This window comes from Spinacia oleracea, chromosome 3 (assembly GCF_020520425.1).
Source record: "Spinacia oleracea cultivar Varoflay chromosome 3, BTI_SOV_V1, whole genome shotgun sequence".
Taxonomy (NCBI): Eukaryota; Viridiplantae; Streptophyta; class Magnoliopsida; order Caryophyllales; family Amaranthaceae; genus Spinacia; species Spinacia oleracea.
The window spans coordinates 54,305,582-54,375,491 of record NC_079489.1 but is presented as its reverse complement, the minus strand read 5'-3'; the positions used below and the strand labels follow the sequence as shown (position 1 = coordinate 54,375,491).

General features: G+C 40.8%; 2 non-coding genes and 1 pseudogene across 2 annotated transcripts; 2 read left to right on the top strand and 1 right to left on the bottom strand.

Moving 5' to 3' along the window:
- Positions 1 to 9,164: 9,164 nt before the first annotated feature.
- Positions 9,165 to 44,409, top strand: LOC110802392 (protein ENDOPLASMIC RETICULUM-ARRESTED PEN3-like; annotated as a pseudogene).
- LOC130471064 (small nucleolar RNA R71) lies at positions 9,722 to 9,828 on the top strand. The gene has a single exon (XR_008931750.1). It is a non-coding gene; the product is annotated as a small nucleolar RNA R71 (small nucleolar RNA).
- Positions 44,410 to 48,358: 3,949 nt separating the features above from the next.
- LOC130471023 (small nucleolar RNA R71) lies at positions 48,359 to 48,461 on the bottom strand. The gene has a single exon (XR_008931721.1). It is a non-coding gene; the product is annotated as a small nucleolar RNA R71 (small nucleolar RNA).
- Positions 48,462 to 69,910: the final 21,449 nt, after the last annotated feature.

The following is a 69,910-nucleotide window of genomic DNA, read 5'->3' as shown; positions in this document are numbered from 1 at the left end:
AAAATTAGAACAAACTTATCTGATTCGATGAACTGAACAAGAACAATGTTGCGTCGTGGACACCCACTGTCCTAAAAGACGATCCGCGCTACTCCCGGTGCAGTAGAAAGAATGCGGTCGCCCTCCAGGATTAGCGCAACTCCGACGTTGTGTGCACTCACAAAGCCGGATGGAGTTAGAACGTATGCCAAAAACCGAGAGCAATTTTGTGGAGAGTAAGAATGTGTTTTCGTATTTTGTGTGTATGATTTTCTGTGAGAAGGGAACTGAAACTCTGATTTAAATAATTAGAAGGAAAGCATTGCAACAGACAAAAACGGCTGAGGGAATGAATGTTGCAACAGCCAGAAAAACGGTAAAAAACATTGATCATAGTAACGGACGTAATTAATGGCATTTAATCCAACGGTTACGTAATCAATACAGATTCCCGTAACAGTGACTTGCGCAAACCGGTCCAGTTACCAAAAAGAACAGGGTTGACCACAAAACCCACACCCCCGCGAACCGCATTCCCAAGAGCCCAAGTACCAAGGCCCACGGCCCGCGGCCCGCGCCCGGCCCGGCGCGCGCGCGCGTGTGTGTGATGTGTCCACCCATACCATCTCACACTTTCTTAAACAAGAGTTACACTCATTCCCCAATAATAAACAAGAGGAATATGAAGAGTTTTTCCAATGTGGGACTCTTGAATTTTCACTCACCCTTTTTTCCTTTGTGTTTCCCAATGAGAATTTCCAACAATCCCCACAGGTTCGAATATGCGGAAAAGAAAGAAAAGAAAGGAGAAGGATATTGGTTTTGGGCAAACAAAACAATTGAATAGGTGTCAATGTCTTTCGACTTGAATTAACACTTAGTGACATTTAAGCTATGATCTCTTTCTACCAAGTGACTTTCGTATTGAACTTGATAGGGAGATAGAAACCCGTCACTTAAAGCACGCAACTGAATATGTATGACATTCTGACTCCGCGAATAAAGTGACGCCTTATACTGGCCATACGTCCGACCTGGATATGCTCATAGGTGCTCTAGAGAATAGCCACATCGCAATTCTCATAGGAAGCGGCCACACTTCCACACCTACGTAGGTGAATCCCATCAAGTGTGAGCTACATTCACACCACCAAACATATGGTATGGGTTCATTAAGAGCCGTATGCTCAACCTCTTTCCTATTGTAGCAAGCACATTATAACATCTAGGGGATGGACAAAAAATAAAATTTTGTGCTTCCGAATTATAACAATAATGTCGTCCTTTGAACTCTGTGAGTAGGAGTTCATTATTTTACAATTCATTCAACGGGCTTCAGGCCCATCCCTTCCGATGTTTCCAAAACTAGTTTTCTACATAGGCCTTTCGTTAACGGATTCGCAATGTTCATTTCAGACTTTACATAGTCTAGTGATATCACCCCACTTGACAACAAATTCTTGATGGCCTTGTGCCTCAAACGAATGTGCCTTTCTTCCCATTGTAGGCATGGTTGTTTGCCACAGCAATAGCCGCTTGCGAATCACAATGAAGTGCAACTGAAGGAGCTGGCTTCCCCCACAGCGGAATATCTGCAAGCACATTTCTCAACCATTCTGCCTCATGACCTGCCAATTCAAGAGCAATAAACTCAGATTCCATAGTAGACATAGCAGTACAAGATTGTTTACAAGATTTCCAAGACACAGCTCCACCCCCTAGGGTGAAAACATAACCACTGGTAGAGTTAATTTCATCATTGCCAGAAACCCAGTTAGCATCACAATAGCCTTCCAAAACTCCTGGAAACTTGGAGTAGTGCAAACTCCAATCCATGGTACCCTTAAGGTACCTGAGCAATCTCTTCAAAGCATCCCAATGTTCATGACTTGGGTTATGAGTATACCTGCTAATCTACTCACAGAATAAGCAATGTCAGGTCTAGTGTAGTTCATCAGAAACATAACACTACCAATAATCTTAGCATATTCAGATTGGCTAACAGGATCACCATTATTTTTCCTTAAGTGGATGCTTGGATCATAGGGAGTCCTAACTGGATCGACGTCAAAAGAGTTAATTTTTTAAGTAACTTTTCAACATAGTGAGCTTGGCTAAGACAAATGCCATTTGGAGTTCTCTGATTTTCACTCCTAAAATCACATCTGCCTCACCCATATCTTTCATTTCAAACTTAGAACTTAGAAAACTTTTTGTCTCATTTACTCGATCCAAATTAGTCCCAAAAATTAACATATCATCCACATAAAGACAAATAATCACACAACCATCAGAATCATGCTTAGAGTAAACACAAGAATCACCTTCATTTACATGGAACCCATTACCTGTCATAGTCTTGTCAAATTTGTCATGCCATTGCTTTGGAGGTTGCTTAAGCCCATACAAGGACTTGACTAATTTACAAACTTATTCTCTTGACCAGGAACAACAAACCCTTCCGGTTGAACCATGTAAATTTCCTCATCCAAATCACCATTTAAAAATGCAGTTTTAACATCCATTTGATGCACAACAAGATCATGAATGCAAGCAAGAGCAATCAAAGTTCTAATAGTAGCAATTTTAGTGACAGGAGAATAAGTATCAAAATAATCAATACCATGCCTTTGGGTGAATCCCCTTACCACAATTCTAGCCTTATACTTGTCAATGGATCCAGTGGATTTCAATTTTTTCCTAAAGATCCATTTACAAGTAATGGGCTTGCAACCCCTAGGCAGATCAACCAACTCCCAAGTATTGTTACTTAGGATTGACTGAAGTTCACTATCTATTGCCTCTTTCCAAAACACTGCATCAACAGATTTCATAGCTCTTCATAGGTCCTAGGATCATCTTCCAAATAAAGACATAAACAAAGTCATCATCAATCAAGTAAGGTTCAGTTAAGAAAGCAGTAATAAAATCATCACCATAACTGGTTTCCTTTCTTGCCCTCTTGCTCCTCCTTGGCTCCAATTCAGAATTCACATCAGAGGTGGGAGGAGCAACAACAGGCATACTAGAAGAAGTGCTAGAAGAAGGCACATCATTGATACAAGATATTTTCAAAGGAAATACTGTTTCAAAAAAACTCGGCATCTCTTGCCTCAATGATGTTACCACCTGCATAAGAATTGTTAGCACCTTTAACAAGAAAACGATATGCAGCACTTGGTAAGCATAACCAATAAAAATACAATCAACCGTTTTAGGACCAATCTTGTCCCTTTTGAAGCTGGGTATAGCCACCTTTGCTAGACACCCCCACACTTTCAAATAACTTAGGTTAGGTGCACGACCCTTCCATATTTCGTATGGAGTCTTGTCTAGCTTCTTGTGAGGTACCCTGTTTAAAACATGACAAGCAGATAATATAGCTTCCCCCCACATGTTATCAGAAAACCCAGAACTAATAAGCATATAATTCATCATGTTCTTCAATGTTCTGTTCTTCCTTTCAGCAATCCGTTCTGCTCGGGTGTGTAGGGAGCCGTTGTCTCATGAATGATCCCATTCTGCTCACAAAATGCTTAAGAGTGTTAGGGTCATATTCACACCCCTATCACTCCTAAGTCTCTTGATCTTCCTATCAAGTTGGTTCTCCACTTCGGCCTTGTATTTGAGGAACATTTCCTCAGCCTCATCTTTTGACCTGAGAAGATACCATGGTGAATCTTGAGCAGTCATCAACAAAAGTAATATAATACCTTTTACCACCCCTGCTCTCATAATTTTTAAAATCCCCCAAGTCACTATGAACAAGCTCTAGTACTTTAGTTTGTCTATCTATTGATTTAAATGGCTTCTTTGCAAACTTGGCCTCAACACATACTTCACATTTTGCAAAATCAGTTTTAGAAAAACTGGGAATCAAGTTAAGTTGTTTAAGCCTTTTAATTGAAGCAATGTTAAGATGACCCAACCTTGCATGCCATAATCAATAGACTCAGCAATATAAACAGAAGAAGTACTAGCATTCTTATTCATAATTTCAAGTTTGACATCAAGAGTAATAAACCCCCATTACAGAAACCCTTTCCCACAAACTCCCCATTATGAGTAATAACAAGCCTATCAGAATCAATGAAAGCTTCAATCCAGCCTTAATTAGCAAGCTACCAGAAATCAGGTTCCTACGCATTTCTGGAACATGCAACACATTGGTAAGAGTAATAAGTTTTCCAGAGGTAAGAGTGAGAACGATCTTCCCTTTGCCTTGAACAGTTGCAGAAGCTGAATTACCCATGAAGACATTTCACCATCAGTTTTTTCGTAGGTAGTGAACATGTCTTTGTTGGTGCAGATATGTCTCGTTGCTCCAGTATCAACGATCCATTCAGCAACATTACCTGTCAAGTTAGCTTCTGAAACAACAGCAACAAATGGTTAGAATTAGAAACTTCATTAGCTTCAGCAAGGTTGGCTTGGTTCTGATCCGACTTCTTCTTGGATCTGCAATCTACAGACTTGTGACCAGTTTTCCCACATTCAAACACTTGCCCTTGAACTTATACTTCATTGGTTTCCTTGAGGCTTGAAAGGACTTCCCTTTCCCTTAAACTTTTCAGAATATGCATGAGGCTTAGGTTCTACAAGGTTAGCCTTAGCAGACCGGAAAACACAGATTGACCCTTATCCTTAATACGATTTTCCTCCTCAATTTTCAGGTGACCTACAAGCTCCTCTAAGGTAAGGTCCTTTTCTTATGCATTAACTGATTACGAAAATCTTTCCAAGAGGGGGGAGTTTCTCAATTAAACTATAGCAAGGGTAATATCACAAATACTCAAACCCTCGGCAGCCATAGCAATGCAAATATTTTCATAAGCATGAATCTGATCAATAATTGGTTTATCATCTTGGACTTGAAAAGCTAACCACTTACTGACACAATAACGCTTAGTACCAGCATCATCAGTTCCATATTTCTTTTCTAATGCATCCCAAATATCCCTAGCATGATTAAACCCCATATAGATATCAAGCAAAGTATTCGACATATGATGCAGCAACATGCCCTTACATGTCCTATCATCTTTAGCAAATTTCAACTCAAAGCATGCAATTCAGTTTCATCATCAGGTTCGACAACATCATCAAGCACATAAGCAATCTCAATTGTTCTAAATAGAATCGCATCCTAACAGCCCAACGTTTATAATTCTTGCCATCAAGAGGTTCTAACTTAGACATATCAGGAATCATGAATTTGGAAGTCAAAGCCATAATAATCGTCTTTTAGATTGTTGCGATTAAAGCGAAAATTAGAACAAACTTATCTGATTCGATGAACTGAACAAAGAACAATTGTTGCGTCGTGGACACCACTGTCCTAAAAGACGATTCCGCGCTACCCCGCGGTGCAGTAGAACAGAATGCGGTCGCCTCCAGGATTAGCGCAACTCCGACGTTGTGTGCACTCACAAAGCCGGATGGAGTTAGAACGTATGCCAAAACCGAGAGCATTTTGTGTGAGAGTAAGAATGTGTTTTCGTATTTTGTGTGTATGATTTTCTGTGAGAAGGGAACTGAAACTCTGATTTAAATAATTAGAAGGAAAGCATTGCAACAGACAAAAACGGCTGAGGGAATGAATGTTGCAACAGCCAGAAAACGGTCAAAAACATTGATCATAGTAACGGACGTAATTAATGGCATTTAATCCAACGGTTACGTAATCAATACAGATTCCCGTAACAGTGACTTGCGCAAACCGGTCCAGTTACCAAAAGAACAGGGTTGACCCACAAAACCCACCCCACGCCCGCGAACCGCATTCCCAAGAGCCCAAGTACCAAGGCCCAGGCCCAAGGCCCACGGCCCGCGGCCCGCGCCCGGCCCGGCGCGCGCGCGCGCGCCGCGTGTGTTGATGTGTCCACCCATACCATTCTCACACTTTCTTAAACAAGAGTTACACTCATTCCCCATTAATAAACAAGAGGAATATGAAGAGTTTTTCCAATGTGGGACTCTTGAATTTTCACTCACCCTTTTTTCCTTTGTGTTTCCCAATGAGAATTTCCAACAGTTGCTACCCAAAACCGGGGTTTGGTTAGCCTCAACAAAGTGGCCATGGCAATGTGGGTGATCAACCCACCAACGGTAATGTGAGTAGTGTGCGTACTAGTGGCTATAGAAAAGAGTTGGGAAGCCATATGATGTGCTAGGTTCATTTTATACCTCTCTTCCCCTTCTAAAACATAGCCACCCAAAATTTCTAGCTCAGTACTCCTAACGTTTTGGTTTCTCTCTACCAAAAATTGTGAACCCCAGAAACTGTAGAAAACAATAGGGACGGGGTGTTGTATTTTGGAAGCGTGCAAGTGTTGCATACTACCGGGATTATCATTACCCGTCAGCTTTCCCCACATGGTACAGTTGTTAAGAGCACTACCGGGTTTCCTACTATAGGCGGTGGACAAACCAAAAATCCCACCAAAATCAGCTATACTCATGCTAACATTACGGTTCATCAAGCCAAAATGAACCGCCGACACAGTTCTATAACCATCTGTACGCAAAACCAACGAACTCAGAAATTCCAAAGTTATACGCCTAAAGGTGAGACGCAACATACTATACATATCCTTCATATCGACACCAAAAAAAAGTAGTTTTACATCACTCTCAATACCATTGCATGCAAAGACCTTTGACAAATAAATCGGGTAGGAGTTACCTCCCTCTTTTTGAGGTGGATGAAACGGTCTCGTTGCTCCTCCGTAGTAAAAATCACCTTCGGAAAATCCTCATCGGCTTCGAATTGGGGCGGCGGAGGTGGTGGTGTCGGCTCCCGAGCTCGGCTTGTAGAAGCCTCATGTTGGTTTCTTGGTTGTGTGGTGCAACTCTCCTTCGTCGGCTAGTCATGGTTAAAATATTATTTTTTTGTGATTTTGGGGTTTTTTGTGAAATTTGGGATTTGGTAGAGAGTGGAGGAAATTGAAATTGGTTGGGTGTAGGTTGTAGAGGAAGATGAGAGGATGATTTTGATGTAAAGAGTGTGAATTGGTGGAGATTTGAGGGAGATATGAAGGAATGAAGTTTGTGAGAGTTAGGGTTTAATGGAGGAAGAGAGAGAAATAAGGTTGAAGATGAAGAAAAGAAGGAGGAAAGGAAGATCCCGTGCTCCTTTAACGCTGAAATCGCATTTCGCCCGATCGGCAGCAGCTCGCCCGATCGGGCGGTTTTTGAACCTTTTCATTTGATCCGTGCGCTCCCGATTGGGCTCGCCCGATCCGGATCGGGCGATTGGCGAATCCCTTCAAAACCTCTTCCTAGACCAGATTTTCGTTTCTTGACTTTCCCATGACGTCATCATCAACCGTCCGACCGGGCGGGAAGGTCGCCCGATCGGGCGATTTACTCGCCATGGAGTCGATCGGGCAACCGTTGCCCGTTCGGGCGATTTCGCAACCTTTTTCTTGAATCGACACGCGCGATCCGAATCGGGCGATTCATAGGCATCTCCGTTTCAGCTTTTGTTCCACTTTTTCGAACTTTGAGCTTAGACCTGCACATCATTAAACACCTAAACCGTAAAATACCCTATTCTCGCCTCTCCAATACCAAAGACTACACTGAATCACACACTTGATAAAAATTTATACTAAAACACACAAAACGAAATCATAAAGTACACTACGGAAAGAAATAAATGGATAGTTAAGTACTCATCCCCTATTAGATTGATGTAATGTCCCCATTACACAATCTCAGTTTATGCACAGACAACGAAAGGAAGGGGATGAGAGCCACGACAACTCATCGAATGGGGGCACCAAAGGTGGTGCCATCTGTGTGTGAAATCAATTGCCTTGGATGAGCTATGTGACGCAGGAAGTGACAGACCACGACCCCGATCATGAATACGGTGCCCACCGTTCAACGAGCTTTCGGCCTTTTGGGTCTCAGCATCATCAAATCGTGCCTCCTTTCGAACCCATGCCAAAGAGTTCATACTCCGATCACCTCCACCTGCAAAACAATTTGAAACATGCGCTTTTTTTGAAGGATTGTTGGAGTTAGTATGAGTCAATTTAGTATTAAATAATCATTAGAAACATTGACTCCAAAACATGACTCCTCTACGATAGAGCTCTTAGCAACATGGGTTAAATTGAAAGTAACCTTGTCATCCCCCACATTTAAGGTCAGCTTACCATTCTTGACATCTATGATTGCCCCCGCAGTGTGTAGGAAAGGTCGACCTAAAATAATAGGAATCTGCCTGTCCTCTTCCATGTCTAACACAACAAAATCAACAGGAATAAAAAATTTACCTACTCTAACAGGCACATCTTCTAGAACACCTAAGGGGTACTTCACAGATCGATCAGCCAGTTGCAGAGTTATGTTGGTAACTTTTAAATCACCCATGTTCAACTTAGTACAAACATACAGGGGCATAACACTAACGCTGGCACCTAAATCACATAAAGCTTTGTCAATAAAAGGTTGCCAATATTACATAGGATAGAGAAAACTCCCGGGGTCCTTAAACTTGGGTGGGGACTTATTTTGTAGTAAGGCATTGCACTCTTCAGTAAATGCAACAGTCTCCACCTCACTAAATGCTCTCTTCCTAGTCAAGATGTCTTTCATGTATTTAACATATGCAGGTACTTGAGTAATTAATTCAATGAAAGGGACCGTTACTTACAGATTCTTTACCACTTCTAAGAACTTACCAAACTGCTTGTCTATTGTTCTTTAGCTGACGATGAGGGAAGGGAAGTTTGATAGGTGGAACTTGTATCTCAAGTTTTTTCTCAACCCTTGTGTCAGCTTCCTTCTCCTTGACCACCTTTTCACTTTCTCTTGGCACAACACCACTGACAGATACTTCAACCTCTTCTTCAATAGTCATAGGCGGCCCATCATACTCATATCCACTCCGCAAAGTGACAGCATTTACAGACTCCCTAGTCACAGGCTATGAAGGGAGTTGACCTTTGGGTCTCTCTGCAAGAGTAGTAGCCATTTGTGCCAACTGTTTATCCATGATCTTGTTATGAGCAGTGAGGGCATCGATTTTGGCATCCTTTTCGCTCAGAGACCTATGCAATTCCAACATCATATTCTCATCTCTACAAGCAGGGGATCAGGATGTGTGGGTTGAGGTGGTGGAGGAAAACCAGGTGGTCCACTAGGCTGCGGGTTGTAGTTACTCCGCGGTTGGTATGACTGTTGTGGTGGCGGTTGGTACTGTTGTTGTGGTGGTGGAGGGTGTTGAATCTGATGGGGGTTCTGGACATTAGTACTCTATATGATAGTAGGGGGTGTTTTTATACCCCTCATTGTAAGAGTTGGAGTACGGATTGTTCTTCTTGTAGGACTGGAATGCATTGCATTGTTCGATAGAGCTCCGGCATTCCTGTGCATAATGGCCTTGCATCCCACAACTATTACAGACATTGACAAATTGGGCACTCATTGCAGCGACACTAGCATGTTGGGTGGATTGGGAAGATGCGGTCTGTATATTATCTAGCTTGTGATGCAGGGCAGTTAGCTGAGCAGTAAGCTATTCAATAGAATTCATCTCATGCTTAACACCCCGGTCGGCAAAACCTCTAGGATTCCCATATTGGGCACTATGGATGGCCATCTCCTCAATCACCTCTAAAGCTCTAGGCACCTCCAGTTGCATAAATCTCCACTGGCAGCTGAATCCAAAAGACACCTAGACTTATTACCCAAACCATTATAGAACTGCTGAACCAGGAACCAGTCATCCCAACCATGGTGCAGCCACTCTCTTTGCAAGTCCTTGAATCTCTCCCAAACCTCGAACAAACTCTCATCTGCTTGTTCAGAGATACCTAATATCTGACCCCTCAGACGAGCTGTCTTCTCAGGTGGGAAATATTTAACATAGAACGCAAGGGCCAAGGAATTCCAACCGGTGATTTTCATAGCTGCGCGGTTGAGACAGTTAATCCATAGCTTTGCCTTCCCACTCAATGAAAATGGAAAGAGTATCTCCATAGTCTGCTCCGGTGTTAAATTTTCTGCTTAATGGTGGCACAATTCTGAATGAAAGACTGAATATGGAGATTAGGATCTTCACCCTTTTCCCCACCGAATTGGTGTCTCTCGATCATGTTTATCAGCTGGGGTTCGATCTTGAAATTCTCGACCGCAATGGAAGGCATGATTTCCTGGGAAGCATAGACAGACTTGGTTTAGAATAGTCTGTAAGCCTTGGCACAAGTAGGGGTGGCGGTGGTGGTGCTTGGTCATTCATCTCTGAATCTGTATGGAATAGATTGCTAATCAGATAGTCGGATTTAGAGTCAGAATAGTCTTTCAACTGTTCAACGAATCTACGCCGTCTACGAAAGGTCCGTTCAGGTTCAGGATTGAACGAAGTCAGATCGCTGGTATGGACAGGTCCCTGGGCATATAAACAAGAAAAACTAGAAAACAGTCGTGCGATCCGATCTCAAGGAACGGGAGTCCCTTGAGAAGTAACAAAAAATAATCTAGAAAAAACAATTAATAACAGAAAGTAAAACCGTTTCCCTGGCAACAGCGCCAAAATTTGACAGGCTAAATCGCACTCCTATCAAAGATAGACGTAACGTTCACCAACTAAAAATATCAAGGGAAGCAGGGATCGTATCCACAGGGAACATGCGTTCTTTCTACTATTAAACATTACTAATCTAGACTACTGGTAACAAGAGTTGATTGGTTGTATATTAAACTAAAACAAGTAATCAAATCGGAAAATACAATATTAAAGGAATCTAGGGTAGCGGTTCACCATAAATGCAGACCGGGATTGGACAACGGACAATAACAATCAATTAACAATCATAACTAGGAAACATGCATCTCTCGAATCTTATGAATTCCTTAGGACTAGAACAACTAGCGGGCTCTCGCTACGTACTAGAAATAATTCCTATCTAATAGCCACAGACCAAAACATCATATTTATACCTCTCGGCGCATAATCTAAGGTTAATCAAACTCAAATCAAAATAGTCGGCCGAACAGAATTGACGAGCAATAATAATAAGCTAGAAATTATAATCAATCAATCAAATATCATGTCCACATATAATCCCAATCATGCATTCATGGATCCCCTAAACCCTAGAAATTAACTACTCACTCATGATAATAAATAACAACGCAATTAACATAATGGAAAACATGATTCAAAGCAATGAATTAAATTCGAGCAAGAAATAATACCGAATTAAAGGACAATTGAATAATAAAGCTTGAATCTTTGATTCAAATTAAAACTAAGTGTTTGGAGAAAAATAGAGAGAACTCAAATAAAACTAAGTAATTAGAAACTAGAATAAAAGATTGTCCTACAAATAATAAAGGCTAGCTTATATAGTTTGCCCAAAAAATAACATAAAAACGGAAATAAACCACGCGAAATACTGCTCGAGGTTGACGTCGCCCGATCGGGCGAGGTGCTCGATAGTCGGCCCGATCGGGCCAAATTCCGCCCGATCGGGCGGTTTGCAATAAGCTCAGAACAGCTCCAGAAGGCCGCCCGATCCAGACCGGGCGAAGTGCGCCCGATCGGGCGCGCGTTGAAGACTTCTATTCTTTCTTCCTTTCGTCCGATTGTCGCATTTCGCCCTCAGCTCACAGGGCGATTTGCAATCTTCAATATCCTTTGCCCATATCACCGAGTCTAACTCTCGGGGCTCAACCATAAGCATCTAAGGCTCCCGAAAGTCGACGATAAAGGTCCCGAACTTCCTTGGGCTCGTGTAGTGGCCTAAATCAACACGAAACGGGTCTAATAAGACCAATTTCTCATTATTGAACCTGAAATTCAAGGCCCGCTAAATAACACATATTAGTACTAAAATGGCTCCTAAGAGATCATTTGGCACAAAAAAGTACTAAGGGACGGGGGTTAAAACACTATATAAAACACACATATCAATCCTCCCACCAACTTCCTTCCACCTTCATCACCTTAATCATTTATGAAATAATCTCTCTCCTCCTCTCCTCTCCTTTAATTTTAAACATATTGTCACAATTTTATTTTTATTTTTTTTTGACGGGAAGCATATTGTCTAATTGAAGAATACGACATGAAAACATCAGGAAGACATGGATCAAAAGTTTCGCCATTGTAGCATCTTTCGACAAAACTAGGAAGGATTCAAGTTTCCCCATTATTATTATCAATATCATCGATTATACTGTGCATTTCCGCAGTTCTGCAAACTTCAATCGCAACTAGTTTCGTTACTAATTACAACTGTTCCCATCTCTCTTATCTGCTTCGTTTCTATCAACTTCTTACATAGATGATTAATCAATGGCAAGAGAGAGAGTGATGAGATCGAAAAAGATGATGACGATAAATGCTACGAAGAGAGGATGAGATTGAAGAAGATGTTAGGTTATGAACAATCTAATGTCGTGCGGAAAAAAACCATAAATGCCAAAATCCAAATTAAATGAACATAATCATTTAGCATAATTTAGTGAACACACTGTGTGATGCATGCCTTCCCTTGTTTCTCCCGAACCGAACAAGAACAAGTTAGGACGCCAAACGTCGTCCCTCCGTAAAAAGTCCACAATACGTTCGGATCCGCCTTAGATCGTACCAACTAGGATATAAAATAAGGTTTATGATTTCGGGATTTTCACTTTTAGGTGATAGGCAAAGTGTATTGAATTGTGTTTCAATTGATGTGTTTATTCATGACCATATACCATGCATTTATAGGAAAATAGGAAAACCCTAGGAGCCAAACACCCTAGAACGATTTTAGGAAAGTCTTGGAAACATACCAAAACCAAAATCCTAAAACTCCAAGTGCTTGGCTGGCTAGCACAAAGCCTTGTCGCCCAAGCAAGCTTGCGGAGCAAGCAAACTTGGCGTCGAAGGCCATGCGATGCCCGCACAGCCCACACAAGGCCAGTACATCTTCGCGCTGGGCGCTAGGCATGTGCGCTGATGCTGGCGCGCTAAGCCTTTGTGCCTGGCGTGCTTGCGTTAGCGCTGGACTTTGTTGCTCGGCGCTATGCTTTTCTGCATTGGCCCATCGAGCGATGGGCTATCGTTCGTACAATGGCTTTTGTTTCGTGCTTTTGATTCGTTTTCCGACTCCGAAAAATATTTCCGATTCGAACAATATTTACGTTTTCGATAATATTTCCGATTTCGACAATATTTTCGATTCCAGTAATATTTTTGTTTCCGACAATATTTCCGATTCCGGCAATATTTCTATTTCCGATAATATTTTCGACACGAACAATATTTCCGTTTCCGGCAATATCTTCGACTTTGTTAATAATTATATGTATTTCCGTTATGAACCATATTTCCCTTTCCGGTAATATCTTCATTTCCGGCAAATATTCTTTCTTTGCCTTTTGACAGTTTGTTTAGCTCCCACTGAAACCAACATCCGTCATTTCTGAATATCCAGAATTAGAGTATTCACTGAATATAATATTCACATAAATACTTGATCCGATCACGTACTATTTTGTGAACCTATGGGTTTAGTCAAGAGTAAGTTGTGGCATTAATGACATTAATTTCACTTCAACTGAAGCAGTCTCTAGCTAGGCATTCAGTTCACTTGATCTTACTGAATAATTAACTTGCATAATTAATATTGAGCCGCATTTATTAGACTTAACATTAAATGCATTAAATGCAGACTTGGACCAAGGGCACTATTTTCTCCAGTCTCCCACTTGTCCTTAGGGACAAGTGTGCATTTCCTAATTCCTTTGTCGCTCGATGCCTTCTCATGAACATAAGGTAAGATGGCCATCCTTATTGCGTTCAGAGGTATTATTCGGTGTCAGAGTTTAACTGTTCAAATAAACAGATAATCATAGCCTATTCATCTAAGCAAGGCCATGCATTTTACAGATTCTAGCTCTCCGAGTGGCCTTATACAACTTTTGGCATCTCTTCCCGATTTATGAGAGGACAATCCCAATCATGTGATCTTGAGTTTAGACTTCGTTTGATAGGTGATTACCCGAGCATTGTCGTAATGGTCTCCTTTTACGGTGCGACGGTTGACAGCGTCAAAGTAACCAGTTCTCAAACAAGTAAGCTCAAATCACTCAAGTATTGAGGATTAGTGTCTAATAAGATAATGAAATATACTTGTGAAAGATTTTCATCTCTTACATTAAAGTTTCATAGGTCTTGTCCGATGCTAGTCTTGTCAAGTAAGTATCTATGCAAATGATTACGACATTTCCATGTCCACATAGTTCAAGAAACATAACTCCTAGCCATCTTGCATTCTAGTCGTCTATCGTTTTTTATGCGTCCACATTTATAGAAAACTTCCGACCAGGGACCATTTTCAACTTTTGACATTCAAGTTCACTTGATAGACATTTCTTAGTCACATGACTGGTCTTAACAGTCTATCTCGAATCTTGTCAAATTGAAAGGACTCGTCATTTAATAAAGCACAAAAATTAAATTGAAGAATGAAACTTAATTCATTTCTATGAATGGTTAACCATAATGTTTTACATAGTATTAAAAACTTAAAACTTTAAAACTTTAAAAGACATCAAAGCCATTCTCCAATATGCTTGATTCCCATAGCTTCTTTGTGCGAGTTGTGTTTCTCTTGTGGCAGAGGTTTTGTCAATAGATTAGAGATATTGTCATCAGTTCCAATCTTGCTTATCTCGACTTCTTTTCTTTCAATGAATTCGCATAGAAGGTGAAATCTACGAAGTACATGTTTGAGTCTTTGGTGGTGTCTAGGCTCCTTCACCTGCGCAATAGATCCATTATTGTCACAATATAGAGCTACTGGTCCATGAATGGAGGGGACTACACCAAGCTCACCAATGAACTTCCTTAGACAAATTGCTTCCTTTGTTGCTTCATGTGCAACAATGTACTCCGCTTCAGTTGTAGAATATGCAATAGTGCTTTGCTTGGCACTTTTCCAGCTTACTGCTCCTCCGTTGAGGCAGAAGACAAACCCAGACTGTGATCTAAAATCATTTTTGTCGATTTGGAAATTTGTGTCTGTATAGCCTTTAATAATCCATTAATCATCTCCACCATAGACCAGGAAATCATATTTGTGCCTTTTCAGGTACTTCGGAATGTTCTTGGTAGCAGTCCAATGTGCCTCTCCTGTGTCTGACTGGTATCTACTCGTAGCACTGAGTGCATATGAAACATCCAGGCATGTACATATCATAGCATACATTATTAAACCAATCAATGATGCATATGGTATCCCACTCATTCGTCTTCGCTCATTAGGTGTTTTTGGACGCTGATCTTCCTAAGAGTCATTCCACGAGACATGGGTAGGTGACCTCTTTTGGAGTCAGCCATATTGAACCTATCAAGTACCTTATTGATATAAGTACTTTGACTAAGTCCAATCATCTTCTTGGATCTATCTCTGTAGATCTTGATGCCAAGTATGTAATGTGCTTCTTCTAGATCCTTCATCTAAAAACATTCCCAAGCCAAGTCTTTACAGAGTTCAACATAGGAATGTCATTTCCGATAAGTAATATGTCATCGAAATATTATACTAGGAAAGCAATCTTGCTCCCACTGACCTTCTTGTATACACAAGATTCGTTTGCGTTCTTGATGAAACGAAAGTCACTGACTGCTTCATCAAAACGTATATTCCAGCTCCTTGATGCTTTCTTCAATCCATAAATGGATTTCTTAAGCTTGCATACCTTTTTAGCATTCTTTGGATCCTCAAAACCCTCAAGTTGTGTCATAAACACAGTTTTTATTAAAACACCGTTTAAGAAAGCGGTGTTGACATCCATTTGCCATATTTCATAAACGTAATATGCAGCAAGCTAACATTACCCGAATAGACTTTAGCATTGCAACTGGTGAAAAGATTTCATCGTATGCCACACCGTGGACTTGCCTGTATCCTTTAGCAACCAATCTAGCTTTGAAAACTTCTAGTTTCCCGTCCTTGTCCTTTTTCAACTTGAAAACCCATTTGTTTCCTATAGCTTGGTAGCCATCTGGCAGATCGACCAAATCCCAAACTTGGTTTTTAGACATGGAGTCTAATTTAGATTGCATAGCTTCTAGCCATTGCTTGGAGCTAGTGCTCGTCATAGCTTATGCTAGTGCTCGTCATAGCTTGTTTGTAAGTTGCAGGCTCATTGCTTTCCAACAATAGAATTTCATGGCTCTTAGACATTAAAATACCAATGTATCTTTCTGGCTGAGACCTATACCTTTGCGATCTACCCGGGACAACAATTCCAGTTGGTTCTTGAACCTCACCAGATCCTTCTAAAGATTCCTGAGTTTCAACCTGAATATCATCTTGATTATTATCTAAAGTTTGTTCTTCAAGGTCTACTTTTCTCCCACTTGTCATTTTGGAAATGTGTTGTCTTTCCAAAAATATACCATCTCGAGCAACAAACACCTTGTTCTCAGATGTATTGTAGTAATAATACCCCTTTGTTTCCTTTGGATTTCCCACAAGGATACATTTGTCAGATTCGGTTGAAATTTGTCTGAAATTAATCGTTTGACTTATGTTTCACAACCCCAAATCTTAAGAAAATACACTTTTGGAGGTTTTCCAGTTTATAGTTCACATGGAGTATTTTCGACAGCTTTTGACGGAGCTCTATTTAGTGTGAGCGCTGAGGTATTTATTGCATTTCCACAAAATTCTATTGGAAGTTCGGCCTGACCCATCATTGAACGAACCATGTCTAGCAAGGTTATATTCCTCCCTTAAGACACACCATTCCATTGTGGTGTTCCAGAAGGAGTCAATTCTGACAAGATCCCATAATCTTTCAGATGGTCATCAAATTCGTAGCTCATATATTCACCACCTCTGTCAATCCGCAGTGCTTTGATCTTCTTGGCTAGTTGATTCTCTACTTCAATTCGAAGTTCCTTGAATCTGGCAAAGGATTTAGACTTGTGCTTCATTAGGTAGATATAGCCATATCTACTAAAGTTGTCAGTGAAAGTGATAAAGTAGCTGAAACCACCTCTAACATTTGAACTCATTAGTCCACATACATCTGTATGGATTAAACCCAACAGTTCACTTGCTCTTTCTCCAACTTTAGATAAAGGTTGCTTTATCATTTTGCCAATTGAGCATGATTCGCATTCACCATAATCCTCTAAGTCAAATGGTTATAGAATTCCTACTTTCTGAAGTTTTTTCATGCGTTTCATGTTAATATGGCCTAATCGTTAATGTCACATATAGGTGAGATCTGAATCATTTGTTTTGGCCCTTTTAGTATTTATGTTATAAACTTCTTTGTCGTGATCTAGCACATAAAGTCCATTGACTAACTTTGCCGATCCATAAACATTTCTTTAAAATAAAACGAGCAACTATTGTCTTTTATTTCAAAATTAAAGCCCTTAGCATCCAAGCAACAAATAGAAATAATATTTTTAGTAATACTTGAAACATGGAAACACTCTTCCTGTTCCAAACCTAGCCTAGAGGGAAACGACAAATGATAAGTGCCTACAACTAATGCAATAATCCTTGCTCCATTTCCCACTCCTAGGTCGACTTCTCCCTTGCTAAGACTTCTACTTCTTCTTAGTCCCTGTGGATTGGACCATAAGTGTGAGCCACAATCTGTATCTAATATCAAAGAAGTTGAATTAGCAATTTTACAGTCTATAACGAAAATACCTGAAGATGGAACGATTGTTCTGTTCTTCTGATCTTCCATTAGTTTGAGGCAATCCCTTTTCTAATGGCCAATTCCATCACAATAGAGACATTTTGATGTGGACTTGTCCTACGGTGTCTTCCTCTTGAGACTTGAGTTTGCATTGTGTAGACACCTAATTTGTGTCTCCCCTTTGGGATGATGACGATACCATTATCCTTGTTAGGCGATTAGAGTAACTCCAGGCGGAAATCCCAATTGCTAAGAACACCTCCAAGATCCAATATCCAAAATCCAATCCCCGAGACCGTTCCCCTCCCGGAACTCGGTACAAAATACAACTTCCAAAATCCAATTTCAAAATCCAAGTTCAATATCAATTAGTAGACCATCCCATTGGTTTTACTAGGCCTTTTCCACTCAAAATCATATAAGGTAAGTCAAATTCAGGCGCCGACCCACAAAACCGAGCATGCCGGGCCCCGTCCCGTAAAACCGGAATCCAAAAACCCGAGAAAGGGTTGTTTTTAGACGCAAATTCAAGTCTTAACCTCCAAGCAAACACTACACGCCAAACATCGTACTATTCGTACGAAGGTACACCCATACAAGACAAATCAAGGACGACATCTTTCCGTCCTTTTTGGCGGCATTCAGGCCACGTCAGCAGCGCCTAGCGCTGGCCTGGCGCCAGGCGCTGGCGTGTGCTGGCGTTTTGCACCATTTCCCTCCTATACATACCCCTCATTTCCATCGAAAAAGGGAGAGCACAACACATACAACGTCGTAATTTCGACATTACTCCTCACAATACAAACTTCAAAACTCTTCAAAAACACGTACAAATTCAAAAATTCAAAAGCAATTGGGAGCTCGTGCCTAAGCCTAACTAGGTAAATCCGAATCCCATTTCAATCAATCATGCTATTTTTATTTCAAATGATTAGCAAGTTGGTGTTTTTTGCCATTAAAAACACCACTTGCAACAATCATACATGCTTTTTCAAAAATACAAACTTTTTAAAAATACAAAATACAAACTTTCAAGATCAAGGATGTTCAAAGTTTCTTACATTCATCTCTTTGAACTAGAATCACCTTCAAGTGTGGAGTAATCAAAGACGACACCTTTTTAGCATTTAAAGGTTTAGTCTTTTGAGATTCAAGACTCCATTTTTCAATATATAAGTTCAAATTTTCAAATTTCAAGATCGCACCATGTTTAGGGTTGTTCATAACTACCTCTCTAAACTAGGATCATTTCAAGTTCAAATTTCAAATCATTTCAAGTTCAAACCTTTCAATATTCAAGCTTTCAATTTCAAGTTCAATATGAAAAATCTAGGACATTTGGGTTGAGCAACCTCTCCCAAGTTGAGATTTTTTGCTTTGAATTCGTGCCGGGCGCACTTATTTTTAAGGAGCCGCTTGGCGTTCGAATCTCATGTGCCCAAGTACAAATTTCAATTATGCACCTTTCAATATCGCAATTTCATTATCGCACCTTTCAATATGGCACTTTCAATACCGCAATTTCAATACCGCAATTTCAATACCGCAATTTCAATTTCGCACTTTCAATTTCGCACCTTTACTTGCCTAGTCCATTTCTAGGCAATGTGGACCTACTCCCTAGTCCTTTTCTAGGGGGTCTTGTATTTACTAATTCCGCACTTTATTTAGTATTGTGATGTTGCTTTATGTGCTTTATCGCTTTCATCACCAACATGCTAAATACAACAAAATACAAAGGTTACATCACGCTTAACGAAGATATTTTTGGACAAACCGGCTTTAGGTTCCTTAAATAATTCTTTAAAGCAAAGTGACCACCGTACAATTAGAAATTCTATTTTTCTCTAAATTTCAAACCCACATAGTCTAATCTTAGGGTTTATTTTCGAAACAATGTTGTGCCAACGTACTTGAATATTTCTAAACCTCGCCGAATAAGCATTTTCGTTCCCGAGCCCGGATCTCACCCATCCGTTTCAAGGATTCAAGGCCTTATCCAAAAATAGAGTCATTTTGCGGTCTTCCCAAACGGGACCTAAAATAAAGTTTGGTGGCGACTCCTTCGAGGTGCAAAAACAATTCAACGGTTATCTAAACAAACCGCCGCGTGCCAAACCCCCCTTGTAGGAATCGGGATAAAAAAAAACACCCCCTACAATTCTGGCGACTCCACTGGGGATTTTTCTAATTTCAATTTCGAAAATGAGAGCTGATTTCGAGCAACCAGCCACTGATCTGCCGAAGTACTGGATGCCAGCATTGGCGCCAGGCGCAGCCCCTGCGCCCATCGCCACTGCCTGCATCCAGGACAGTGGCTCACAGTGGCTTGTCGCCCACTTGTGCTCAACTTTTCGTGTTGGGAGTTAGTCTGTTTTTGCATCTGGAAGGACGCTCCCAAGCCTCGTGAACGAGTGCCGAAAAACGGGCTTTACAAATACAAATTCAAGTACGATTTCAATTTCAATTTCTAGGCATTTCATGCATTTTTCGAAAACCATATTGTGCAAAATGAATTTCTACCGTTGCCCAAACGGATGTGTTCTACATTCGGGCTAGCCCCGGGGGCAACGAAATGGTGACTCTCCATACGGTTCCCGACCAAAGTGTTTGACCATTTCCGCACCTACCGAAACTTGGCATTTGCTTGACATTCCCGTTGTCAAGTATAGAGGCCGTCTGCCGACACACACTTCCCTTAGGCGGATGTGAATGCTTGTCGCTGGATCCGTCTCTTAGCCAAGTACCTTTTGACACCCAAAGCCGACCACTTGCATCATACAAAACTTAGACCGACCTTAGGTTGAGAACTTTGCATGTCGCATTCATATTCATGATTAGTGTGACAACGTGCTACTTGTGCATTGTGTGGGCGTCTTTGCACGCGTGAATGGATAACCTCGAGTTCTAGCTTGCCAAAACCAATTATCCTCCAACTAGGAAACCAAACCCCTAGGAGCATCATTCAAACCTCATGCATCTAAATCGCCGATTTAGGGTCTTTAGGAGTGTCACTCCATTTGATTCAAAACCCTTAAACACGCCTCACGCACAAATGTCAAATTTCAAAGTTCAATCCAACGGCGCCATAATGCCCGATTTTCAAGTCCAAATTCCAAACTACAAATTCAAAATCAATCCAACGGCGTCATAATGCCGGATTTTCAAGTCCAAGCTACAAATTCAAAGTTCAATCCAACGACGCCATAATGCCGGATTTTCAAGTCCAAATTCCAAGCTACAAATTCAAAATCAATCCAACGGCGTCATAATGCCGGATTTTCAAGTCCAAGCTACAAATTCAAAATTCAATCCAACGGCGTCATAATGCCGGATTTTCCATTTCGAATTCCAACTTTCAAGTTCAAAATTCAATCCAACGGCGTCATAATGCCAAATTTTTGAGTAAAAATTCCAAGTTCCAAGTTCAAAATGCAATCCAACGGCGTCGTAATGCCGGATTTCCTATTTTTCAAAACCTCAAGTTTCCAAGTCAAGTCCAAATCCAACGGCGTCATAATGCCGGATTTTCTAGTCCAAATTCCGAGTTTCAAAGTTCAATACAAATTTTCTAGTCCAAAATCTCAATTTTCAAGTCCAAATCCAACGGCGCCATAATGCCGGATCTTCCAAACTCAAGCTTCGATCTTCAAGTCAAACTCAACCACTAGTGGAAAAAACCCCTGTTGTAGCCCCCTTGTTGAGGGGGGCATATATAAGTGAGCCTCAATAACCCCTTAGTCAACGCGGGTCAAAAGTTTAAGCATGTGGTTGGGGCGGGCTTCTTAAATGCCCCCCTCAACAGGTCCTTATTTTCGCGCTTTCTGTAGAGGTTTTTGAGGCGGGCTTTTGAAAGCCCCCCACAACAGATCACCTGTTGAGGCGAACAAAGCCCGCCTCAACAGATCACTGAGCTGTTGAAGCTACGTCTATCGCAGCGGGCCTTGTTCGCCTCAATAAACCCAAAATGCCCCCCTCAACAGGTATTTTTTCCACTAGTGAACCCAACGGCGTCATAATGCCGGATTTCCTATTCTTCAAGCTTCAAGTTCAAATTCAAACTTTCTAGTCCAAAACTTCAATTTTCAAACACAACCCAACGACGCCATAATGCCGGATTTTCTAGTCCAAATTTCGAGTTTCAATTTCCAAGTCAAGACTCAATCCAACAGCGCCTTAATGTCGGATTTTCTAGTCCAAATTTCAAGCTTCAAACTTCAAAGTCGAAAACCACAAATCCAACGGCGTCATGCCGAATTTCCTATTTCAAACATTCAAGTCTTCAAGCATCGAAGTCAAGTTGCCAATTCCAAGTCTCAAAACCTCAAAGTTCAAATGCCAAAGTTCATGACCGGCGTAATGCCAACTTTTCAACTCCAACTTTCAAACCTCAAAATTCCATTTTTAAAACTTCAAATTCCAAATACATGCCGTCGTAATGCCGATTTTCCATTCCATATTTCAAACCTCAAGCTCGAAGTTCAAAAATTCCAAACCTTCAAATCTCAAATCCTACACTCCAAGTCCACGGCGGCATAATGCCGGACTTTCAAGTTCCCAAATTCAATGTCTCAAATCCACGGCGACATAATGCCGGATTTTCCAAATACGAAGCTTCATGTTCTACATGCAAAATGCGTCATTTTCCATTTCAAAATTCAAACCTCGAGTCAAACTCAAATTCCAACGGGTTGAAAATCCCCAGAAATAATACAAGTCCAATTGTTCAATCGGGTTGAAAATCCCCTGAAATAATACAAATTCCAATGGGTTGAAATTCCCTTGAAATAATACAAATTCCAATGGGTTGAAATTCCCCTAAAATATTGACGGGTTGAAAATCCCCTAAAATAATACAAACCCCATTCCAAATATTTCCAACGGGTCGAAAATCCCCAGAAATAATACAAGTCCAATTGTTCAATCGGGTTGAAAATCCCCTGAAATAATACAAATTTCAATCGGGTTGAAATTCCTTTCAAATATTCCAAGTCCAATGGGTTGAAATTCCCCTAAAATATTGACGGGTTGAAATTCCCTTTAAATAATACTCCCTCTGTCCCAGAATAGTTGTTACACTTTCCTGGGCACACAGTTTAATGCGATAAGTAGTAGTGTGGTTATCAATTATTATTTTATTGAACAAGTAGATGTGATAGGAGTTAGTGGTGTATTTTTTTAATTGAATGAGAGAGGGTGTGGGGACAAAAAAAGAGTTAGTGGGAAGAGAGAGACAATATAATAATTGTGGGGCCATTCCTAATTTAGAAGTGTAACAACTAATCTGGGACGCACGAAAAAGGAAAGTGTAACAACTAATCTGGGACGGAGGGAGAACAAAATCAATCCCTTTCAATCGGGTTGAAATTCCCTTCAAATATTCCAAGTCCAATGGGTCGAAATTCCCTTGAAAATTCAATTTCCTAGTACAAGTCCAATTTCAAAATCCTAGAGCGGGTTGAAATCCCCTTCAAATAAGTCCAATTTCCAATAGATCGAAATACTCTTTTTCGACATCCAAGTTTTAGTACAAGAGCCAACTTTCACAAAAGAATGAACGCTCCTCTCGAACATTTCCAACGGGTTGCAAATCCCGAATACAAGTACAAAATCCAAAATCCCGAATCTTCGGAGTGACACTTAGAGTCAAGTCTAGGTCTCATTCATTGCATGCATATCATATCATGTGTCGGGAGGTCCAAGTTCTAAAATTGTCTGGTGTGTCCTAAGTAGGAGTCCGACGATCCTGTGGGTTCGCCGAAGAGGGGATAGGTTGAAAAGAACTCCAGCAGCCCTAGCCTCCCGCATAGCCAGTGTCGAGCAAGCAGCAAGATCATCTCCTACAAATCAGACTCCCAGCCCCATTCAAGGAACAGTCCAAATGTCTGCCTCTGATCAACTCGCTCAACTCCTAGCGGCTTTCGCCAGCCTCAGTGCCAATGTGGAGAGCATAAGCAACCGATTGGGTGTCGTGGAACAGGGTGCGCCCACTGATGACTTAACCAAGAAGATCGAGAGTCTTGTCAGTAAGGTTACCAATTAATCAAGAGAACTACTTTGACACCTCAATGGAGGACAACCTCAAGGGGAAGGCTAATCTGCCAGACAAATTCTCCGCCAATAACATTCCAAAGTTCAAATCAACTGACAATCCCAAGTACCATCTCAAGAACTTCAGAGCTACAATGGCCATCAAGGGGGTCGAACTCGAGCTATACCCAGTGGTATTCCCTATGTCTCTGGAACCTGTCTGCCAAAAGTGGTACTATTCACTCAAGGAACATCAAACGAATACTTGGGAAGCGGTTGCTCGAGCATTCATGGAGCAATATCAGCCCAACATTCAGCTGCAAACTACTCTAAGGGAACTAGAAGTTCTCAGGCAAGGGCCTCAGGAAGGCTTTACTACTTACCTCAACCGGTGGAGGGAAATGGCATCCCAAATGGTAACCCGGCCCTCCGAGAGAGAGTTAATCAAGATTTTCATCGCCGGTCTTCTTTCAAAGTACAATGCTCACATGAAGTACCTAGGTCTGGAAAGCTTCAAGAGAACCTACAACATCGGGGTCGACATAGAGGACGACCTAATGAAAGCACCCGCAGCCCCAGCTCTGCAAACTGAAAAATGGAAGGGGAAGAGACCTGAGACAACACACAAAGTTCATGAGGTTAACGCCCTAGAGGCTCCTCAAGGTCCCAAATCGAACAACTTCAAAAGCAATGCTAACCAGCGCAACTATCAAGGCAGGCCCCAAAGAGTCTTCACAAACCTCGGGATGTCTTACAGTGAGGCATTTGATCGACTGGTCGAAAAACAAGTCATAGCACCAATCGGTCTAACACCCGATCCTCAAGTTGACAAAAGATCCAAGAGTTGGGATCCGACAGCTCATTGCAAATACCATCAAGGGAAGGGTCATGACATCGAGGACTGCTACAAGCTCAAACACTTGATCCAGAACATGGTCGACAACAAGACTTTACCCTTACCACCCGGGGCTAAGCAAACCCCGGCCCCTCCGTACAAGCCATCTCCTATGACTGCGAAGATGAAGAAGAGGAATTCCCATGCAATCTGATCTCCACAATATACAAGCCAGGTTACGAGCTTATGGTTCCAAGCTTTTGCCATCTACTTCCAAGTGCTCAAAATTGGGTGATCCCCGAGCCTAGGGTAACCACCGACATTCAAGTGAACATCTGTCCACTCGCCACTGTGAAGGCTTTAGGATTCTCCGAGTACGATCTCATGCTGAGTGCCCAACAAACTGTCAAACTCCAGGGTGTCGCGTACAAAGTCCTGGGAGTCCTTGAGCTGGGTTTCTCCTTTGACACCTATTACGACAATGCTGAGTTCCTAGTAATCGATGTGCCTACTAACTTCGATCTACTATTCGGAGAACCTTGGTTGGAGGAAATACTAGATGGCCATGCCTGCCTCACCCTCAAAGGTTCAAGCTTTCGAGACACTCTCATCAAGCAAAAGCCGGCTGTACGCCAGGAAAAGGATGAGTGCATTCAAGAATACTACCACCGATGGGCAATCTCTGCTCGTACAATTCAGCCTGAGCTACCAGAGGGAAAAATGGTGTTAATGTTTCTCTTAGGTCTCAACACTTCATGCAAGGGCAGCTTCGCCGCATTTCCTTACAGCACATGGAACCAAGTCTGGGAACAAGCCCTGAAAATCTGTGCATGCAGTCCCATCTTCGAGGATTATGACGATTACAATGCAGATGTCCGGGAGTACCCTGAGAACTATCTTTTCGATTAGTGTCTTTGTCCAGGTCTAGAGTCTTTCTTTTAATTTCGAGTCTAGCAATGAGTCTAAGTGTCTAGAACTAGAGTCTTGCATCAATCAAGTGCCTCTAAAGGCCGAGCTACAAGTCAAAACAGACGATGTAATGATTGCTGATTTCAATAACACTTCAATTTCTACTTACTCTTCGAGTCCTAATTCAAAATCAAATCCTAATCCACACAACTTTGCTTCACAAGAAACTGACTTTGAGTTTCTAAAAGCTATCGAAAATCATGAAAACAGGACGCCCATAATTGAGGAAACAGAAAAAATCAACCTTTCTAACAGCAGTGATTCAAAACTAGTTCAGATTGGTTTAACTCTTTCTCCATCTGAGCGGGACGATCTTATCAAGCTACTTTCAGAGTATGTAGACGTCTTCGCATGGTCCTATCATGATATGCCAGGGGTTGATCCAAGCATCGGTCAGCATATAATTCCCCTTATTCCAGGGTCAAAGCCCATCAAGCAGAAGCTCCGTCGCATGAAACCGGACGTTTCCCTCAAAATTCAAGCAGAGGTCTCCAAGAAGTTAGAGGCCGGGTTTATTCGAGAAGCAAAATATCCAGAATGGATCGCAAATGTCGTCCCAGTTCCAAAGAAAGATGGCAAAGTACGAATGTGTGTGGACTACAGGGATCTTAACAGGGCCAGCCCTAAAGACGGTTTTCCATTGCCTCACATCGACATCCTGGTCGACAACACCGCAAATCATGCCTTACTCTCTTTTATGGACGGGTAAGCAGGCTACAATCAGATTCCCATGGCAGAGGAAGACATGGAGAAAATAACCTTCATCACTTAGTGGGGTACATATTGCTATACAGTTATGTCGTTCGGACTAAAGAACGCAGGAGCAACTTATCAAAGAACAGCAACAGCCATCATGGACGATATGATTCACAGGGAAATTGAGGTATATGTCGACGACATGATTGTCAAATCCAAAGAACGGCACGAGCATACCTCAGTACTTCGAAAGTTTTTCAACAGGCTCAGACAATACAATATGAGGCTCAATCCTCAAAAGTGCGCATTCGGGGTAACGTCAGGCAAGTTGCTCGGATATGTTATCAGCTCTCGAGGCATAGAGGCTGACCCTTCAAAAATCAAGGCAATTCTCGAGATGCAACCACCAACGAATGAAAAGGAAATTCGGGGTTTTCTCGGCAGACTACAATATATCAGCAGGTTCATTTCAAGACTCACAATGATCTGTGAACCAGTATTGCGAAAGCTTCGAAAAAGCAAGCCCAAAGTGTGGGATGACAATTGTCAGCATGCATCCGAAACAATCAAAAGCTACCTTTCCAACCCACCAGTACTAAAACCAGCAATGTCAGGGATTCCCCTCAGGCTCTACCTCACAACAACAGATTCAGCAGTGGGGGCTATGCTTGCTCAAGAAATTGAAGGCAAGGAGAACGCCGTGTACTACATAAGCAAAAAGCTGATCGAGTACGAAACCAAATACACTCAGCTCGAGAAACTCAGCATCGCCTTGGTTTGGGCTACAAAGAAACTGCGGCACTACATGATCTCCCATACAATACATGTGATCAGCAAAGCCGATCCTCTCAAATATCTATTCGAGAAACCAGCACTCAACGGACGTTTGTCTAGATGGTTGGTCATGCTAGCAGAATTAGACCTCAAATACATTCCACAGAAATCTATCAAGGGTTCAGCAGTCTCAGATTTCCTAGCCGACTGTTCTGTCGAGGCAGAAGAGGAAGATTACGACTTACCCGACGAGCAAATCTTAACGACCAGTGATGACAGTTGGTCAATGCATTTTGACGATGCCTCCAATCAGAACGGATGTGGTGTTGGAGTAATTCTAGTAGCCCTAGACGGCACACACAGTCCTATATCAGCAAAACTGCAATTCAACGTCACAAACAATGCGGCAGAATATGAAGCATGCATCATGGGCCTGGAAGCCGCCTTAGCCCTAGGTGTCCAGAAACTTCGAGTGTACGGGGATTCTTCCCTAATCATCAATCAAATTTCCGGCAAATGGAAAGTAAGGAGCGAGAGCCTGGCTCCACACCAGTCTTACCTTGAGCGGCTGTCCGAAAAAATAGAAAAGCTCCGCTATACATACCTCCCGAGAGAGGAGAATCAATTCGCCGATGCACTGGCAAAACTGGCCTCAATGATCAATATTCCAAGCGGCATGGCTGAAATGCCACTTACAATTGAAACATGTCAAGAAGCAGCATATGTCCATGCTATTGACAACGTCGAGCAAGACGAAGATGAACCTTGGTTTACAGACATCCAAAGGTATCTACAAAGTTCGGAGTATCCCCCACACTTTTCAAGCAAGAATCGAAGGGCTCTACGACTACAATCAGCCAATTTTGTCATAGAAGGCGACATTCTATACAAAAGGTCCCTTAACGGTCCTAACCTCCGATGTGTTGACAAGCACGAAGCTCAAAGAGTCATGGACATCATACATGCAGGAGTCTGTGGCACCCACATGAATGGGAAAATGCTAGCTCTTAAGATCGTCAGGGCACGATACTACTGGACTACCCTCGAACGGGATTGCTACTTCTTTGTCAAGAAATGTCCCACATGCCAAAAGTGTGCGAATCTGAAGCACATTCCTCCATCACTACTATACTCTCAATCATCACCGTGGCCATTCTCAGCCTGTGGTATCGACGTCATCGGCAAAGTCACTCCAACAGGCACCGGGGGTCATGAGTTCATACTGGTCGCCATCGACTATTTCACCAAATGGGTCGAGGCCAGATCATTCAAAATATTGGGTTCCAAGCAAGTGGCCCAGTTCATACAAGAAAACATTATATGCAGATATGGCGTTCCTCACGAGTTCATCAACGACCAGGGAACCCACTTTCAAGGAGAGTGTGAAGATCTATTCACCGAATACAAAATTCAACATCATCGCTTTTCACCTTATCGCCCACAAACCAATGGGGCAGTCGAAGCAGCCAACAAGAATGTCAAGACCATCATCATGAAAATGACTACCAATTACAAGGACTGGCCCCAGAAGCTACATTTCGCATTGTGGGGATATCGAACTTCAATTCGCACTTCAGCTGGTGCAACTCCGTTCTCATTGGTCTATGGAATGGAAGCAGTACAAGCTATCGAACTGGAGATACCTTCTCTAAGGATAGTCCTAGAAAGAAAAATCCCAGAAGCTGTATGGGTACAAGCAAGATATGACGAGCTAGTCATGCTCGATGAGCGACGGCTTCAAGCCGCTCACCATATACAAGTTTATCAGCGCCGAGTGGCCAGACATTTCAATAAAAGGGTCAGAACCCGAAACATCAAGGAAGGTGAGCTTGTCCTGAAAGCCCTTCGCAAAAGCATCATGGACCCAAGGGGAAAATTCAAACCCAACTGGGCAGGCCCATACATCGTCAAGAAGATCCTCTCCGGGGGAGCAGTTGAACTAACAGACATCGACGAAACAGAATTCAGATCTCTTACCAACCTCGATCAACTCAAGAAGTTCTATGTCTAAGTTCCATGTTCAAATTCAAGAATCCAAATTCAGGTCTTGTAAGGTAGGCAGAACTACGTCCGGCCTGATTCCCTAACGGGACACGTAGGCAACCTCATCGCGAGGCCCGACCACTTTAATACAAAAAACAAAAATTCAAAATTTCCTCAATTAAGGGCATCCTAATAATCAAATCTAATCAAATTTCAAAACTCAAATGTTGTTCTCTTTATTCCAAATGTGCCAATTCAAAGCAAAGCATGTTCAAGCGGAATTTAACACAATAAATTATTTGGCCCTAAGGCCTTCAAAGTTAATTCAAATACAAAATCAGGATCAAGTGAAGCAAAGTTCAAAAGCCTTTTCACTTCCTAAACACATGTTCTAAACACATCTTCCAAACACACTCTAAACACAATTCCTTCCAAGACGGGAGGACGACGAACCTTCTTTGGATTCAGAACGGTCAAGCACCGAATGGGCCACACTCCCGTCACCTTCCCCATAGTCAGTTGATGCAGGACGTCTAGCTCTAGAACCTCGGACTCTAGCTGGTCCTGAGAAAAAGATGTCCCTCTGGCTTAGGCCTCTCATCCATACAATATACCCCCCAGATAGAGTAATTGGCTCAGGTGGGAATTGGATACTCAAGAATGGTTTGGCGACCCAATACCGCCTCCAAACTTCAAGTCGATTTGCATTCAGCGCAACAGGTCTCGGGTTCTCTTCCTTGCAGTCTGGGATCTCCTGTTTCAAGCCATATTGTCTCATCACTCGAGCAGGCGAGTAGAAGACCAGCATTGTGAGGCTTGGCACCCTCACAGCAGTAGAACCAGGGGCATGTCTCATGGAAGCAATTCCCCACCAAGGAACTACCCACCTTATACAAGATTCAATCCCAGAGAGTGCGCATCTCCACTCGTCCAATGAAAGCCGGCCATACACCATGGGCCGCACAGTGAATCCTCTTCTATTGTAGCTCGCCATGTTCTCCGGTGGTGCCACCAACATGAGCCTCTCCATAAGCCAAACCTTGGGGAGTATACAAGAAGCACATTTCAAAATTCAAATACAAGTACAAGTTCAACAATACAAAGAAGGCTCCAGATCCTTACTTGGAGTAATATCGGACTTCCCGACGGCAATGAACAGGGGTCCGACTTCAGCATGTCAAGGCCAATCAATGTTTCGCCAATCACGAGCGGCATTGGGTCCTGACCATTAGCAAACTGATCTACAATCTCAATTAGGGAGGCATCGCCATTACCAAACCCCTGCTTCGAAAAGAGAAAGCGAGCAAATATACAAAAACTCAAGGCTCTCAAGCGGAAAACTTTGGGAACATCAAGCCCAGCAAAGTAGGTGACAAAGAGGGACAAATCCACCCCTCTGCCATATACAACAACACTCAAAAGTGGGGGCTTCAAGCCCAAATACCTTTCAAAACTCGAGAAAAAGTGTTCTTCAACACTAGGCATGCATGGCTCCAGCATCAAGGGCCACCCCAATATGGCACTAAATTCCTCAGGGAGGGGACATACCTCATTATTTCCAAAACGGAAGACATGATGATTCGGGTCCCAAGCCTCCAGAGCAGCAAGAATGAAGTGCAAATCCAACTTTACAAACCGGAAATAGACGAGCACCCCAAGATGCATGCCATCAAGCTCCCTTTCAAAAGACACATCCATATTTTCTCTTCGTGAGGAAGCAGTATGCAATGATAGTAGGGAAGGATTGATACAAGAAATGATCCGAAATGCTCCCTATTAATACAAGATTTGGCTTGCACGACAGCTCACAGGCGCCAGACGCCAAGCTCGCGCCAGACGCCGGGAGCCTGCACCAAAGGACGAGGCCACCGCCCTCTCTTATGACTCCTCGTACAAACTCTTTAGTGTTTCGGACAACAGAGTACAACTTCCATTATTCAAGATTCCAAAGCCACAAGCCGCGCAATTTCAAGCAGTCCGGATCAACGCTGCGGGCAGATTTCGGATCAATTTTCTCTTTCAAAATTCAAGCATTCTAGTCCTAGATCGGCTTCCTAGGTCGAGTCTGCATATGCATAAGCAAGAGTTGAATATACTTTGAATTGCGCTTTTCCTAACCAAAAAACCTCAGTCAAAGTGGGGGCTTATAGTGGGTACATACACCCGAAAAAATGGGCAAATTTTTTTAAAAAATTTTCGCAAAATTGTCATGCATGCATATAGCTACAAAATTTCAAGGCACACACAACGCATACAATTTCAAGTATTCAAACATACAAAAGCCAATCTTCAAATTTTACAAACCAATCCAAGTTCAAAACCATACAAACCATACAAAAATTCAAGTTTCAAGCCGTACAAACACAATACAATCCAGCCTATACAAAATCAACCCAGGCAAGATGGAACTCGCTACCATGCAGGGTCAGTCTGAGTCATCATCAACGGTGATGTCAACCACAGGCCCCTTGTCCCTGTTTTGCCTCCTAAGGCGTTCCAGCTCCGTCCCAAGGGTACTAGGATCCTCCTCCGAGATACGAAGTGTGCCAGTGGAGGGATGAACTCCCTGTTGAGGAGAGGGATACTGATAAGGCGGCGACATCGGCATATACGGGTACGACCCAAACATCTGAGCCTGGCGCATCCTCTCCATCTCCGAATAGCAACCCATGAACCTGCACCCCAAGGCTGAGGACCACTTCCTCCGAAGTAATAGCCGGAAGGAGGAACAAAGGGTCGTGAACCGCTAGCACCTCCAAATGAATGCCTGGTGGGATCAACATGTACAAAAGGGGAAGCTCCCCACTCAGCATCAGAATGCCTCCGATGAGCACCAGCACCGGACCCCTGTCCCAGCTCCAAGCTTGGTCCCTCCTGTCCCAATGACGTCTCCGCCTGAGGCTCCCTGTCACCAAGGTCTCTACGGTCTCGACGGCGCTCCTATACAAGATACAATTTTAAGAATCAATTTCCCAGTTGGAATTTCCAGTATACAAGTTTCAAGATCAAGTGAGGTACCTCTCTGTTCCGGCCAGAAAGCTTTCGGGTCAGCTTGGCGCACTGCCTCTTCCAAGAATCAAGAAAGAGCATCCAGCGACGCACTATCACTCGAGACGCCTGCATACAAAATTCAAGATCAATTTTCCCATGCAAAGTTACAAACAGTTTCAAAAATGCAACAGTACTTACAGGGGCGTAATGCTCGGGTACAACATCATATGATATTCGGTGCGGAGGAGAAGCCCAAGGAATGTCTCCACCACCTCCTCCCCGTCTGAATTCTCATAGCGGAGGATCCTATCAGCATGAGGAATTTCCTCAGGATCAACCTCCTCCTCCTCCTACATACAATCATACAATCATACAATCATCCAATCAATACAAGAATAGAAGAATACAAGATTCAAAAGCTCACCGGCAGTACAAAGCGTACTGGTGGAGCCAGCCTCCTCAGGAAGTCATCATAGCTCCCCTTCCTGTGTACAAACTCCCTCCAAGAGCGGCAAACAGCCTCGCCCCTAGCCTCCGCATAGAGCCAGGCCAACTCTTCATCCAACGCCAGCATGGACTCCGGCGGATCCTTGGGGATGAGTCTCTCCCCCGAATTGTGCTGAGGGGAAACCCGTTCCCCCAGATACCACATATGGAGGTACACCCCTTGAAGCAAAACCCGCCGCCCAGACAGGAAATGGGCATGAGCGGCTGAGGCAGGTACAACCGCGTTGGCAAAAGGACGCCATACCACCTGCAAAACCAACAACTCAGGCAACAGTACAAATACAAATACAAGAGAGAAAAACAGTACAAGAACATTACCCTATCAGCAGGTAAAACTCTCCAAGCTCTACGAGAAGCAGCCAGGGACGCACCAACGCGCACCGCTCCTATCCAAGAGGCAGCATACAGGTAAACCGCATCTCTAGTACGCTCCGGCGCCAAAGTTGGGAAGTGCTCATAGATCCAAATCTTTCAAACCAAACATCAGTCAAGTTCAAGATACAAGCATGCAAATACAAAGTACGAAGTACAAGGAGTCTCGAATACCTCCAGCACGCTCCACAGATCAGCCATGCTCGGGTCACTCCCCAGTGCAGTCCGGGAGGCCCGCCCCATTTCATACAAGAGGTGGCTATATGCCAAACCACCCCAGTTATAACTCGATACAGCATTCAAGTCCCTCAGAGCGGACAAGAAGCTAATATGCACCCGACTGTTCCTACTCGGCGCAATCACTCTGCTAACTAAGACAAGGAGGAAGAGCCTAACCCTCTGCTCCGCGGACACACCCTCACCACAGATAGCATCCACAAGCACCGTCACAGAAGTGTGCGAGTCGTCCTTTGACAAATCAACGACAGGGCCGAGCAAGTCCCTGGCAGCGGCCGAGCGCCACGTCAGCTCAGTATCAAAGGTCACATTCCTCTCAGAAAAAGGAAGACCTGTAATCATAGCAAACTCAAGAGGGGTAACAGTGATCTCTCCCCATGCCATGTGGAAGGTGTTGGTGGTATCCCACCACAGCTCTAACAAAGCCCACAAACGGTTTTTAATCCCCGTTCTCCTCGGGGAACCTCCCATGGTACACCAGAAATCGGCTAGGCCCATCTGCGACCAAATCTCCATAGCCTCTACATCAGCACGGAGAGCTTTAAAAGCCCTTTGAACCTCCACCAAGGACCAGTAAGTGCGGAACGGCTTTCCGTCGGCCTACAGGTGAACGAGTTAGCTCAAGACCTATACAAGTACAAAGTACAAACTCAAAACACAGTACAAGACTCACCATGCCAGCGCGAGGCCGCTGAGACAAGTGCCAATCCGGCCGAAACACCAGGTCGGAAGGGGTCCAACCAGCACCAGAGAAAGCAGGCGCATCTCGGAGAACCATACCCCCACCTGGCGCATTTATTGCAGCCGCTTCATCATCCGAAGCGTCTTCCTCAGCAGCTCGAACCACATATGACTCAGCGAGCTTTCTCCAAGTGTGACGAGGCATACTAAATCAAGTAGCATACAAAGAGTCAAAATTCTAAACTGGGGGCTATCCTATACTAGCCTAAACAAAGTCAAAAAAAAAAATCAAAACATAATCCCCTCTAATTCAAGGTACAAATTCTACACCAACGCCTAGGCTACCCACGCCGAAGCAGGTATTCAAGTCCTACATCAACGCCTAGGCTATCCATGCCGAAGCAGATACGAGTTCAAAAATTTTCAAAAGTACAAGTTCCAACAGTTCAAGTTCAAGTGGCTATCAAACAGTTTTCTACAAGATTCAAAGCTTAAGCATACAAGCATCATTTCAAAGTACGAGAAAATCAAAACTACATGCAATCCTAGAGTTATTTCATTAGCAAAAACATGAAAAACTTACATGGACAAGGCAAGAACAAGACCAAGAGAAGAGCTTAATCAACCTTTGAGAGAAAGAGCAAAAGAATTTCAAGTGAATGTGCCTTAAAATGGCACGGCAAGGGGCACTTATATAGTGCAGCCCCGCGCAAGGCACCGCCCCAGCGCCGTGCGCTGACCTGCTGCATGCGCAAGTCTGCAGCGCACGGTCTCCCGTGCTGATTGCACGTCCTTTGCTGCTACGGCCTTCCGCACCAAGCATCAAACGTCACATCGAACCATCCATCGAAAATACGGGTATACACCTGTATCTCCGAGTGCAAACAGATGAATATTTCAAGAATACAAAGTCCAAAAAATACAACAACTCAGGCGTCCAACTCCCAACGGACCCAAGCTCCGGGAAAGTTAGTCGAAGTTCAAAATTTTAAGGGCCAGTAAAAAGCTCTTATCCCCAGCAAAGCACATCCCAACGGATTAACTCCGGGTGTCAAAGTTCAAAATTCAATATTCAAAAATTCAAAATTTTCGATGCCAAGCTCCGTCCTGGACTGAAGGCGCAAAAATAAAAGTACAAATCGGAGTCATCATTAACCGCACCGAGGTAGACTCTATCCTTTTTCTAACGCCTATTTTATGCAGGTACCGGCGTACAAAGAGTGGTCTCGATTGCAGAACATCTTGACCATTCTCCGTCCCTTTCGAAATACTTTGACTTGCGCTTTCCTAACCGAACGCTCAGTCAAAGTGGGGGCTTCTGTAGACACCTAATTTGTGTCTCCCCTTTGGGATGATGACGATACCATTATCCTTGTTAGGCAATTGGAGTAACTCCAGGCTGAAATCCCAATTGCTAAGAACACCTCCAAGATCCAATATCCAAAATCCAATCCCCGAGACCGTTCCCCTCCCGGAACTCGGTACAAAATACAACTTCCAAAATCCAATTTCAAAATCCAAGTTCAATCTCAATTAGTAGACCATCCCATTGGTTTTACTAGGCCTTTTCCACTCAAAATCATATAAGGCAAGTCAATTTCGGGGGCCGACCCACAAAACCGAGAATGCCGGGTCCCGTCCCGTAAAACCGGAATCCAAAAACCCGAGAAAGGGTTGTTTTTAGACGCAAATTCAAGTCTTAACCTCCAAGCAAACAGTACACGCCAAACATCGTACTATTCGTACGAAGGTACACCCATACAAGACAAATCAAGGACGGCATCTTTCCGTCCTTTTTGGCGGCATTCAAGCCACGTCAGCAGCGTCCAGCGCTGGCCTGGCGCCAGGCGCTGGCGTGTGCTGGCGTTTTGCACCATTTCCCTCCTATAAATACCCCACATTTCCATCGAAAAAAGGAGAGCACAACACATACAACGTCGTAATTTCGACATTACTCCTCACAATACAAACTTCAAAACTCTTCAAAAACACATACAAATTCCAAAATTCAAAAGCAATTGGGAGCTCGTGTCTAAGCCTAACTAGGTAAATCCGAATCCCATTTCAATCAATCATGTTATTTTGATTTCAAATGATTAGCAAGTTGGTGTTTTTTGCCATAAAAAACACCACTTGCAACAATCATACATGCTTTTTCAAAAATACAAACTTTTTCAAAATACAAAATACAAACTTTCAAGATTCAAGGATGTTTAAAGTTGCTTACATTCATCTCTTTGAACTAGAATCACCTTCAAGTGTGGTGTAATCAAAGACGACACCTTTTTAGCATTTAAAGGTTTAGTCTTTTGAGATTCAAGACTCCATTTTTCAATATATAAGTTCAAGTTTTCAAATTTCAAGATCCCACCATGTTTAGGGTTGTTCATAACTACCTCTCTAAACTAGGATCATTTCAAGTTCAAATTTCAAATCATTTCAAGTTCAAACCTTTCAATATTCAAGCTTTCAATTTCAAGTTCAATATGCAAAATCTAGGACATTTGGGTTAAGCAACCTCTCAAAAGTTGAGATTTTTGGCTTTGAATTCGTGTCGGGCGCACTTATTTTTAAGGAGCCGCTTGGCGTTCGAATCTCATGTGCCCAAGTACAAATTTCAATTATGCACCTTTCAATATCGCAATTTCAATATCGCACCTTTCAATATCGCACTTTCAATATCGCACTTTCAATACCGCAATTTCAATACCGCAATTTCAATACCGCAATTTCAATTTCGCACTTTCAATTCCGCACCTTTACTTCCCTAGTCCATTTCTAGGCAATGGGGACCTACTCCCTAGTCCTTTTCTAGGGGTTCTTGTATTTACTAATTCCGCACTTTATTTAGTATTGTGATGTTGCTTTATGTGCTTTATCGCTTTCATCACCAACATGCTAAATACAACAAAATACAAAGGTTACATCACGCTTAACGAAGATACTTTCGGACAAACCGACCTTAGGTTCCTTAAATCAATCTTTAAAGATAAGTGACCACCGTACAATTAGAAATTCTATTTTGCTCTAAATTTTAAACCCACATAGTCTAATCTTAGGGTTTATTTTCGAAACAATGTTGTGCCAACGTACTTGAATATTTCTAAAGCTCGCCGAATAAGCATTTTCGTTCCCGAGCCCGGATCTCACCCATCCGTTTCAAGGATTCAAGGCCTTATCCAAAAATAGAGTCATTTTACGGTCTTCCCAAACGGGACCTAAAATAAAGTTTGGTGGCGACTCCTTCGAGGTGCAAAAACAATTCAACGGTTCTCTAAACGAACCGCCACGTGCCAAACCCCCCTTGTAGGAAACGGGATAAAAAAAATACCCCCTACACATTGCCCTTGGAATTTCCACCTTTCTTGAATGGCCTCCCTTTAGCCTTGAGTAAATCCTTGGCCTCATAGTCGATTACTATTTTAGCAGAATGAACAAGCTGAATAAACTCACCAACTGTTTCTTCTCTTGGTTCACTCATGTAAAGTAGCTTGAAGCGACTAAACCCATCATGAAGTGAATTGAGTAAGATGGGGACAACCATCCTTTCGCTTATTGGAGATCATAGCAGACTCAAGCATTCAAACAATGAAAGCATGTAGTTCACATTATCTCTTAGTGGATTACCAATCCTTTGTTTAGAGCAAAGGATCCGAGCATGCGTTTCTTGGACTTCCATCCTGAAACATCTGTTTTGAGAATCAACCTTCAATCCTTTCATTGATTGGATCAATTCATGGACATTTAGGTCTCTTTCCTTCGTGCTTCCACGACAGATATCCCTCAGATTCTTGATGAGCATATAAGGTTCGTAAGCTACAAACCTTCTATTCTAATCACTAGGGATGTTGCTCATCATGAGACTCATCACCTTCTTGAGATCCGCTTCCCACGCGGCATGTTTTTCAGGGGTCATGTCTCTTGCATAATAGATTGGAATGGGGTTGAAGAGTGCATACTCAATGTCATTGAGTTTTACCATCTCAACAAGCTTCCTTTTCCATTCAAGAAAATTTGTTAGGTTCAACTTGATCATAAGTTCCGAACCGATGATGATGTTTTGATTGAATGTCATAGTTCAGAAACTACAATTGAAAAGAATAAACAAGTAAATAACCATTCATACATGCTCTTAATAAAATTAAATTCAAGAAATCATGCATAATTCAAATTTATTAAGCATTTTATTTAAGTTTATGTGTTCCGTTAGGTGTGAATAAAATTAATCCAAGATCCTCAAAACTATTAAAGAACTAAGCATGCTTTGGCTTGTCTCAATTCTAAAACATTTTAGGTAAGCAAATTCGTTGCTAATAGTCTAGGAACTACTCTTGGTTGATAGGTACATCTAAGTACTTATTAGGAAAACCTATCCCATTTTCCACGACATGAAAGGACTCCTTACATATATCGTTGAGTTCAACCAAAATCAACTTGTACTCACAACTAATGTTTACCTTACCCCAATAAAATCAAGAAGTGACGCCTCGCTTTGGCGGAAAACTATCACTAACTTGACATAAAGGTGAGAAATTAAGTGTTATTTTGGAATGACACCTTTTAACTCAACTTTAAACTTTGGAACTTAAGGCTTTTACTATCTTGGTTAGATTTTAAGTGAACTAAAATCCGTAATCATGCAACATAGGTAAACAATAATCTCATGCATAATATCAAGACATATGTAAAGAAATAAATATCTTAAACATGCATAAGATAAAATTTGTGATCTAGTATGGCCCGACTTCATCTTGAAGCTTCAATCATCAAACTTCGTCTTGAAAATGGATTGGAAACTCCGTTCTTGAATTTCACCATGGGAGGCGTCATTTTCATCGAATAGGATTTACAACAAATTAATGGTACGCAGACCATATTTAAATAAAAACCATGGTACATTTGACCATATTTTACATTCAAATTTAATGGTATGCAGACCATATTTTCTATCCTATTTTGGCCACACTAGTCACTTTCCGCAACCTGCAAAAAAAATATGGTTACAATATACCATTCACCCATTCATTTATCAATGAATGGCCCACTTAGCAAGTTAGCAGAAAACATGCATCACATAATAATTGCAACAACTAATTAACGCTCAAAAATCTACAAATTATTTGACCTTATTAGTTCTAATCGAGTTTATTAATCCTAAGGTAATAAGGACCTAATCAAGAGTTTAACCAACATGAATAAAAGCTCCCACTTGAACCAAAATTTATATGTTTTACTAATTTTAAACATAAGATGTCTTTCCAAGTTCAATCGGAAACCACATATTTAATTAAAATTTAAAGCTCATATAATTATCCTAAATCCCTTAAACGATTTTTAGTTGATTAAAATGAATTGATTTTAATTTATTCAAGGTTTTAATTTTATTAAATAATTAGTCTAAAATTAATTATAATAATTAAACTACTAAAATTAAATTCCGAGAAAAATTATAAGCACGAAATTAAAATTAATTAAATTTGTCGCTCCACAAAATAAAATCGAAACGATCATATGCCAAGGCAAGGCAATGAGCACGAAGCCCATCGCTCGCCTAGGCCTCATACGCGCAGCACAGCAGCGACAGATCGCTCGTTGGCCCGCACAGAATTGTCGCGCACAACAATGCAGCAGGTCGTAGTGAAGCCAACGCTCGCTTGCTCGCTTGCTCACGTGCTGGGCAGAGGCGCAAGGCATTGCGCGGACGTGAGCTCCCTTGCTCAGCGTGTCGCTCTCCCACCCCTTTGCTTGTCGCCCTCCTCTCCCACTCGCACAAGCACACACAACATCTGCAGCGCGCGCCCATGCATCTCGCCCACCACACAGCTCGGCGCACAGCACGAGCATCCATCGCCCGCACTCTGTGCGCCCAAGCCAGCAACAACGCCCATGAAGGGTTTCGTACGTTCGTGGCCCTTGCGGCTTTGTTCGTACGTGCAAGATTGTGAAACGAATTATAAAATTACATATTTTAAATATTTCAAAATTTATGACAAATTAATAAATCATATTAATATCATAAATGTTTAGGCGATAAATCGAAAATTCATTAATTAAAACAAATTTCCGATTCTATGAACTTTAGGGATTAAAAATAAGGGTTCATAAAATTTTAAAGATTCAAACTTTAACAAACTTCAGGTGGTATTTTAGTCATAAGATCCCAATTAAATTACTAATTTATTATGAAAATCAAAACGAATTCCAAATCATTTGAAATTCAATAAATTAGTTACAATTACAAATTAGGTAGCATAATTAACGAATTTAAATCTTGAAATTGTTAATCATTTGCAGTATATCATTTATTAACTCAAGATTATTAAACAAGAGATGCAAATATTAATTTTTAATATCATTAAAATTATAATTATGCATTCGAAAAACTAAAACATCCGAAAGTCATAGTTAGGCTTCGAATCTGGGAATTCTAGGTTCGGCCGAAAATATCTCATTTTTGTCAAACTTTTAAAACATCGTTTACATGCGGAATTTACTATAAAAACATAAGATTCTGATTATTATTGACAAAACTGCCGAAAATCCTGCGAATATATTAATTAATAATCGTATGACTTTGTAATTAATTATACCAAATTAATTCACCCCTTTAATTCTTTGCTAATTTATAAGATTAATCCATATTAATTTAAATTATTATGCAATTAATTAGAGGCTCTTGATACCACTGTTAGGTTATGAACAATCTAATGTCATGCGGAAAAACCATAAATGTCAGAATCCAAATTAAATGTACATAATCATTTAGCATAATTTAGTGAAAACACTTTGTGATGTGTGTCTTCCCTTGCTGCTCCTGAACCGAACAAGATCAAGTTAGGACGCCAAACGTCGTCCCTCCGTAAAAATTCCACAGTACGTTCGGATCCGCCTTAGATCGTACCAACTAAGATATAAAATAAGGTTTTATGATTTCGCGATTTTCACTTTTATGTGATAGGAAAAGTGTATTGAATTGTGTTTCAAATGATGTGTTTATTAATGACCATAGGCCATGTATTTATAGGAAAATGGGAAAACCCTAGAAGTCAAAAACCCTAGAACGATTTTAGGAAAGTCTTGGAAATATACCAAAAACAAAAACCCTAAAACTCCTAGCGCTTGGCCGGCTAGCACAAAGCCTTCTGGCCCAAGCAAGCTTGCAGGCCATGTGCTGCCCACACAGCCCACACAAGGCCACGTTGGGCCTGTGCGCTAATGCTGGCGCGCTGGGCCTTTGTGCCTGGCGTGCTTGCGTTAGCGCTGGACTTTGTTGCTCGACGCTATGCTTTTCTGCCTTGGCCCATCGAGCGATGAGCTATCGTTCGTACAATGGATCGTCGCTTGTTTCGTGCTTCCGATTCATTTTCTGACTCAGGAAAATATTTCCCGTTCAAAAAATATTTACGTTTCCGATAATATTTCCGACTCCGACAATATTTCCGATTTCGAAAATATTCTCGACTCCGATAATATTTCCTTTTCCGGCAATATTTTCGATTCCGACAATATTTCTATTTCCGATAACATTTGCGACACGAACCATATTTCCGCTTGCGGGAACATCTTCAACTTCGTTAATATTTATATATATTTCCGTTATGAACCATATTTCCGTTTCCGGTAATATCTTCATTTTTGGCAAATGTTCTTTCTTCGCCTTTTGACAGTTTGTTTAGCTCCCACTAAAACCAACATTCGTCATTTTCGAATATCCATAATTAGAGTATTTACTGAATATAATATTCACCTAAATACTTGATCCGTTCACGTACTATTTGTGTGACCATACGGGTTCAGTCAAGAGTAAGTTGTGGCATTAATGACATTAATTTCAGTTGAACTAAAACGGTATCTAACTAGGCATTCAGATCACTTGATATCACTGAATAATTAACTTGCTTAATTAATACTGAACCGGGTTTATTAGATTTAGCATTAAATGCATTAAATGCATACTTGGACCAAGGGAACGATTTCCTTCAGAAGACGATGAATGATGATGATGGCGATGGTGATCGGAAATTTCAAGGAACAAAGAGATGCAATCAGCGTAAGGTGGTCGATGAAAAATCAATCACTAGCTAATTAGATAGTCTTACATGTAAAACCACCTTATAAAAAAATTGATTATCTTCAACGGTAATATTACCATTTATAACAAAAATCATAACTTTCTAAAAATAATGAATTTAAAAAAAAACCAACAACCATATTTTTTATCCTCTATAAATAGAGACCAGATTTGATATTTTTTTAACGTAATACAATTAATTAATTAATCCGATTAATTAGAAGGTAATCATTTAATTATAATTATTATATTTTGAATTGATTAATATTATATTAAATTAACGCGATGAAACAAATATTTTTATTAATATTGGTGGGATATGGAAAATAGGAGGGGAAAAAGGTGGTGGAGTATGGAAAATTAGGAGATAGAAGGTAAATAAGGAATTTAATGAACGCATGTATGAAATTGTGAAATGGGAAGGATATGTTATAAAATTAGTGAAAAGTGATGTGGACTAATGAGGTGAGAAGAGAGACATCATGGGGAGGTTAAGTGACGTTGATGTTCTAATAGACCAATTGTCAAATAATATTGTCATTGGAGAGAGTTGTCCAAGTGGATATCAAATATGAGTGGAGAACACATATCATCGCACAACAAGAGATAATAGGGAAAAGGGTAAGAGGTAAGGAAAAAACACTAAATGACAAAACACAACAATCAGCACAGAAAATTAAGACATAGAAGAAGATGAAAAGTACAGAGATAATGAGAAAAAATAGAGAGGGAAGGAGATTACAGTAGAGAGAAAAAATGACAAAGTAGAGAGAGAAAGTACCATTTTTTTAAAAAAAGTACCATTACTTTAAAAAAAAGTATCATTTCATAAAACAAAGTACCATTTATTTTTAAAAAGTTACCATTTCTTTTAAAAAAATACCATTGTTCTACTTTTAAAATTACTTCATTTTCGTATCCATCAATCCATAAAGTAAACATAAAAATAATGTTTTTCAAAAAAAGAAGTTGACAACAATTTTTTTTTTTCTTTTTCCTATTTTGTCTTTTGTTGTGATATATATTTGCAAGCACATATCAGATATGCAAATAGACTTTCTCTCATTGGAGATGCTCTTAGATGGGTTAGCTCAGAACGTCAAAAAGTCAAAATCATTGAACCTAGTGGACTTTATTTTGTTGGTGAAATTCTTCGCAAATTTCTCAATAGAGACCAAAGTATCTTCTTCGTCTTCCCCTGAATTAAGCACCAACCAACGAATTAAGCTCAACATCGGCGGAAAAATCTTTGAAACCACTGTCTCAACATCCTGCAATCCTTCTCCCTCCTTGCTTCTCTCTCCTCCATATCCACGCCCACTCAACCATCAATCTTCATCGACCGAAACCCATATATCTTCTCCCCCCTCATCTCCCTCCTCTGCACTCATCGCCTTCACTCCACCGCATTCCGCACTTCTCCCTTTACCAACTCATCAAGGAATCCCAATTCTACGACCTCCATTCTTGCTCCCTCCTCTCCTCTTTCTCTCTTCCACCCTTCTCCCCTATCTATGCATCATTTGTCACATCTCTCTCTCTCATCCTTCCTCCTCCATCGTCTACGACTTATTTGCCTCTTCCCCCACCTCTCTCCTCCTCACTCATTCCGAAAAATATCGTACTACGATGCTACCACACCTTCTCATTCCTCCACCTTTCGTACCCATCTGGATGGTATATCCTCCATCGCTGCTATTTCCCCAAATATCTCGGATGTTGGATCAAACTCTTCCTCTGGCCTCCATTTTATATTAGAGAAGATCATGTGGGTTCTCTGTAGTGGGTAGATAATTCTGACACTAGAGTCTAGAAATCCCGAGTCACTTCCATCGCTGATTCGGTGGGGCACGGAGTTGAGTCGTTTCCGGCGGTATTTTTCGCTGCGTTTAAGTGTAGACACGGGGAGAACGTCATCCTTATTGTTGACAAATGAACGCTGAAATTTGTGGCAGAGATTGGGAGGCAGTCAGGAAACTCGACCAAATCCTCTTCTATTAGGAAGCTAAGGTGGGTTCCGCAATTGGAATTGCTGGTGGGAAGCGCGGTAAATTGCGAAACGTTTAGGTATTCAGGGTACGTTCGGTTATGGGGCCGTAGGTCTGGGAAGATGGTATGGGAGACAAATGAGACAGGTGGGGTGGTTCAGAGTAGCAGGTTGGGGGACACAATGGGGCATATTGATGTTGATCTTGAGGGGCTGTATCTGGTAAAGGTGGGTTCAAGGAGTGGGGACTTGGGTGTGGCTGATTTGAGAAAATTAGGGTCAGACCCTTAGATGTATTTGAAGGATCCAAACCCAATATTGAGTGGAAATTGGAAGGATGGGGGGAGTGTGGTGGTGCATTGTTTCAAGGGAAATGTGTTTGTTGGGAGAGATGGGGGTTTGGAAGCTTGGTCGAAGGTGGAAGAGCGTCAAGTTTTAGAGGAGGATGAGAGGATATGGAGTGTATACATGAGGAATTTTGTAGATAAGGTGGAGGACTCGGCGCGGGGGATATTAAAGAAGATTGAAGGAGGTGGGAATAGGTTGTTTATTAGTAGGGAAAATGTGGAAGGCGTTGAAGTTTGGAAGACATCTCGATTCTCTGGTGTTAAGCCGGTTTAATGTTCTTCATTTGTTTCTATTTCTGTTTCTGTTTCTGATATCTTACTACTATTATGAATTTATGAAAGCTCGAAATCAAAAGTTAGTGAAAGACTGGACAAGGTGCTTGGCTGGTCAAGGGAAGTGATGTAAGTTATCTTGTTATGAAAATTGGGAGTTTTGATTCAAGGGTATCTTGTTATCATTTTCGTTGATTCAATTAGGCGGGGGGAAATGATCTTTTGAATGAAAATAGGCAAATTTGGGTACCAACATTAAAAGGCCCTCAATATTTTTCATTTCTGCATTTTTTTCACGAATAACTTGTGTTAAGATACTGCATTATTGATCAAACTAACCTACTGCCGATGATTCATCATTGTCAGGCACTAGCAATATGAATTTCCATGAATGATGTTTCTTCTTATCTGTCTATTTGTTAAGGAGGTCTATATCTAAACTAGCTAGGTAATACCCAACTCATGCTCGGTTTTTCAATTAATAATAATAATTGAGAAAAGTTGGGTACTATGTATTACGGAGTAGTTAATTAAGCTATTATAAACTCCAACGCATCCCTAATGCACAATTGTAATGCAGTTTAATTATACAATGTTTGCAAAGATTTCCTTTTGAGTTTTTCCATCAATTTGCCTTGTTGCTGGTTGCATATTATAAAATTAATGAGAAAATGAGCCATTTGAATTCATGTGGAATAACGAGCCAGGCATAAAACAATATTACAGTATCACATTTTATAAAGTATTATACACCTTGCTCTAACAATCACTAACAATCACTAACAGTTTAGTACCCAGCAAAATAGAAAAAAATATGGAATAAAACTGCAGTAGGCAACCAATATTATGACCCAAGCAAGTTGTAAACTAACAGTATACCACTGCCGGTATGGTAGATTGACTTTTGCAAGATGATTTAATTTCGTCTGTCTACGTTGCATATAAAAGGTACGTGAAGGAAATAATGTTCTTGGTCCAAGTATGCATTTAATGCTAAGTCTAATAAATGCGGTTCAGTATTAATTAACAAGTTAATAAATTTAGTGAGATCAAGTGAACTGAATGCCTAGCTAGAGGCCGCTTCAGTTCAAGTGGAATTAATAATATTAAACCACAACTTATTCTTGATTGAACACGTAGGGTCACGCAAATAGTACATGAGCGGATCAAGTATTTAAGTGAATATATTATTCATTAAGTACTCCATTTATGAACATTCAGAAACGACGGATCTCGATTCCAGTGGGAGCTGAAATCGTCAAAAGGCGAAATAAAGAATACTCCGGAAATGATGATATTGCCGGAAACGGAAATATGGTTCATGACGGAAATATAAATATTCACCATGTCGTAGATGTTGCCGGAAACAGAAACATGGCTCGCATCGGAAAATATTATCGGAAATAGAAATATTGTCGGAATCGGAAATATTACTGGAATCGTAAATATTGTCGGAAAAGGAAATTATTTCCGGAATCGGAAATATTAACGGAAACTGATGAGCGACATTTATGTTGCTCTTAGCTTAGGATTTTATGTTAGTTTTTATGCTTTTTTATTGTTTTTATAGCTTTTTGTGTGAATTTTATAAGTTTCGTTCCATCTTGTGCTTTATAGGTGATTATGATGAAAAGTGATGGAAAACAAGTAGAATCAAGCCAAAACAGGGCTTGTGCGATCGAGTGATGATTTGTGCACCCGAACAGAGGAGTGCAAATGGGCAGTAAGGAATATCCAGTTCTGTGCGATCGAACGTGCTCTGTTGTTCGGTCGCACAGAATGGATTTTTGGAGGCAGAATGTCTTAAAATTGGAAAGCGACCGCACGGTCTTTATGTTCGACAGCACAGGCACTGTGCGATCGAACGTGCCCTGTTGTTCGGTCGCACATAGTTGATTTTTGGAGGCAGAATGTCTCAAATTTGGGATGCGACCGCACAACGTTTTCTACTCGACCGCACAAGAGTTGTGCGCCCACACAAGCCCTTCTGTTCGAGCGAATCATACTGCAGAGGAGATATGAGCCAAAAAACTCCATTCGACCGAACAGGGTTCCTCCTTCGATCGCACATGACGAAGGAAGTGTTCTTTGCTGCCTTCGCTCGTACAGGTCTCAGTGTTTTCTCGAATGATTCTTTTACGTTCGGTCGCACAGAGGGTCTGTGCGACCGAATGGCTGCGCGGGTTGCTCTTATTCGAATTTCGGCTTCTATTTGGGGAAACTTATAAATAGATTTTTCGTTTATTTTGTTAAGGGTAGAATTTTAGTTGACATTTTTTTAGATTCTCAAAGTTAGTTTTTCAGCATTTCTAGAGAGAGAAACTCTCCCCCATTGAAGCATCAAAGTTGTAATTCTCTAAACTCTTCTTCTAATTTTGTGCAATTCAATTCAATTTCTTAATTCTTGCTTTTGTTATCATTGTTGATTATTCTTTAATTCCTTCAATTATTGAATTCTTCTTGATTTTACTTTAGTTACTTTGATCCTTAATTCTCTTTATGATTGTTCAATTGATTGTTCTAGTCTTTTATTCTCTCTTTCTAATCTTTCAATTCCATGCTTGCTAATCTAGAATTAATGGATTTCTTGATTTCTAGTATGATTAGTGAGTAGAATTAGGTTAGGGAAAGGGGAGAATCTAGGGGCCTAATTAGGGGAACTTGATGATTTGATTGATGAATGATTGATGTGATTAAATTGATTTAGTGCTAGGATTTTCCATGATCAATTGAGTAGTAGTTGCAAATGCTAGTTGATTGAATTAGATTGGAATGTATGATTTAGGTTTGGCAAGACATTGTGAGCCTAATTCCTGCAAGTGAATGATAGTTCCTATTATATGCAAGCTTATCTAGCTTAGGACTAGGCGAAAGCTCTTCTATAGGCTAGGTTGCTTCGCGTGCTCCATCCGAGAGGTGGCGAGCACGTCATTTGGTTTCATTCCCCTATGTGCTATGTCATTGCATCATTCATGATTACTAGATGGTAGTTCATTTCCCCCGATTTCCCTAGACTATCCCCAACTCCCTAACGTTTCCCTTCCTTGATTCAATCTAGTTTAATTGTTAGTTTAGCTTCATAGTGATAATTCAAATCAAACTTGTTGTTCGAACTAGCTTGACATTTAAACTCGAGAACCATCGTTTCTTTGGGACGATCCCTATACTTGCCACTATAGTTCATATAGTTGGTTAGTCTAGCAGTTCTATAAATTTTGTTTGATTGTGGCGTTGATCTATCAACGACGGAAAAACGCCTTATCAAAATGGCGCCGTTGCCGGGGAACGGTTGTTATTTTTGAGTTTAAGTTGAGACTAGTTCATCATTAGAAAATACAAAAACATTGCAATTTAGCTTAGCTTTCTTTTTCCTTGGCATTGCTCACGGTTTTCTTGAGTTTGTATGCTTGTTAGGGGGCGTGCTCGTCAAAGGACCCTCCATCCTCTTGACCTCGAATTGGAGAGAAAACTTAGGAGACTAAGGCGTGTACAGTCTAGCTCATCAAGCAATAACAGATTTGAATCGTTGAGTGTTGGTGAGGAACAACAAGAGAGTGATCAAGTTTTTGAGAATATGGCGCTCCCGGTTAAGAACTTGGGAATACCGGGGGCATTCGAAGCTACATGCGGTATTCAAGCCCCCACAACAAGTGCCAACAACTTTGAGATCAAGCCCGCCTTGATCAATTTGGTCCAAAGCCAACCCTTTCGTGGGAAGAGCAATGAATCACCTCACGAACATCTCAAACAATTCGAGCACTATTGTGACACAATCAAGCACAATGGTGTTACATCGGATTACGTGAGGTTGACATTGTTTCGGTTCTCTCTACTTGGGCGAGCAAGTGATTGGCTTGACAAGGAGGTCAAGCCCAACTCACTTCGCACTTGGAACGAGGTGACTAGTGCGTTCTTGGCCAAGTTTTACTCGCATGGGAAGACGGCGGAATATCGCCACAAAATCCAATCCTTTGAGCAAAAGCGAGACGAGTCACTCTTCGAAGCATGGGATCATTTTAAGGAGTACCAAAGGGAATGCCCTCACCATGGGATCCCTAAATGGTTGTTGCTTCAAACCTTCTAATTGGGGTTGAGTCCAAGTTCAAAGACAAGTCTAGATGCGGGCGCGGGAGGTCCCGTCATGAACAAGACACAAGATCAAATTGAGGAGATAATTGAGGACGTGGTCCAAAATTATCAAGCATGGCATGTTGGTGCAAGGGATTATGAAGGCAAGGGAAGGAGTGATGATGAGAAAGGATCGGTCTATGGTATGGAGCAAGCTCAGATCATAGAGAAGCTTAGCTCGCGGTTGGAGAAACTTAAAAGCACGCCAAGCCAACCACCTTCACCATTTGCGGGAAGAGCTTCAAGCCAACCACCATCACCATCTACAATTCCACCTCCTTTGGCCACTCTTTTCACTAAGGGGAAGAGCAAGGTTAGTTCCTATAACACAATGCCTCCGGGCATTTCTTTTTGCGATAATTGCCAAGACTATGGTCACTTCCCCAATGCATGCCCCTTAGTTAATAATGTGTCTTTTGTGGATTATGGCCCTTCGTATGAAGGTGATTTTGATGCGGAGTATGCTCATGCCTTAAATGAGAGGTCTAGGAATGATAACCATAACAATCAAAATTTTGCTAGGCAACCTAGAGGGCCCCCTATGTATGGTTCCCACCAAGGCTATGGCCAAGGAAGTGGGTATAATAGCCAAAATCGAGGTGGCTATAGAGCACAAGGCTATCAAAGCCAAGTACCCTATGGTCAACCTCAAGGTTTTGGCAATCAAGGCCAATACAACCAAGGTAATATTAAATAATAAAAAATTCGAAAAATTTAATTAATATTAAATAATAATCCGACTTTTCCACTAATTTCAAACGACCCAAAATAATTGATATTTGACCTTTAAGATATTGAGTACTCAAAATAATACGTTTTGACTTTAGGAAAATAATTTTCGAAAATCCTAAAGTTCCGCAATCGTAGTTTAAGGATTTACCACTTTGCACTATTAATTAATGTAAAGCAGCTCTCAAACTAGAGCTCTGCAAATACCACTTTGTAACACCCTAACAATTCCTTGCTTTTATAAAATCATTTTCCAACTTAAAATAAAGGAATTACTAAAGTATTACCGCCACCGTGATAACGGTTAAGGCTATTACCAGAATTACGCAGCGGAATTAAATGTCAACTAACTTTTAAAAACCATAATTAATGAAATATTGAGGCCTCCTATAATTTGGAACCAGAATGGCCCAAAACCCAAAATATAAATAATTCAAACATTTCAAACGTAATTAAAATATTAAATAAAATAGTTTCAAAGAACGAAAGCATGCAACTCTCTCAATCATCCCAAGCCACATGATTTCGATCGTACTTGATCTACCAACCTGCTATATTAATCTACTCCCCAACAATGCAAGTGCAAATGATGGATCATCATAGGGTCATTAAGGAAAAGGCCATGACCAGAAACACACAAAGCACGTAGTCAGCAAAAGCTGAGTACATACAAGCATAGAGTAAATGAAACTAAAACATGCATCACTCACTAAGAACTAATCAACATGCAAAAGCCATATAATACTTAACAAACAATCATGAGACACAAGACTCGACTCTTGACTCGACTCTTGACTCACAATTTAATTAGAATAAGCTTCGAACGGGCCAAAAGAATAATCCACAAAGGGAAAAGGTGATGGGAGCCAACCATACACCAAATATAATAATAAAAAAAAAATCGGGCCATACCGAGTGTCGGGCCATACCGACGGAATTCCTGCGCATAATATAAATAAAAAAAACGTCTTGTATCATTAGTAGGAGTACTAGCTTTCCGGCAAGACTCCCCCCATTGTTCATACTCAAGGTATATACGTTCCAAGAGTTTTGAAGCTTGTTCCGGTTGCACTTTACGTTTATTAATATTTTAATAAAGGGGAACTCAAGACTCGACAACATGCATACATACAATTAATAAACAACAACCAAAACAATCTTATTTTAATGCTTTAAGACTTGTGATCAACCAAGCAAGACACTTGTGATATTACTACCATGTTCCTCTTCACCAAAGTGAAACTCCACATCATGCATATTAACATGAGGGTTGTGCTCTTGAACGACAAATCCTAATTCATTTCATACATAATATTCCCAACTGAACCCTACATGTGCGGTGGCTTACGTGAGCTAACCCTTCACATGTGGTAAAATAAATAGTACGACGAGGTACAAATAAATGGCTCAAGGTATGCTAGACATCCCGTCCAATAGCATACAAATAATTAATCCATCCCTTGCATGTGAAATAAACCATACATGCATAAATATTGAACAACATAATTGACAATGAAATCCATACTCATAATAATTTCAACATGCTTGTTCAACAATTAATCCAATAAATCCAACATCACAAAACACATGCTCGTTCACCAAAATAAACATGATTCCACATAATGTAATTCACATCATCAACAATCATGTAATGTCATTGACAAAAAGGTGTGGTCGCCCTAGGCATGTACGTACCTTGAATACCTAAGCGTAGGGGCCACTTTGCAATAACGAGCACTCAACTAGAAATCACCTCTTATCATCAAAATAATGAAACTTAAATTATTTCCATGTTCATTAAATTTCCAGCAACTTTATAAAAATTAAAACCTCCTTTAGACTTTAGAATTCAATCGTTTTTCAATAATAAAATCGTCTCAATTTGCAAAATCAATCCCTAGTACGAAAATATACTTTTTCCGCCTTTAAAATCAATAAAAATCGACACTTTAAACCTTTATTCAAATCTGAAAATATAATTGATTATCATAATTAAAATCATCACCTAATTATGCTAATCAATTGACTCATTAGGTCTAGGTTAAAACCCTAACTTGAAAATCCCAATAACACTAGTTTAATATCATAAAAATCAATGCTTTATTAAATAAACAAATCTGAAAATTCATCATTTGATAATTAAAACAAACCTAATGAATCACAACACACAAATCCTCAAACCACGGTATTCATAACCGGTTCCCAGCATTTTAATTACTCAAAACAATATTAATATAATAATTTAAAATACGGAATTTAAATAGAATAGGTAAGGAAGAAGAGAATTATACCAATCCGGCCTATAGCACGGAACAACCACGAATTAGAGTGATTGGGCGAAAATTGAACAAGAACGAACACACACACACACAACGCACAACTCGTGTGCGTGCGTGCGCAACGACGAAGGGGGACGCATCAGGGTCGCGCGCACGGGCTGGGCGCAGCGCGAGGGAGAGAGCGAGTGAGCGAGAGGGGTGTTGGGCGCTGTGCGCAAGGGAAGGCGAGGGCACAGCGCGCGCTGGCGCGAGAGAGCGAGCGAGGGAAGGCGAGGCACGCAGCAACATGCAGCACTGTTGGGCGCGGAACGAGAGAGGAAGAGAGGGAGTGTGCGAGTGTGTGGGCAGCAGCGACAACACCACACAGCCACAACACACGCACAGCAACGAGAGGGCAGCAGCGAGCAAGGCTCGTGCTTGCTGCGTGCGGACCGAGCCGGACAAGAGGAGAGGGAAAGAGGAGTGTTGGGCAAGAAATCAAAGGGAGGGTTTATGAGATTTTAGGGGTTCATTTAATGATGGGGAGTCCTATTTATAGGCTCCTTATTGTTAATGGGCTAGGCTTAGGGAATTAGAATTGGGATTAGGGAATTAAATTATTGGGCTAGCTTAGGACTTGAATTAAATACCTTTGATTGGGCTCGTTTAATAAAACGAATTGGACTTTTCATTTAAAACCCGAAGCCTTTAAAAATCATTTGCAACTCATTTAATTTCCTGACTCAAGAATTAAATTCGTTTCGTAATTAATTAAAATAATAAATATTCTAATTAATTAAAATACATTAAATAAAATGCATTTAAATATTATTTAAACGATAATAAATCGTAAAATGCTTTATAAATATAATAAAATATATTTATAAATATTATAAAAATACGAGGTATTAAAGTCTATCCTCCTTAAAAGAAGTTTCGTCCCGAAACTTGGGTTCGGAAATCAAAATTCAACTCAAAACTTGAGACTTTCTGAGACTTTCAATACGTTCATTTACAAAAGTTTTAAGTTGTTGTACTCTTTACATGATTAAACAGGACAATAATAAGTGCAAATTCAATAGAAAGCACTAAATTTAGCATAAAATAGGGGAAAACAAGGTAAAAAACGCGAAATTCTACCGCACTCCCCCCCTTAAAAGACACGAGTTACGACCCCGTAACTCAACTAACCTCGGGAAAAAGCTCGGGATATTTCTTTCTCATTTCGTCCTCCGCTTCCCAAGTGGCTTCCTCGGATTCTTGATTAGACCATAACACTTTGACAATTTTCACATCTTTAGTACGCGTACTACGCACTTTGCTATCAAGGATTTTGACAGGTCTTTCCTCAAAGGTTGGACTTTGGTCTAATTCTATGGTCTCCGGTTGCAACACATGCGATTTATCCGGGAAATATTTCCTTAACTGAGATATGTGGAACACATTATGTACTCTATGCAAGTCCATAGGCAAGGCTAGTCTATAAGCTACCTTTCCAATTCTTTCTAAGATCTCATATGGGCCTATGTACTTAGGGATTAATTTACCTTTCTTCCCAAATCTAATGACACCTTTCATTGGTGACACTTTGAACAACACTTTATCACCTATGTTTAACTCTTCATCCCTACGTTTCAAGTCTGCATAACTCTTTTGGCGATCCTGCGCCGCTTGAATCTTTGATTGGATGGTTCTGATTTGGTTCATGGTGTCCTCTATCATTTGAGGTCCCAACACTACGGTTTCACTAATATCGTTCCAACAAAGTGGACTTCTACACTTTCGTCCATACAAAGCTTCAAATGGTGCCATTCCAATGCTAGCATGATAGCTATTGTTATAGGAAACTCAATCAGATCTAGGCTATCTTCCCAACTTCCTTTGAAATTAATAACGCATGCCCGAAGCATGTCCTCCGGGGTTTGGATAGTCCTTTCAGTTTGTCCATCCGTGGCTGGGTGGAAGGCTGTACTCATTTTCAATGTTGTACCAAAACTCTTCTGCACACTTTTCCAGAAATTCGAAAGAAACCTTGAATCCCTATCTGATACGATATCCTTAAGAACTCCATGTAACCTCACAACATTCTTAATGTAGGCTTTAGCAAGTTGTTCCATTTTCCAGGTTTCCTTCATTGGTATAAACACTGCTGACTTGGTCAACCTATCTACCACAACCCAAATTGTATCATTCCCCGTCTTTGACTTAGGTAAACAAGTGACAAAGTCCATAGAAATACAGTCCCATTTCCAGCTTGGAATCTCTAAAGGTTGGACCTTCCCTTGAGGTCTCCTATGCTCAATTTTAACCTTCTGACAAGTCAAACATCTAGCCACAAATTCAGCCACTTCATTCTTCATCCTTGGCCACCAATAGACCTTTTTCAAGTCCTTATACAACTTGTCACCCCCTGGGTGCACAGAATATGGCATATTATGCCCTTCTTTCATCAATCTCTCTTTCAGTTCTCCACACTTTTGAGGCACGCACCACCTGCCTTTGTACCTCAAACTTCCATCATCATGGATTCGGAAATCTAACTCCTTACCGTGCGAAATCTTTTCCTTGATTCGCTCCAACTTTACATCACCAACTTGATTCTCTCTAATCTCATCAAATATTGACGGTTGGATGGTTAAGGCATTCATTATTCCCACAAGGCTTTCACCACTTACTATTTCAAGGTTCAAACGCTGCATGTCCTTACACAGCTCGTTAGCAACTACTAACGCATTAACACTATGACTTGATTTCCTACTCAAGGCATCCGCAACTGAAGGAAATAATGCCCTTGGTCCAAGTATGCATTCTATGTTAAGTCTAATAAATGCGGTTCAGTATTAATTAACAAGTTAATAATTCAGTGAGATCAAGTGAGCTGAATGCCTAGCTAGAGGCCGCTTCAGTTCAAGTGGAATTAATGATATTAATCCACAGCTTACTCTTGACTGAACCCTTAGGGTCACACAAATAGTACGTAAACGGATCAAGTATTTAATGGCATTAAATACTCCATCTATGAAAATTCGGAACCGACGGATCTTGGTTTCAGTGGGAGCTAAGATCGTCACAGGCAAGAAATGAATACGCCGGAAACGGAAATATTGTCAGAATCGGAAATATTACCGGAATCGGAAAATAATTCCGGAAACGAAAATATTAAATATTTGTTCGAAACGGAAATTAATTCCGGAATCGGAAATATTAAATATTGTTCGTAACGGAAATGAATTCCGGAATCGGAAAATTTAATCGGAAGCGCATCGTACGAATAAGCATCGGACGAGGCCTGCCGGACGAGGCCCAGCACGAAGCCAGGCCATCGCCCAGCAAGCCAAGCGCGCCGCACAAACAGCCACGCCAGGCCCAGCGCAAGGCCAGGCCCAGCAGGCTGCGCAGCGCGCACAGCACGCGCAGCGCGCAGCGCGCGCGGGCGCTGCGTGGGCTGCTGCTCGCGCGCACGCATGGGGCCCATCGTGGCAGCTGTGCGTGTGTGTGCAAGTGTTTGTGTTCGTGCACGTTTCCTAAAACATGCAGAGTTCGGTTAATGATTAAATTCCTAATTCTATTTGATAAATTAATTAAATTAGAGTTCTTGTAGGATTCTAGGTTTAATTAATTTGTATCTGAATAGGATTTCGATTCCCTTTCCATACCCCTATAAATATGAGGCTAGGGCTCACAATTTATAACAAGTTTCAAAGTATTCAAAAAGTGAGTTTTTGAGAGAAAACTAAAACACACATCTTGCTCATAAAAGTGCCGAAATTTTCTAGTACCTTAAGGGCGATTCTAGTTGGTCAATCTTAAGGCGGATCCGGACGTGCTGTGGACTATCTACGGAGGGACGACACTTGGAGTCCTAAAGACTTATTCTTGTTCGGTTCGGGCGCAGCTAGGGAGGGCACGCAACAAAGAGTATGCATCTAAATTATGCTATATGATTATGTGTAAATAATATGTTGTCCTGGGTTAATGGTTGTTTCCGCATGATCTATGTAATGTCATATGTATCATAACCTAACAGTGGTATCACGAGCCCCTTATTATTTTCATAATCTAAATTGCATGAACATGGTTAAATATTACAAATTTGCAAGAATTAAAAGGGGTGATTAATTTTCGTAATTGTTAATTAATTGCAAATTGCGTTTATTTAATTAAAAGGGGTGATTAATTTTCTGCCGAACCCAGAATTCTCAAATTCGAAGCCTAACTATGACTTTTCGAAGGTTTTAGTTTTTCGAATGAAAAATTTCGTAAATTTAAGATGTTAAATTAAATATTTGCGATTCTTGTTGATAAATCTTGAATTTTTGATTGACCTACTGCATATGTTTAACAAGTTTGAATGCCTAGTCCTGTTAATTATGCAATCTAATTTGTAATTATGATTAATTTGTTGAAAATTAGAATAATTTAGAATTAATTTGATTTTCATAATTAATTGTAATTTAATTAGAAACCTATGATTAAAAACCACCATAAAAATTGTAAATTTATGATAAATTTTAAATTTTTATGACCTAGACTTGAATCCATAACAATCGGAAATCAATTGGATAATAAATTTTCGATTTTTCGCCCTAAAATTATGAAATTAATATTATTTATTAATTTGTCATTAATTTTAAATACAAATTTTAAATTTTTATGCGATTCGTTCATAAAACTTGCACGCACGAAACAATGGACGCTTCGTGTTACCCTTAAGGGGTGTTGTATAATGCGGGCATGCGACGACGAGCAAGGGAGCTCGTCGCCCGTGCGGCACGAATGCAATGAGCAAGGGCGTAGTGCACGAGCACAAGGCAGCAGCCCTGCCTTGTGTCGTGTGCCACGAGCAATGGACGAATGGGCATGGGCGAAGGGCGAGCCAAGGCAGTCGCGTGTGGGCAGCAAGCGAGCTGCGCCACAACGCGCGCTGCCTCGCACAAGAGTGCGCAGCCTCGCGCGCAGCGAGCGCAAGCTCGCGTGCCACGAGCGATGCGCCCAGCATTGCTCGCGCGCACAACGAGCGAGGACTCGCGCGCACAGCCAGCATTGCTCGCGCGCACATCGAACGATGTCGCCCGCCCAGCGAGCGATGTCGCGCGCCCAGCGAGCGATGGCTCGCGCGCCCAGCGAGCGATGTCGCGCGCCCAGCGAGCGATGTCGCGCGCCCAGCGAGCGATGTCGCGCGCCCAGCGAGCGATGTCGCGCGCGCACTGCGAGCGATAGCTCGCGTGCGATGAGCGCTGGCGCGCGCAGCGAGCACCAATGCGTGCGGAGGCTTGCGATGGGGATGCAGCAGCTATGCGACGAGCGCATGGGCTGCGCGCACATGGCCAGCAATGGCTGTGTGCGTGCGGCCCATGGGCGTGCAACGCGTAGGGTGTTTGCGTTACGATTAAAGATCGTTTTGAATGTTTAATTTGAAAATTTCAGTTCACGTAATTTTAATTAATTTTAAAATTAATAATTTAAATTATTTTCTTGGATTTTAATTTTGAATATTGTAATTATAATAAATTTTATTTATTCTAATTATTTTACTAAAATTAAAATCATGAATTAATTTAAATACGACTGAAATTAAATTAAACTTTTTGGATTCAATTATAAATTTATATGAGCTTTAAATTTTAATTAAATTTGTATGTTTCCGGTTAGACTAGAAATACATTTTTATGTTTAAAATTAGTAAAGCATATAAATTTATTGGTTTAAGTGGGAGCGTTTTTTAGTCATAAACTCTTGATTAGGTCTATAAATCCTTAAGGTTAAAACAACTTGATTAGAATTAATAAGGACTGAATAATTGGTAGATTATTGGTGCCCTTGATTAATTGCTGCAAATGTTTACGTGATGCATAATGTGTTTTACTAACCAGCTATGTGGGCCATTCATGATAATGAATGGGTGAATGGTATATATTGTATATGTACTGTTTTGCAGGTTATGAAGTGACTAGTATGGCCCAAATAGGATAGAAAATATGGTCTGCGTACCATTAATTTGAATGTAATTGGTCTAAAGTACCAAAGTTATTTTTCAATTCAAATATGGTCTGCGTACCATCAAATAGTTGTAATTAGTTATAACTTATCCTATTTGAAGAAAATGGTGCCTCCCACGGAGATTTTCAAGACGGACTTTGAAGTCAAAGCTTCAAGATGAAGTCGGGCCATACTAGATCACATTTATCTTATGCATGTTTTAAGTTATTTATTGTTTTAAATATGTCTTAAAATGCATGAGATCAAAAGCTTGATTATGTTGCATGATTAAGGATTTTAGTTCACTTAAAATCTAACCAACATAGTAAGAGCTTTAAGTTCCAAACTTAAAAATTGAGTTAAAAGGTGCCATGCCAAAATATACACTTGCTTGGATATCCTTTACATCAATCTAGTAATAGTTTTCGCTCAGCGAGGTGTTACTTATTGGTCCTAAAGGGGCAAGGTACACAAATAATTGTGAGTACATGTTAGTTTTGGTGAAACTCAACGATATAAGTAAGGAGTCCTTTTATGTCGTGGCAAATTCGATAGGTTTACCTAATAAGTTCTTAGACGTACCTATCAACCAAGAATAGTTTCTAGACTATTAGCAAAAGGCTTTTGCTTACCTAAGATGTTCTAGGATTAAGTCGACAAACTGTGCTTAGTTCTTCAATGATTTTAGGATCTTGGAATCATTTTATTCACACCTGCCGGAACACATAATTTGAATAAAATGCTTAATAAACATTGAATTATGCATGTATTCTAGAATTTAAGTTTATTAAGAGAAACTGTGAATGGTTATTTATTTGTTTATTCTTTTCAATTGTAGTTTTTAATATGGCAAACAACAATTCATTCAACATTCGATCAATTCTCGAAAAGGAGAAGTTGAACGGGAAAAACTTCCTTGACTGGCAAAGGAACTTGCAAATAGTTCTTATGCAGAAGAAAAGGAGTATGTCCTAGATGAGGCGATGCCCGAAGCTGCAGGCGACGGGGTCACTCAGGCAGCCCTCAATCGTTGGATTGATGCCAACAAGGATGTGAAATGTCTAATGCTCGCCACCATGAGTGCGGATCTGCAGAAAACGTTCATCAACTCAGATGCTTTCACAATCATCAGTGAGTTGAAGAACATGTTCCAAGATCTGGCTCGAGTCGAAAGATTCGAGACTCATAGGCAAATTCTTGAGACCAAGCTTAAGAAAGGCGAGCCCGTAAGTCCACATGTTCTCAAAATGATTGGACTCATTGAGAATATGAGTCGGCTGGATCAGCAATTTTCTCAGGAAATGGCTATAGACACCATCCTCCATTCTCTTCATAGCGGGTATGATCAGTTCAAACTGAACTACAGTATGAATAGTCTGGACAAAACGCTCACTGAGCTTCACGGTATGCTGAAGACCGCTGAAAAGACGCTCAAAAGTGATAAGCAGGATGTGCTTATGGTGCGTGGGGGCAAGTTCAAGAAATCTGGAAAGAAGAGGAATGCTAAGAAAGGTGGCAACAAGGCCAGCCCAACTAAGCAAACTGGCGCCAAATCTGCAAAGAGGAAGGTCAGTCAACCCACTTCTGAATCCGAATGCTTCTACTGCAAGAAGAAGGGGCATTGGAAGAGAGATTGCTTGAAGCTAAAGGAAGATCAGAAGAACGGAACAGTCGTTCCATCTTCAGGTATTTTCGTTATAGACTGTATACTTGCTAATTCAACTTCTTGGGTATTAGATACAGGTTGTGGCTCACACTTATGTTCCAATCCACAGAGACTAAGAAGAAGTAGAAAGTTAAGCAAGGGTGAAGTCGACCTACGAGTGGGAAATGGAGCACGGATTGCTGCATTAGCCGTAGGAACTTACTATTTGTCGTTGCCCTCCGGGCTAGTTTTGGAACTGGAAGAATGTTTCCATGTTCCAAGTCTTACTAAAAACATCATTTCAGTTTCTTGCTTAGATGCTAAGGGATTTTCCTTTTTAATAAAAGACAATAGTTGTTCGTTTTATTTTAAAGAGATGTTTTATGGATCTGCTAGATTAGTCAATGGACTTTATTTATTAGATCACGACAAACAAGTATATAACATAAATACCAAAAAGGCCAAAAAGGATGATTCAGATCTCACCTATCTGTGGCATTGTCGATTAGGCCATATAAACTTGAAACGCTTAGAAAGACTTCAAAGGGAAGGAATTCTAGAACCATTTGACTTAGAGGATTATGGTAAATGCGAATCATGTTTACTTGGCAAAATGACAAAGCAACCTTTCTCTAAAGTTGGAGAAAGAGCAAATGAACTATTGGGTTTAATCCATACAGATGTATGTGGACCAATGAGTACAAATGCTAGAGGTGGTTTCAGCTACTTTATCACTTTCACTGATGACTTCAGTAGGTATGGTTATGTCTACCTAATGAAGCATAAGTCCGAATCCTTTGACAAATTCAAGGAATTTCAGAGTGAAGTAGAGAATCAATTAGGCAAGAAGATTAAGGCACTGCGTTCTGATAGAGGCGGTGAATATCTGAGCTATGAATTTGATGACCATCTGAAAGAATGTGGAATTCTATCAGAATTGACTCCTCCTGGAACACCACAATGGAACGGTGTGTCAGAACGGAGGAACAGAACCTTGCTAGACATGGTCAGGTCAATGATGGGTCAGGCCGAACTTCCATTAGAATTTTGGGGACATGCACTAAATACAGCTGCACTCACTATAAATAGAGCTCCGTCTAAAGCTGTCGAAAAGACTCCATACGAATTATGGTTTGGAAAGCCTCCAAATGTGTCTTTTCTTAAGATTTGGGGATGTATACGTCAAACGATTAATTTCAGACAAACTTCATCCAAAATCTGACAAATGTATCCTTGTGGGCTATCCAAAGGAAACAAAGGGGTATTACTTCTACAATACATCTGAGAACAAAGTGTTTGTTGCTCGAGATGGTGTCTTTTTGGAGAAAGATCACATTTCCAAAATGACAAGTGGGAGAAAAGTAGACCTCGAAGAAATTCGAGTCGAACAACAAACTCTAGAGAATGCTCAAGATGACATTCAGGATGAAACTCAGAGATCTTTAGAAGAATCTGGTGAGAATCATGGTCAATCTAGAAATGTTACCCCGCGTAGATCGCAAAGATATAGATCTCAACCGGAAAGGTACTTAGGTATTTTGACGAACGAGAGCTATGACGTTCTATTACTTGAAAGTGATGAACCTGCGACTTACAAGCAAGCTATGACGAGCCCTAGCTCCAAGCAGTGGCAAGAAGCCATGCAATCTGAATTAGACTCCATGTCTGAAAACCAAGTATGGGATTTGGTCGATTTGCCAGATGGCTACCAAGCCATTGGAAGCAAATGGGTTTTCAAACTGAAAAAGGACAAGGATGGGAAACTTGAAGTTTTCAAAGCTAGATTGGTTGCAAAAGGTTACAGGCAAGTCCACGGTGTGGATTACGATGAAACCTTTTCACCAGTTGCAATGCTAAAGTCTATTCGAATAATGTTAGCAATCGCTGCATATTACGATTACGAAATATGGCAGATGGATGTCAAAACTGCTTTCTTAAACGGCGTTTTAACAGAAACTGTGTTTATGACACAGCCTGAAGGTTTTGAGGATCCAAAGAATTCTAAAAAGGTATGCAAGCTAAAGAAGTCAATCTACGGATTGAAGCAGGCATCCAGGAGCTGGAATATACGTTTTGATGAAGCAGTCAGTGACTTTGGTTTCATCAACGCGGACGAATCTTGTGTATACAAGAAGGTCAGTGGGAGCAAAATTGCTTTCCTAGTATTATATGTCGACGACATATTGCTTATCGGAAATGACATTCCTATGTTGAACTCTGTCAAGATTTGGCTTGGGAAATGTTTTTCGATGAAGGATCTAGGAGAAGCACAGTACATATTGGGCATCAAGATTTACAGAGATAGATCTAAAAAGATGATTGGACTTAGTCAAAGCACTTATATCAATAAGGTGCTTGATAGGTTCAAGATGGCGGACTCCAAGCGAGGCTACCTACCCATGTCTCATGGAATGACTCTAAGCAAGACTCAGTGCCCAAAAACACTTGATGAGCGTAGACGAATGAATGGGATTCCATATGCATCATTGATTGGTTCAATAATGTATGCTATGATATGTACACGCCCGGATGTTGCGTACGCACTCAGTGCTACGAGTAGATACCAGTCAGACCCAGGAGAGGCGCATTGGACTGCTGCCAAGAATATTCTGAAGTACCTGAAAAGGCACAAAGATGACTTCCTGGTCTATGGTGGAGATGATGAATTAATTGTTAAAGGCTATACGGACGCAAGTTTCCAAACCGACAAAGATGATTTTAGATCACAGTCTGGGTTTGTCTTCTGCCTCAACGGAGGAGCAGTAAGCTGGAAAAGTGCTAAGCAAAGCACCATTGCGGATTCTACAACTGAAGCGGAGTACATTGCTGCACATGAAGCAGCAAAGGAAGCTATATGGCTAAGGAAGTTCATAGGAGAACTTGGTGTAGTCCCCTCCATTAAAGGACCAATAGCCCTGTATTGTGATAATAGCGGAGCTATTGCACAGGCAAAAGAGCCTAGACACCACAAGAGAGTCAAGCATGTACTTCGTAGATTTCACCTTCTACGAGAGTTCGTTGAAAGAAAAGAAGTCGAGATAAGCAAAATTGGAACTGATGACAACATATCAGATCCTCTAACTAAACCTCTGCCGCAGGCGAAGCACAACTCGCACACTGCAGCTATGGGAATCAAGCATATTGGAGAATGGCTTTGATGTCTCTGTTTAATGTTTTAAAGTTTTAGAGTTTAAATCTTTGTAAAACATTATTGGTTAATCATTCACAATAAATGAAATGAATTCATTTTTCCATTTAATTTGTGGTTTATTAAATGATGAGTCCCTTCAATTTGACGATATATTCAAGATAGACTGTCAGGACCAGTCCTGTGACTAAGAAATGTCTATCAAGTGAACTTGAATGTCAAAGGTTGAAAATGGTCCCTAATCGGAGTTTTCTATAAAATTGGACGCATAGAAAACGTTAGACGATTAGAATGCAAGATGACTAGTAGTTCTGTTTCTTGAACTATGTGGACATGGCAATGTCATAATCATTTGCATAGATACTTACTTTGGGAAGACTAGTATCGGACAAGACCTATGAAACTTTACTGTAAGAGATGAAAATCTGTCATAAGTAAATTTCATTAAATTATTAGACACTAAATCCTCAATACCTGAGTGATTTGAGATTACTTGTTTGAGAACTGGTTGCTTTGACGTTGACCAACCGTCGCACCGTAAAAGGAGGCTATAAAGGCAACGCTCAGGTAATCACCTATCAAACGAAGTCTAATCTCAAGATCGCAAGATTGGGATTGTCCTCCCATAAATCGGGATGAGATGCTTAAAAGTTGTACAAGGCCACTCGGAGAGCTAGAAACTGTGAAATGCATGGCCGTGCTCGGATGAATCATAGGCTATGATTATCTGTTTATTTGATCAGTTGAACTCTGAAACCGAGGAACACCTCTGGACATAATAAGGATGACAACTCTTACCTTATGTTCAAGAGCAAGCATCGAGCGACAAAGGAATTAGGAAATGCAAACTTGTCCCTAAGGACAAGTGGGAGACTGAAGGAAATAATGCCCTTGGTCCAAGTATGCATTCTATGTTAAGTCTAATAAATGCGGTTCAGTATTAATTAACAAGTTAATAATTCAGTGAGATCAAGTGAGCTGAATGCCTAGCTAGAGGCCGCTTCAGTTCAAGTGGAATTAATGATATTAATCCACAGCTTACTCTTGACTGAACCCGTAGGGTCACACAAATAGTACGTAAACGGATCAAGTATTTAATGGCATTAAATACTCCATCTATGAAAATTCGGAACCGACGGATCTTGGTTTCAGTGGGAGCTAAGATCGTCACACGCAAGAAATGAATACGCCGGAAACGGAAATATTGTCAGAATCGGAAATATTACCGGAATCGGAAAATAATTCCGGAAACGGAAATATTAAATATTTGTTCGAAACGGAAATTAATTCCGGAATCGGAAATATTAAATATTGTTCGTATCGGAAATGAATTCCGGAACCGGAAAATTTAATCGGAAGCGCATCGTACGAATAAGCATCGGACGAGGCCTGCCGGACGAGGCCCAGCACGAAGCCAGGCCATCGCCCAGCAAGCCAAGCGCGCCGCACAAACAGCCACGCCAGGCCCAGCACAAGGCCAGGCCCAGCAGGCTGCGCAGCGCGCACAGCACGCGCAGCGCGCAGCGCGCGCGGGCGCTGCGTGGGCTGCTGCTCGCGCGCACGCATGGGGCCCATCGTGGCAGCCGTGCGTGTGTGTGCAAGTGTTTGTGTTCGTGCACGTTTCCTAAAACATGCAGAGTTCGGTTAATGATTAAATTCCTAATTCTATTTGATAAATTAATTAAATTAGAGTTCTTGTAGGATTCTAGGTTTAATTAATTTGTATCTGAATAGGATTTCGATTCCCTTTCCATACCCCTATAAATATGAGGCTAGGGCTCACAATTTATAACAAGTTTCAAAGTATTCAAAAAGTGAGTTTTTGAGAGAAAACTAAAACACACATCTTGCTCATAAAAGTGCCGAAATTTTCTAGTACCTTAAGGGCGATTCTAGTTGGTCAATCTTAAGGCGGATCCGGACGTGCTGTGGACTATCTACGGAGGGACGACACTTGGAGTCCTAAAGACTTGTTCTTGTTCGGTTCGGGCGCAGCTAGGGAGGGCACGCAACAAAGAGTATGCATCTAAATTATGCTATATGATTATGTGTAAATAATATGTTGTCCTGGGTTAATGGTTGTTTCCGCATGATCTATGTAATGTCATATGTATCATAACCTAACAGCAACTACATTGGCTTTTCCCTCATGGTACTGGATATCCAAATCATAGTCCTTAATTAACTCCAACCACCTTCGTTGGCGCATATTCAAATCCTTTTGTGTGAAGATGTACTTCAAACTCTTGTGGTCCGTAAATATCATACACTTCACACCATACAGATAGTGTCTCCATATCTTCAATGCGAATACTATAGCCGCCAGCTCTAAATCATGGGTAGGGTAATTGGATTCATATGGCTTCAATTTCCTTGACGCATACGCAATAACTTTCCCGTTTTGCATCAATACACACCCCAAACCATTCTTAGAGGCATCACTATACACATCGTATGTACCACTCTCATCTGGTAAGGTTAACACTGGCGCGGTTGTCAATCGCGTCTTTAAGGCTTGGAATGCTTCCTCACACTGGTCACTCCATTCGAACTTGGTTTCCTTCTTCATCAAGGTAGTCATGGGCTTGGCTATCCTAGAGAAGTCTTGAACAAATCGTCTATAGTAGCCAGCTAATCCCAGAAAACTACGAATGTCAGTCACACTCTTGGGTGTAGGCCATTCACTAACAGCTTTGATCTTAGCAGGGTCAACTGCCACTCCTTCTTTTGACACAAAATGTCCCAAAAATGCAACTCTTTCCAACCAAAACTCACACTTTGAGAACTTGGCATACAACTGGTTATCCCTCAAGGTACTCAACACCGATCTCAAGTGTTCCGCTTGATCTTCTTCACTCTTTGAATACACTAGGATGTCATCTATGAAAACCACTACAAACTTGTCCAAATAGGCATGGAATACACGGTTCATTAAGTCCATAAATATTGCAGGGGCATTGGTTAACCCAAAAGGCATAACAGTGAACTCATAATGTCCGTATCTAGTTCTGAATGCAGTCTTTGGTATGTCATGGTCAGCGATTCTAAATTGATGATAACCCGAACGCAAATCGATCTTTGAAAAGATTCCTGCTCCTTTTAGTTGGTCAAATAGGTCTTCTATCCTAGGTAATGGATATTTGTTCTTGATTGTGACCTTATTGAGCTCCCTGTAGTCTATACAGAGCCTCATGCTTCCATCCTTTTTCTTCACAAACAACACTGGTGCTCCCCAAGGCGATGCGCTTGGCCTAATATAACCTTTCTCCAATAGATCCTCTAGTTGGCTTTTTAATTCATTCATTTCTGCTGGAGCCATTCGATAAGGTGCTTTTGAAATAGGGGCGGTTCCAGGCACTAAATCTATGGTAAAGTCAATAAGTCGATTGGGAGGCATCCCCGGGATCTCTTCTGGAAATACATCAAGGAATTCATTGACTACTGCAATATCCTCAGGCTGATCCTTGATCACATGCTCTAAGTTCCTTACATTACATAAGAAGGCTGGGTTCCCTTTACTGACTAGCTTCACGAGTTCCATTGCCGTGATGATTCCTATGTTCTTAGGTTTACCAAAACGACGATATGACACTACTTTGCCTAGGCTAGACCTCAAGTGAACCTTCTGCTTCTCACAATCTATTTTGGCTTTGAACTTGGCCAACCAATCCATCCCTAGAATTACATCTAGCTTTCCTAACTCGAATTCGATTAGGTTAGATAAGAACACGGTCTTGGCTATGGTCATAGGCACATCTCTATGGATTTTGGTACACTTCACTATACTACCAGTAGGTATGACTATAGGTACTTCAATTGATTCAGGCTCTTTCAACCCTAATTTCCCCAAAGCATCTACTGATATAAAAGAATAAGTCGCACCAGAATCAAATAGAACTTTAACTGAAACGGAATTAATAGAAAAAGTAACCGCTATGACGTCAGAGGAAGTCTCCGCTTCTTGCCTAAATATCACATTCAACTTTCCTTGGGCAACTCCTTTGTTATAGCCACCTCCATTGGTGTTCCCATTGTTGTTTTGATTCCCATTCTGCTGTTGGTTCCCTCCAGGCTTTCCATGGTTCTGGTGATTGCCATTGCTATTGCCATTGTTACCACTTTGGTAGTTCCTCTGATTTCCACCTCCATTTCCCCCATTCCGATTCTGATTATTCCGGTTATTGCCTTGGTGGTTACCTTGATTAGGCTTTCCATTCTTAGAATAGCATTCATACTCCCTATGGCCTAACTTCTGATAGAATCTACAAGTCACCAAATTCCCATCACAATCTTTTCCAGGGTGATTCATGTTACAGCGCCTACATTCGTAGGTCCGTACTCCATTCCTTCCAAACTGATTTCCACCACCTTGGTTGTTGCGATTACCACCATTGTTAGCCCTAAACTGGAAATTCCCATTTCCTTTGTGCTTCTTAAAATTCCCCTGATTCTGATGGTTATTTCCTTGATTCGAGCTTCCACCATCCTTTCTCTTGTCAGCACTACCATTCTTCCTTTGCTGTAGCCCATACAGGTGAGCAGCTTTTCCGTACATGGTGTCTAATGAGGTAAAGGTCTCTCCAGACAACAACAGCTGTAAGTCCATGGTCAAACCATTCTCAAATCTTTGAGCCCTGGGCTCTTCCGTTGCCACCACTTCAGGTGCAAACCTAGACAGCTCTATAAACTTAGAATAGTATTCCGTCACAGACAGACCTCCCATTTTGAGTTTAATGAACTTTTGCGCCTTTTGCTTTTTCAGATAAGGTGGGTAAAACTTGTTCCTTACTGCAGTTTTGAATGCTTCCCATCCAAAGTTAGGTGTGGCTCTAAGGGTATTTTCACATCGTTGCCACCACAAATCAGCTTCACCTCTCAGGTAGTACACAGCACTATTCACCCTAAGGTTTTAGGGGCAATTCACAGCTACAATGAGTTTATCAAACTCTCTCAACCAGTTCTCCAACACACTTGGTTCAATCTCTCCGCTATAGAGTGGAGGCTTGCTTTGAGCTATTTTCTTAAACATTTCCCCAGCCGGGTCATGCATTGGGTTCGCTCTGGTTTGAGCTAGGTCACGAACTACCTCAGCTAGTTGTCTAACCACTTCAGAAATCTCTTGGCTAGCCATATCCCTTCTCCTGAATAAATAAAAAGGCTAACTTTAATATTGGTTGGACATGACATTACTAAGGCACTGGTTCGACAACGAACCTACTCACAACAAGAACACATTTAAGCGCGGCCTAGGGGGAAGAGTTGGCGCCACTTTCGGGCCTTCTCACCCCACTATTCAATGCAAGTAAATTTAGATCGTTGCTACTAAACCACCTTGCACATAAAATTTCATTGAAGAAATAACAAATAATCCCTTTGCGATACCCACAAGACTTAAAATTGAGAATTAAACTTAAAGGATAACGAAAAAGGAAATTCTATTCTTTTATTAAAACTCCAATGAATAAGTCTTACATCCACTAATGCCATAACATTTATTCTCCAACTATAATAAACTAAAACCATAAATAGTAGCTTTGCCACTTTATTAATCAACGAAAAATAAAACTAAGGATTACATTTCTCTAGAGACTAACGTCATCACGACGATCATTTCTTTCCTTGTATTGCTCTGGAGTAAAGTCTTGATCATTAGGATCATCCAAGTCTTCTTCCGGATCCGAGTCTTCATCCATAGCCTCATCATTTTGATGTGGCTCACTATCAACCACATTTTTCTCTTCAAGCTCATCTTCAGATCCACTGGATATCTCAATGGTTGGTTCAGGAACTATAGGGTTAGGATTCTCAATCTCTACAACATCATCATCACTATCCTCCTCAACCTCACTAGCTTGCTCATCATGGATCATGCCATCCTCACCATCACTTTCTATTCCTCCATAGCCCATACCAAAACCCGCAGAATACTTTCCATCCTCATAGCTAATTTCCGCGACCTCTAGGATAGTAGCAAGAACCTCAGAGTCATACTTCCACCTACCATCACTAGTCCCATATTTGTACCAATTAGGGGTACCATCACCATAATGCATGTCACTGAACCTATTCTTGAGGTCTATGTAAGGGTTCTTATGGGGTAAACAATGTATAATCATACTAGCCATCATATCTTTGTGCCTAAGGTGGGGCATATTCTTGGTCGAAGCCAAATAGTCACAAGCAAACACGATCTTCTGAACGTACGTGCGAGGAGTCTCATTATCCATCTTCTCTAAGTATCCTAGACTGGTGAACTTAGAAGGTAGCATCCTTAATTCCTGAAAATTCACAACTCAAAAGTCTTACTAACGCGTTTCCATAGAATTTCCAACCCCAAAAGGATACAATAAATAGTTCGTGGAGCCATACAATTTCAATGCACAAATATATGCTCAACATGAAATATGATGCAATTAATCACATGAAGCAAGATAAAACATGGTTAAAACATATACATGGCACTTAATAATCACATTTTCACATAATATGCATTCTTAGACTAATATGCCCTTCTTAGTCTACCCATTTCTCACTTGAAAATAATATTAATTTTCGAAATTAATTAAGAAATAACTCCTAACTTTGTTGAAATTATTTAAATTAAAATCGAAAATTAATAAGAATTATTGATTAATTAAATAAATAAATAAATAAATTTCGGATAAATAATAAAAAAAAGAAATCCTAAAATTTTAAACATAAATTCGAAATAATATTCGAATAAAATAAATAAATAAATAAATAAATGATTAAAATAAGTCGGATGATTAAATAAAATAATTTCCGAAATTAAGAAAATAAATTTGAATTTAATTCGAAAAATTCGAAAAAATCGGAAAAAAAAAAAAAAAAAAAAAATTCGAAAAAGTTAATTAATATTAAATAATAATCCGACTTTTCCACTAATTTCAAACGACCCAAAATAATTGATATTTGACCTTTAAGATATTGAGTACTCAAAATAATACGTTTTGACTTTAGGAAAATAATTTTCGAAAATCCTAAAGTTCCGCAATCGTAGTTTAAGGATTTACCACTTTGCACTATTAATTAATGCAAAGCAGCTCTCAAACTAGAGCTCTGCAAATACCACTTTGTAACACCCTAATAATTCCTTGCTTTTATAAAATCATTTTCCAACTTAAAATAAAGGAATTACTAAAGTATTACCGCCACCGTGATAACGGTTAAGGCTATTACCAGAATTACGCAGCGGAATTAAATGTCAACTAACTTTTAAAAACCATAATTAATGAAATATTGAGGCCTCCTATAATTTGGAACCAGAATGGCCCAAAACCCAAAATATAAATAATTCAAACATTTCAAACGTAATTAAAATATTAAATAAAATAGTTTCAAAGAACGAAAGCATGCAACTCTCTCAATCATCCCAAGCCACATGATTTCGATCGTACTTGATCTACCAACCTGCTATATTAATCTACTCCCCAACAATGCAAGTGCAAATGATGGATCATCATAGGGTCATTAAGGCAAAGGCCATGACCAGAAACACACAAAGCACGTAGTCAGCAAAAGCTGAGTACATACAAGCATAGAGTAATGAAACTAAAACATGCATCACTCACTAAGTACTAATCAACATGCAAAA